At 38.3% G+C, this 72,089-nt stretch overlaps 5 protein-coding genes, 2 long non-coding RNA genes and 1 pseudogene across 7 annotated transcripts; 4 read left to right on the top strand and 4 right to left on the bottom strand.

Moving 5' to 3' along the window:
* Window positions 1-7,145: 7,145 nt before the first annotated feature.
* On the bottom strand, window positions 7,146-7,673 carry LOC106404298. Its single transcript, XM_013845027.2, has one exon. It carries the CDS (start codon window positions 7,671-7,673, stop codon window positions 7,146-7,148), a length of 528 nt encoding a protein of 175 aa, XP_013700481.2.
* Window positions 7,674-9,617: 1,944 nt separating this feature from the next.
* LOC125591487 (probable BOI-related E3 ubiquitin-protein ligase 2) lies at window positions 9,618-11,272 on the bottom strand. Its single transcript, XM_048765822.1, has 4 exons — window positions 11,121-11,272; window positions 10,928-11,019; window positions 10,533-10,828; window positions 9,618-10,208 (listed from the first exon to the last, which is right to left on the bottom strand). Exons 1-4 carry the CDS (start codon window positions 11,219-11,221, stop codon window positions 9,720-9,722), a joined length of 978 nt encoding a protein of 325 aa, XP_048621779.1. The 5' UTR covers window positions 11,222-11,272; the 3' UTR covers window positions 9,618-9,719.
* A 127-nt stretch (window positions 11,273-11,399) lies between these two features.
* LOC125591488 lies at window positions 11,400-12,391 on the top strand. The gene is made up of 2 exons (XR_007327569.1): window positions 11,400-11,486; window positions 11,866-12,391. It is a non-coding gene; the product is annotated as an uncharacterized LOC125591488 (long non-coding RNA).
* A 3,384-nt stretch (window positions 12,392-15,775) lies between these two features.
* LOC125591489 lies at window positions 15,776-24,908 on the top strand. The gene is made up of 2 exons (XR_007327570.1): window positions 15,776-24,200; window positions 24,613-24,908. It is a non-coding gene; the product is annotated as an uncharacterized LOC125591489 (long non-coding RNA).
* A 4,174-nt stretch (window positions 24,909-29,082) lies between these two features.
* Window positions 29,083-30,609, bottom strand: LOC125591816. The gene has a single exon (XM_048766681.1). It carries the CDS (start codon window positions 30,607-30,609, stop codon window positions 29,083-29,085), a length of 1,527 nt encoding a protein of 508 aa, XP_048622638.1.
* Window positions 30,610-40,760: 10,151 nt separating this feature from the next.
* On the top strand, window positions 40,761-41,620 carry LOC106389524 (ylmG homolog protein 1-2, chloroplastic-like). Its single transcript, XM_013829799.3, has one exon. The coding sequence runs from the start codon at window positions 40,806-40,808 to the stop codon at window positions 41,469-41,471; it is 666 nt and encodes a 221-aa protein (XP_013685253.1). The 5' UTR covers window positions 40,761-40,805; the 3' UTR covers window positions 41,472-41,620.
* Window positions 41,621-59,332: 17,712 nt separating this feature from the next.
* LOC111207411 lies at window positions 59,333-62,475 on the top strand (annotated as a pseudogene).
* Window positions 62,476-66,425: 3,950 nt separating this feature from the next.
* On the bottom strand, window positions 66,426-67,352 carry LOC111208069. The gene has a single exon (XM_048766682.1). It carries the CDS (start codon window positions 67,350-67,352, stop codon window positions 66,426-66,428), a length of 927 nt encoding a protein of 308 aa, XP_048622639.1.
* Window positions 67,353-72,089: the final 4,737 nt, after the last annotated feature.

The following is a 72,089-nucleotide window of genomic DNA, read 5'->3' on the forward strand; positions in this document are numbered from 1 at the left end:
GTCGGCCATTTTCGAATCATGTGGTTGAGATCGATAGTTCGTGGCCGGTTAATCCTTTGCGTTTTGGGAACCGTTTATATATATATATATATATATATATTACACTTCACTGGATATATCGTCTTCTTCGATACTACAATCCTTCTTTCTCTTTCATCGTCTTTGGTATTTTTTTTTCCCTGCTTCGAATTTATGGCGCTCGAGAAATTTGGTCCCCACCTCAAGACAATTCTCGAGGCGAAACACATCGAGGCTATCTACGAACTCTGGGGGGTCGATTATACCGTCGAAATTGAACTTCCAGAAGACAGCAAAACTCCGGAGACCGTGAGACCGGGATACTGTGGAGCCAATATGTCGCATTTCGAGGACGTCGGCTTATTGTTTCCTCTTCCTCGTTTTCTTCTTAAGGCGTTGGCGGAGCTTAAGATGGCATTTACCCAGATGGCTCCTAACTTTTTTCGTTATTTCTTGGCCTCCTGGGTCCGAGCTCAGGAGGAAGGTCTTGAGTTCGGACTCAGGGAGTTGAAGCAATTGTTCGCTGTAAAGCGGAACAATGGCTTTCTTGGCACGATGATTCTTGCTCCCCGCTCTGGTCGTGTAATTATTGAAGGCATTCCCAATAAAGATGATCGATGGAGAGAAAAGTTCTTTGTTTTTAAGGTTAACCTGGCGTCGGTCGGGGATTTTGACTTTGAGATGATCCCTAGGGAATGGTCCGACGACATTGGTAATTTTTTTTTTTTCCGAATAATGTCTGCTCTTGATCGTCTTTTGGCCTAAAAGTCTCCTCTCTTTTTTATCTGTAGACCCTTCGGCCTTGCGCCCATGACCCCCGAGCTTCGTGGGTTAATGGCTACTTTGCGACGTGGTAGTCCTCGATGGCTCGCTTTTACTCATGACCGAATTCGAACTGCTTATGCTCTTCCGCCGGGTGTGAACCGTGTTATTCATGTTGCCTTGGTGGCTCCCGTTCGGCCCAAGAAAGGTCGTGGCAACATGAGTAAGTTGTCCTTCTCTTGACAAGATTTTGAGATACTTCATTAGCGCGATCCTAAATCCTTCGAGGTTTGTTTCGTTTTTAGGGAAGAAGGAGAAGGAGGTGTTGCTCGATCGTCCTGATGAGTCTTCTGAGGTCGGGTCGTTAGAGCGAGCTCAGAAAGTTCAGCGCAGGCCGGTTCTTAGATCGAGGTCGCAGGCTCAGTCTCCTGGCCTTCTGGCTAGGTCGGTGTCGATTGCTATCCGTGCCGGTGGGACTCGTAAAGCATCAGATAACTCGGCGAGTTCTGCTGGCGATCGAGCTCTTAACGACGAGGTCGATTCATTGACTCACCGGCGTCAACGTCGGGTCTTGGAGGAGATTAATACTGTGACTTCGGGGTCATCGAGCTCGGGACTCCCTCCACCGTTACGTGTTTCTGGTGAAGGTACTTCGCGGATTAACTCCGGCGGCCGTCTTTCGAGCGTACCCGAAGCCTCTTCGTGGGCGTTTTCATATGATAATGAGATTCATATCCTTGAGAACCCCGATTCCCTCGCTGCGATCTGGCTTAAGCTCACAGCGGAAGGATACGAGCTCCCTTCTCTCGAGCGTATGCGAGACCGTGATGCCTATGTTCGGATGGCAGTTGCGAATGCCAAGGTACGTTATCTTTCTTTGGTGCTTTATTGAATGGGATGACAATGTCTGATGTTATCGTTTTTGCTTAGGCTATGGAGGTGAGCAATCAATACGCTGCTTTGATGGAGGGGCGATTGGCTAATTTTGCAAGTAAGGAGGAGATCGCGGGTCATCTTCTCACGATCCAACAGCTTCGAGGTGAGTTGGAGGTTGCTCGGGAGGTGGATATGCAGCGCAAAGCGGAGATCGAGGAGTCGAAGAAGAAGTTGGCTGCTGCTGAGGCGGAGAAGGTCGCTATTCAGAGCGATCTTGACTCGATGAAGGAGAAGCATAGGCGAGAGATCGAAGGTCGAGATAGGCGAGCTCGCAAAGATCACTACCTTGCTCGTCTCTCTCTTGCTCAAGAATATGATGGGGTTCTGGCTGTAGAGAAGAACAAGTTGGAGCAGAAGAAAAAGGAAACGGCTGCGGAGATTCGTTTGCAAGAGGCGCGAGCTCGTATTGAGGCTTTGATTGAGTATAATGAGGGTGGCTTCGAGCTTGAAGCGGAGTTGGAGCGTCTTAAAGACCTGGAGGTTTCGCTCGAAGTTGATTATGGTCTTGCTTCGGTGTCGGATCCTTCTCTTAGTCGCCTCGATCTTCCTGAGATTTCTAGAGATTCGGTCAATCAGGATCGATGCGAAGGTTAATTTGACTTAGTTTGAAGTTTGATATGTTCTACTTTTCTTTTTGTGTTTTTGTTGTCGAAAAAAAAACATATATATGTCTTCGACGGATTATGGGACAATACCTCTTTAATCGTATGTTTTGATTTAACTTAAGCTTCATTGAGCCTGTTTTTATCCTTTAGGAGGCGTGGAACAGAGACTGATCAGGAATCTGTTTTGTGGGCCTTTATATGGCCTGATAGCAAGTCAATAGAACAGGCTACATTTAGGGGTCGAGTATTCTAAGTAATAGAAGAAAAGTAACAAATGTTTGTTCAGTTGTTTGGGCTGCGCTTGGTGTCGAGCTGCCTACGTACCCTCTTCGAGGGATCAAGCCTTTTCGTAGTTCTGTTTTTCTTTGACTGAGCTGTAGGGTAAGGTCGGTAGCTTCCCAGCTTGAAGCTTGATAGTCATGGTCGAGGTTCGGGTTTTACGTCACTTGTAATATTTCTTTAAGTTGTAGGCGTTCCAAGGTCGTATTTCTGGGAGGTCAGTTTTGCATTTTTCTTGCTCGTAGACTCCAGTTCGGATTTCTTTGGGGACTTTGTATGATCCTTCCCATTTTGCTCCTAGTTTTCCTGCCCCTGGTTCTTTCGTTCCGTCGAACACTTTTCGGAGAATTAGGTCGCCTACGGAGAAAGCACAGTTTCTTACGTTGGAGTCGTAATAACGTGCCGCGGCTTGTTGGTAATTTTGCACTCGTACTGCTGCTTTTTCTCGTCGTTCCTCGATCATTTCTAACTGGTGGATTAATAACTCTTTGTTGAGTTTGGTATCTTCTGGACATATCCCTCGTCGCTGACTCGGGACCTCGACTTCGGCTGGGATTACAGCTTTGACTCCGTAAGATAGCGAGAGTGGTGTTTCTTGGGTTGCTGTGTGAGGGGTCGTTCTGTAAGCCCATAGGACACCGTGCAGCTCTTCGCCCCACCTCTCTTTCTTGAGGTCGAGTCTTTTCTTGAGGTTGTTCATGATAGTTTTATTTGCGGCATCGGCATGACCGTTGCAGTTTGGGTATCGGGGGATTGCGGCCTTAATTTTGATTTTCCATTTTACTCAAAACTCGTTGAATATTTTTGAGATGAATTGTGGTCCATTGTCAGTTACTATCTCGTATGGTAAACCATGCCGACAGATGATGTTTTTCCAAATGAAGTTTTTCCAAATGAAGCTGGTTATCGTCGTAGAGGTGACGTTGGAGAATGCTTCGGCTTCGATCCATTTGGTAAAATAGTCGGTTAGTACAAGGAGGAATCCTAATTGGGCTGGCCCAGAAGGTACTAGCGGGCCTATTATATCCATGGACCATTTCATAAAGGGGTATGGTGAAGATATTGTAGATAATTTTTGAGTCGGTTGGTGTATCATTGGTGCGTGCCTTTGGCATTTGTCGCATTTTAATGCGAATTGCTCGCTATCATCGGCGATCGTTGGGCCAGAAGTAGCCTAGTTTCTTTATACTGATTGCTAGGGATCGCCCGCCAAAGTGGCTTCCGCATGATCCTCCATGAGTTTGTTTTAGGATTGTGAATGCGTCTTTGGGCGACACCCCCAACAAATAAGGCTCGTCTAGGCTTCTTTTGTACAGTTTCTCTTCCATAATACAATAGCGCGAGCTCCGGGCTTTTATTTTTCGAGCTTCCCATCTTTCAGCGGGGTGTTCCCGTATTTTATATATTTAACCATTGGGGTTCTCCAATCTGGTCTAGCTTCGAGCTCTTTTTTGAAAGCGTCGTGCACCTCGTTATTAGTTTTGTGGATGGCTTCTTCAGGGTCAGTTGATGTGGTTGATGTTCTTCTAGTCCTGACGCGTGACGTGCTTGGGGTTGATGGGTCGTCGAGCTCACCGCTGGTTTCGTTGTCGAGTTCCTGGCTTTCTTTCCGTGTTCTGCTTCGTGTAGTGATTACATCGATGCGCGGGAGGCTGTCTTCTTGAAGATTGCTTCCTTTGCACGGGAGATCTATGCTAGGCTTTTCTATTCCTTCTACCGGTATTATTCTTTTTACCGCTGGGTTGGAAGTTGAAGCCAGCACAGCTAGAGCGTCGGACGACGTGTTATCTCCTCTTGGGATTTTTGTGAGCACGAATTTGTCGAATTGTTGAGCGATCTCTTTTAGGACTGTGAGATATGCTTCCATTCTTTCGTTTTTTGCTCCGTATTCTCCGTGGAATTGGCTCGTGACTAACTGCGAGTCGCTGAAGGCGCTGATTTCCCGAGCTCCGACGCTTCGTGCGAGTCGTAGGCCGGCGATCAGAGATTCGTATTCGGCTTCGTTGTTTGATGCGCTGAATCCCAGGCAAAATGATTGCTCGATCATTTCCCCTGTCGGGGATACGAGCTGTATTCCGATCCCGGATCCCTGCCTCGATGAGGCCCCATCGACGTGTAATTTCCATGTTAGGGAATTCGATTTCGCGCTGTCCTCTTTCGGGACGAGTTCGATTACGAAATCGGCTAACACCTGCGCTTTCGAGCTCGTTCGCGGTTTGTATTCGATATCGTATTCGCTGAGCTCGATTACCCACTTCGCCAATCTTCCTGATTGGCTTGGACTGTGGAGTACTGTTCGTAGGGGTTGCGATGTCATGACCGTGATTGAATGCGACTTAAAATAAGGTCTTAATTTCGTGCCGCGGTTACTACTGCTAGCGCTAGCTTCTCCATCAAGGGGTACCTGGTTTCGGCGTCTACCAACACTCTACTTACATAGTATATCGGTCTTTGTTCTCCGCTTTCTTCGCGAATTAGCACTCCGCTCACAGCGTGTTCGGAGGTTGCCACATACAAAAGGAGGGTCTCTCCTATGGTTGGTTTTGACAGAATGGGCGGTTCGCTGATATATGTCTTAAGTTCTTTTTGGGCGGAGTCACATTCGGTGTTCCATTCGAATTTCTTGTTTCCTTTCAATAACTTGTAGAAAGGGATGCATCTGTCGGTTGATCTAGAAACGAAGCGGTTCAGCGCAGCTATTTTTCCGGTGAGGCGCTGTACTTCTCGGATCGATGTAGGAGGTAAGGTATCGATGAGCGCGGCGATCTGTTTCGGGTTGGCCTCGATTCCTCTTTCGGTTACAAGGTATCCGAGGAACTCTCCGGAGGCCACTCCGAAAGTGCCTTTTGTAGGGTTCAGTTTCATCCCGAATTTATTAAGAATGTTGAAACATTCTTGGAGTTGTAGAACTCGTTGGCTTTGGATGAATTTACTAACATGTCGTCTATGTAAACCTCCATCGTTCTTCCAAGTTGCGTGGAGAAAATTTTATTTACTAGTCTTTGATAAGTAGCTCCGGCGTTCTTTAGTCCGAACGGCATTACTTTGTAGCAATAGGTAACCCGCTCGGTTAGGCCTGGGCATAAAATCCGGAACCCGAAATCCGAATTGAACCTGAACCGAAAAGCCCGACCCGTTATCCGACCCGAAATGTAAAAATACCCGAACGGGACTTGTAGGGTGGTACAAAAAATATCCGAATTCGAAGTGTTATTAACCGAACCCAAACGGGTAACCCGAAAAAATCCGAAATTAATAGTCAATATAAATATTTTGAAATATATATAAGTATTCCCATTATTAAATTCAATATTTGTGGTAATATGATATATAATAATAAATATTAAAATTATAATAAATGATTAAAGTACACAATTAGTTATAAATAATATTTTATAATTTTCTCATTGAAATAAAAAGTCTACTCTCTATAAGACAATACATATTGTTTATAAATGATGTTTATTTTCATGCTTGATTTAACATTTTATTGTTATTTTATCAATTTTATGTGTGATAGATTAATTTTTATTTAATTTAGATGTTTTTCTTTATGTTTTGCTTAAAAAAATTTATTTTTTACTTTAGTTATATCCGAACTGAACCGATATAACCCGAATCCGTATGATATATGATTACTTTATGGGTTTTGTGACGCAATACAATTTTGAACCGAACCCGAAGTGTTATTATCCGAACCCGACCCGTATTAATAAAATTTTAGTATGGGACTTAGGAGCGTAAACCCAAAAATCCGAAAACCCGAAAAACCCGACCCGAACGCCAACGGGTACCCGAATGCCCAGGCCTACGCTCGGTGATGAAGCTAGTTTTTTCCTGGTCGTCGGGGTTCATGAAAATCTGATTGTAACCAGAAAATGCATCCATGAACGAGAGTAGTTCGTGACTGGTCGTGGCTTCTACCAGCCGGTCGATATGCGGTAATGGGAAGCTATCTTTTGGGCATGCTTTGTTGAGATCGGTGAAATCGATACATACTCTCCATTTTCCATTTTTCTTTTTTACTACGACTGGGTTTGCGAGCCAGTCAGGATATTGGACTTCGCGAATGGAGCCGATTTTTAGGAGCTTATCCACTTCGTCGTTTACCGCCTTGGCCCGTTCGGGTCCTAGCTTCCTTCGTTTTTGTTTGATAGGTTTGAACGTAGGATCGACGTTCAGGTCGTGAGAGGTGATATTGATGTCGATTCCGGGCATGTCTGCCGCAGACCATGCGAATGTTCTAATATTTTGCTTGAGGAAAGATACAAGGTCGTTCCTGATTTCAGGAGGGAGATCGTTCCCGATGTTAACGCCTTTTTCGGGGGAGCTCTCGTCTAGGGCGACGATGCTCGATAAGTCTTTGGTGGGATCTTTTACTGAGAGGTCGCGTGCACATGGGATATTCTTCTCCTTCTGTGGCATCTTTCGGAATTCAGACATGTAACAGGCTCTGGCTTGTTTTTGGCTTCCGAGTATGGTTTTCTCGCCGGTTGGAGATAAAAACTTCACGCATTGGTGGTAAACCGAGGGGACCGCCCTCATCTAGTGCAACCAGGGGCGCCCTACGATGGCATCGAAGGGCATAGGATGATCGACTATGGTGAATTCTGCTTTCAGTTCCAGATCGTAAGCTTTGGTGGTTAATAATATGATCCCGAGCGAACGGATCGACTTTCCTTCGAAGCTGGCGAGGGGAGTCGTTTCTCGTCTGATCATTGGGATCGGTTGCTCGAACACCCGTACCGTTTTTTGTGAGATGACGTCGACAGCGCTTCCGATGTCGACGAGGATTTTTGAAAAGACGGCGCCTTCGATTTCCAATGCGATCACCAAGGCATCGTCATGGGGCATATCGAGCTTTATAGTTTTGTGCTCGTGGAAAGTCACGATCTCTCCTTTTGGTATTGTATCTTCGGGGGTGATGATGGTGGAATCGTTAATCGCTTGTCGCGATGCGCTGGATCGCTTGTCGAGAGTATAGATTTTTCTTGATGCGATCGGCCTCATCAATTTGAAGAGGTCGAGATCGATCGATTCGATGTAGTTGGACTTGATTGGAATGGGATCCATAGTCGCGCTTAGGAAACTTAAAACGGTTTCTTAGCAAAGATGTTTTTCGTTTATTTTCCCCACAGTCGGCGCCAAAATGTAGAACCTAAAATCTACACTAAGTATTTGATAGTGATCGGGGTTTAATCTAGGGAAGACAAATGATGTAGGCAACGATATGTTTATAACACAACGATGTTAAACAGTTTCCAGTAGGTAAAAATGGACTTTATTGATGAATAAGATCGAATACAATGAGTTGAACTAGATCGAGTGATACAAACGAGATCCGTAAAGAAAGAGTCTAAGATCGGGAGGAAAACAAGGTCGATGTAAGTGTGTAGCTCTCTCTAGGGTTTTCAACGTGTCCTTCTTCATGTCTCTTCTCCTTTCATTATAGTAAGTCGACTTCGTGATCTCCGTAGCTGCTCCACGATCTCCGGGATTGGTCCGCGATCTCCGGGGCCTCGACTCCTTTGCTTTTCGAGCTCGATTGCTTGTTATGGGCTTCGGTTCCTTGCGGCCCATAACTTTGATCGCGGCCCATTAATGTATTGACCGAAATTGGGTCCAACACTAGTCACACCAGTAATACACCAATAACAATGTGAAACCAACAAAATAATTTTGGGATAAATACCTAAGATGTCGCAGACAGATGATCAGTCTCATTTTCGTGTGCTGACAAATCATCACTATTCCCAGTTGAAAGCGATTCTACATGATGTTCTTCTAGAGGAGGAGTGACTTTTTTCCTGGACTTTCGTTTTGTTTGCTTGGTATTTCTTTTCCCTCCACGCTTACGCCCTGTCATTATCTCTATACTCTCGATATCCTATAACAACAAACATTCAATCAGAGCTGAATCACTCAGCAAACTCATTCAATATCAACAAAACAGATCATTCATTCTTCTAATTTCATGATCTGCCTAATCTCACACCATTCATTCAAGTATTAAATCTCCAAACATTCAATCACGAAAACAGTGACTCCAAATCATTGACAACTCTCGACAACATCACTGCACTAATCTAAGAACTAAACTTTCGATCTCCATAACTTCAAAACCAAACATTCACTCTCCAAAATCTCATAACCAAACCGATGGAACAGTATCATGATCAGCAGCTGTATTCAACATTTTCAATACTAGGTTTTCAATCTCTATAACCTCAAAACCAAACATGTCCAAGTTTCACTCTCTGTTATCTAATAACAACAAATTTTTTATATTCAATTCACACAATTTAACACAAATATAACACCATGATTTTTGATTTTTGATTTTTAATCTCAAATTCATATTCAAAATCTGTAAAGAATCTGAACCTAACCGATTTTCTACCACAATCGTTTCAAACCCACGACAAAATCAATCAAAAAGTGGAGAAAGAACATATCTTTTTACACGGAAGAGACGATAACGAAAAGAGGACTTCCACGAAAAGAGGAGATGGAAGACAAAGTCTAGGGTTCCGTCGATTTCGTCGCCGACGGAAGCAGAGGGAGAATGGAATACGCCCTAGGAGAGCAGTAGCAGTTGATTCGATCAATTTTGTCGGTTGATTTTGTCGGATCTAGGGTTACAGACCGATTTTGGAGAATTAGGAAATCAGAGAAACAAGGAAGGGGCCAAGAGGCTAAGGGAAGACTGGAGAAGAAGCGGTGAACGCGGTGGACTTCATCGTGTTCTAGGGTTTCCGAGGAGGAGATTTGATTTCGTTGATTTTCTTCTAATTTTCAGTTTTAGGAAAAATGAGAACGACACGACAAAGAAGAAAGTGATTTAGGAGAGGGAAGCGCGCGGATCATCCGGATTATAATGGGTTGGGTCGAATAGTTAAGTTGGATCATGTAAATTCTTGGTTCCATTAAGGGCAATTTCAATTTTCTCCACGTTTTTGATGAAAATATAATAAAAATTATAGTGTTTTTAATTGGTGGGATAAAATAGAATAAGCATGGGAAATACTAGGGCAATCGAGCATAAAGTCCAGAAAGCAAGATAAGTTACAAACGAGTTCGTTAGCTAATTAGAGTTTTCAGCTTGGGTCAAATATCATCTCACATGTAGACTTCCATCCCTAGAAACTTAGAAGATTGACACAAAGGACAAGAGCTAAGCTTCCTCTCACACTCCTTACACAAACACATATGCTTACACGGCAACAACAACATACACACCTCTCTCACTCCACAAAACCTGCACATCATCATCGTCGCCTTACCATTGAAGCAAGAGGCAGCGTCATCCAATTCGCTGTCTCCACATCCTTCCATATTGCTCTCTCTCGGCCGACCGTGAGCGCGTTCGAGATTGTAGTTGAGAGCAGCGATCATGTTCTCGTTGTAGTTCGCACGTTGTTGCCATGTCTCGGCTTCCAGTGTAAGCTGTTCAATTTGCACCTCGAGTTCCTTGTTCTTTCGGTTTATCATCTCGAGTTCCTCGTCTTTTCCACGAAGTTTCTGGATCACTCTTTCCTCCATGAGTGACACGGTTTTATGCTGACTCTTCTGGATCTTCTCAAGGATGGCATGCCGTAATTGGTCTCCCTGTTGAAGATACAGAGAATCAAGAAGTTAAACGAAAAAAACAACAAATCAATTCATCTCCCTCATATATCCAAGAAGCTATACAATATATGGATTAAAGCATATATATATGCAGAGAAACCATTTCATACAAAGACAGAAGCATGTGTCCTATTCAAACAGATCGTGTTTTATCAAACCAATAGCAAACTGGTCAAAGAGCAGATAGAGACAAGTCAGACAACCTAACTTGATCAAACAAGATCCACTTCATACATAGACGCAAGAACGTGTCCTATTCAGACATATCTAGTTTGATGAAACTAGTAACAATCTCTAACTCACCTGAATCTTGATAAATCGATCGATTTCTGAATCCTGCCTCAGTAACTCCTGATCAACATCGTCTCCGACGAGCGACAACAAAGCCGAGCCATTAGCATTGTCAAGGGAGAGACCCAAACCGGTTGAGACAGACCGGCCTTGCCAAAAATCAATTGAAGATAACTGAGAATTGTTCTCCATGAAATCCATTTCCTTTAGACTCTTTCGACCATAGATGCTGTTCCACTCGAAGCCAGCGCCAACATCAGAACCGTCGGTTTGCAAAACCGGTCCAGGTGCAAAACCGGGAACGTGGACTAATCAAATTACAGAGACAGAAGAGTTTAGAGCTTAAGATCTTGAGAAACCTAAATTAAAGAAAGGGGGGGGGGGGGGGATTCAGGTGAGGAGATTACAAGGAGGAATATACGGAGGATGCTCATGGAGATTCGCGGAGCTTTCGAACCCTAATGCTGGTGAAATCTGGCCGTCGATCCCGCAAAAGTCTCTGGCGAAATTAGGCTTTTGTTGTTAGAAACTTTGCAGAAATTAGGGCTTTTTTTATCATGAAACCTCAAAAGGAGAAAAACAAGAGAAGAGATTGCTTACCTGAAATGGTGAGGAAGCGCCATGGAAAGGTAAACTTGGCGAGAGAGAGAAAAGGAGACAAGGAAAACGGATTTTTTTGGCTTCTGAAACTGGAAACTCATAAGAGTTGTATTTACGATCAGCTCCTCGTATTTCTCTCAATCTTTGTTTCCTACCATTTGACTTCGGTTTGTTCCATTATTCATCTTATATTCTTACAAAATCAAACTTTAGCCCGGTTTTGGTTCAACCCGCACACAGCCTAACTTATTAACATCAGGTTGAAGCTGAACTACAGAGAAAGGGTAATCATTCTTTCGATCTCCTTCTATCTTGCTTGTTGGTCTTTTCATGGATATCTCTTGGGTTGGATAAGATCTTAATAAGGTAAAGTTTTAGTTGTGATTTGTGAATTGATGAGTTAGAATTTCTTCTTTTCTTAAGTTTTATGTTATTCATCTCAAGACTTGTCTTCAGAGATGAACACCGTATAGTGAATCAGTGGATAGTTAACGAAAACTATTGATAAAGTTTTCTTTAAGCCTTAAGAACCAGGTCACCGCCGGTCCTATCATACTTTCCACGACGAGTTGCCAATATCCGAAATTTTTCTCTGTTGCGTTGAAGTGTGCTTGTCTCATGGATATGTTGTCATGTGATCACTACAATCTGTCTCGTATGAAAAAGATGGGATCTTAATTTTGTCCTAAGTGTCGGATCAGTATCTCGGTTATCTTTGTCGTGAACTGCGTCTTCTGTGTTGCAGCGAGAACGTGCTCTATTTCTGGCACTGAACTTGTCGCCCGATGAACCTTGGATGAGATACTTTGTATTGAATTCCAAAGAAGATCGATTTATTGGTTGGTTTGTTGACCTATTCAATCTACTGCGACTTGATGTCCTGCCGAGTTTTGATTGGTTCAGAATAGATCTCTTCTTGCAGTTTCGGGATCAGTATTTTGAAGCGATGATTGTCTATAGACTGCAACTAGGGAATTGAGCCGTTCATTAGTAGCTTTTTGACGCATCTTGTCTCTCGAAGCGCCTCACCATATTTTGCATCATAGTCATCACCACGGCCAAGTCTGGCTGTGCAGCTGATGCGGCCTGGCCTCCGGTTCGAGTGTCATCTTCTTCGACCATCGTAGATCTTCTTTGGCGCTTATTTATAATTTCCACTGATGATGTCAGTTATTCAATTTGAATTTGGCATGTTCGAGATGAAATCACAAATTTTATGGTGAGTTAATTGAAAGATATTTATTGGAAGATTAACAATCGATTACAAGGAAGTGAAATTGCTTAAAAACAGTGATTTTCTAAGAACATAATAAATCTATGAAAATCCTATCTCTTGTGCCGACTTCTATGTGTCTGTGAATGTTGTCTCTCTTTGCTAGTTCTCTTTTATTTGTTGTCGACTCGCCGACGTCCTCCTTTTTTCGTAAGCCGACATGGTATTCCTCGACTGCATCTTTCTTTAACTGTTCCAAATTCATTTACATGATGATGGCTTTGTCGAAGGACTCCGTCCATCTTCAACAAGAACAAAGTTGTGCCAAATGGCATACAGTTGTTGTAGCTTCGGTAGAAGGACGGACAATGAAAAATTTCTAAATAATACGAACCTGGTCAAATTTATATAATCGTCTAATATTTTACATGCGTACAAAAAAACTCATTTATCATGCTAAAGTAGTATGATTTGGAGTGAAATTTATTGTTGGGCAACCTACTCAATGTATTGCAATGCCGATGATTGGTTGAGTTAACAAATGTTTTTAGCTATAACTTATATTTATAACCTAATTGTCAATCAAGCATTATTTAGTTTTAAAAGTTAAATCAGAAAAATTAAAGAAATTGACGTAGAAATCTTATTTTTAAAGCATTAGACATGATTGGTAAAAACTGTAGATGATTGCATAGTCTCATTTATTCTACAGCTTTAAAAGTAAAGCAATCAAGCTGTAATTTATTGTTCAAACCCTACAGCCAGATCTATTTTTTTCTAAAATTTATAGCTTTGAAAAGCAATTTTTCTAAAGCATTATTTCAAGTTATTTCAGAACATATTTTTTTTTTTTCATTTGACAGACATGTTTCTTTCACTTGACACACATAATAATATATTTAAAATATATATTTATATAGACGACTAGAATATTATAATTGTACAGTGTAAAGATTATGAATATCATATAAATATAAATTTAAGTTTCAAATTTATGGATTTATGTATCATATATGAATTATATATATATATATATATATATATGATACTCATTATATATTAATAAAATATATTTAATTTTTTTTAATTTTATCAATTTTGCTATGATTTTGAACCTAATATTTTTAATTATTTTTTTGTCAACGCCCATAATAGAAGATCAAGTGGAGTTCGAATTTGAGTCGTTCCGAAGAGATGATAGGTCCGACTGGGTCTTATCTATATGGAAAAAGAGAACATCGCTGCTTCTTGCCTTTTTTGCAAGAGAATAACCTAATATTTAATTGAATATATATAATTAGTATTTCTTAAAAAAATCATAGTCCAGTTTATATAACTACACTACAAAAACCTACAACTTAAATTTTATAGTAAAAAAAATCTAACAATATGACACATATATCTATATCTTAGATTCTATAACAAAAAAAAAACAAAGCTATAACGCAAAAACAGACAGCTTATATTCTATAAATAAAAACTATTGATGTATAAATCTCTTTCTTTTTCTCAATTAATTCTTACAACTACATCAAATACCACTAAGTCAAAAAATCATACAGAAGAAATTATACAGGAAAAATTCTAAAACTAAAGTTCAAATAATCATCCACAATATTTTTAGATAACATACACACACATATATATTGATTAATCTGGAGGTATTCCAAACCTATGAAAGTGCACAGATTAATTTATAAGGGAATGTGTAGCCCACAAATGAATTTCAAGTATTTTTTGTACTGTCGACACTTTTCGTACACAGTTTTTATACCCATGCATTTTAAAAATAATTATTAAAATATATATGAAAATGAATGTTAAAATATAAAGAAAAGAAATTATAATTTATTGTAGCAATTATATTCTTATATACCTTAAAATTTGAAAAAACAAATATTATTGTTAAAAAAACTAACTAAACCAAAATGTATTGTTTGACGGTAACATCTCTAAAACCCAAAACCAAGTTACACTAAATAGTAGTATATATTTACCCTAACTCTAATTAATGCACTAACTTAACTAACTAAAGCATCCCATTTTTTGGTTACTCTAACAATGAGCCACTTAGGACCATAAATGCCAAGGGCAAAACCAACACAAAAAGGCCTCGGAAATAGAGAATATACACCTCAAGAAAGAAGTGGCTTTTTGGGTAAGAAAGCTCAAGAAAGTGACTTATAGTGTAGAGACGATGTGAAGGAACGACCGTCACTGAAATTCATTGTTTTACTTTATTTTTTAATTCATAAATCATAACTGATAGAGAGAGAAGAAGAAAAAGTAAGGAGAGAGAGAGAGAGAGAGAAGTTTGATTGATGGTTATAATGGACATTCATCAAGGTAAATGTGTTTGGCTGTGAGAAGTGACCTTTTGTGTTATTATAAAGTCAAAATGTAACTATGAGAGTAAAAAAAAATTGTATCAAAGGGGTTTTCCACTTATCCTAAGTTTTCATACTTGATCAATGACCCTTAGAATATGAAGAGAGAAGTGGAGAACATTTCGATTAGTAGAAGTCATAAGTTCACAAACTCTACACCAATTGACATTTTGTAAGTAAACTCGGAGAGAAGTATTGCTTGTCAAGGTCTCTTTTTTGGTCTGTTGCTATGTTGTTTGTAAATTATAAGATACGTGTCCATGATTATTCATGTTCAAACTGTTGTCTGAAAATCTCGTCCACGCAATATTGTTTGTAATATCTCGTGGACAAAAAAAATTATAGGATTGAATCTCATCCTCGTAGTTCTCATTCTTAAACATGCTAAGATCCTCTTCAATTTTTTTGTCAATATCATCTTCATTATCAAATTCATTAGTGTCTTGGTACTCATCTTCACTCTTTTCTACTTCCTGATCACCATCATAGGTATCATCTTGTTGCTCAACATCAATCTCGTCATCATCAAGAGCCTATTGCTCAGCATCAATCTCGTCACCATCAAGAGCCTATTGCTCAGCATCAATCTCGTCATCATCAAGAGCTTCTTGCCCAGCCTCTTATCTCATCACCATAAACAACATGTTGCTCAGCCTATGTGTCAATCTCATCAGTAATCTCTCATTATTATCGACCTCTATCACAGTAATTGTGTCCTCTATGTCCTCTTGTTGTAATGCTTGAACATCATTTGGTCGTCCTCTTTTTTAAACTATAATGTTGTTAGCAAATTGTAATGTTTGAACACTCAAAATAGCTTAGAATACATTCGGAAACCCATAAATTACATTCCTAAATAGCTAATTTGTCATAGATATTAAAGATAAGCAATACATCAAAATAGTTATCAAAGACATTCCTAAAAACAAATATCTATGGATCAAAGTGTAACTGAAAAAAAAATATAAAACATCAATTTTCATACATCCTAGTACACATCTAAGTTTGTGTTGCAGGTGGTGTAGTTGAGGAGACGTCATTGGCTTCTTGTTATTGAGCATGTTGTTCCATGTTGAGACGCCTACGCTTGGCTCTGCTTTCTTTAGATTGCAACAAAAGTGAATGAATGAATGAATGAATGACAACAAAGACGAATACTTTACTATACCATGACAATATACCTCATGAGGACACTTCCTTGAGTTGTAGCCTTCATATTTACCATTGCATTTAGCACTAGTCTTTGTCTTATCCCATCTGTCAAATATTACATTTCTTCTTGTCTTGAGAATATATTTGATAACTTGCTTATTAAAATTTTCACCACTGTAAAATGTCTGCATGAGACTAAAAACGCCATCTAATCCCCCCCCCCCTTTTAGCCATCCTCTTAGTTTGTTCCTCTTCATCACCAGATGACTGCTCAATGTCAGGATATATCACATCCTTGTCTCGAATCTCATCCTCGTAGTTCTCATTCCTAAACATGCTAAGATCCTCTTCAAAAAATTTTGTCAGTGTCATCGTCATTATCAAATTCATTAGTGTCTTGGTACTCATCTTCACTCTTTTCTACTTCCTAATCACCATCATAGGTATCATATTGTTGCTCAACATCAATCTCGTCATCATCAAGAGCCTATTGCTCAGCATCAATCTCGTCACCATCAAGAGCCTATTGCTCAGCATCAATCTCGTCATCATCAAGAGCTTTTTGCTCAGCCTCTACGTCTATCTCATCACCATAAACATCATGTTGCTCAGCCTATGTGACAATCTCATCAGTACTCTCTCATTATTATCGATTATTATTGACTTCTATCACAGTAATTGTGTCCTCTGTGTCCTCTTGTTGTAATGCTTGAACATCATTTGGCTGTCCTATTTTTTAAACTATGATGTTGTTAGCAAACTATAATAATTGAACACTCAAAATAGCTTAGAATACATTCGGAAACCCATAAATTACATTCCTAAATAGATGATTTGTCATAGATATTAACGATAAGCAATACATTAAAAGAGTTATCAAAGACATTCCTAAAAAGAAATATCTATGGATCAAAATTTTAACTGAAAAAAAAATATAAAACATCAATTTTCATACATCCAAAAAGGCATCCTAGTACACATCTAGGTTTATGTTGCAGGTGGTGTAGTTGAGGAGACGTCCTCGGCTTCTTGTTATTGAGCATGTTGTTCCATGTTGAGACACCTACGCTTGGCTCTGCTTTGTTTAGACTGAAACAAAAGTGAATGAATGAATGAACGAATGAATGAATGGCAACAAAGACGAATAATTTACTATACGATGACAATATACCACATGAGGACACTTCCTTGAGTTGTAACCTTCATATTTACTATTGCATTTAGCACCAATCTTTGTCTTATCCCATCTGTCAAAGATTACATTTCTTCTTGTCTTGAGAATATATTTGATAACTTGCTTATTAAAATTTTTACCACTGTAAAATGTCTGCATGAGACTAAAAACGCCATCTAATTCCCCCCCCCCTTTTAGCCATCCTCTCTGTTTGTTCCTCTTCATCATCAGATGATTGCTCAATGTCAGGATATATCACATCCTTATTTCGAATCTCATCCTCGTAGATCTCATTCCTAAACATGCTAAGATCCTCTTCAAATTTTTTGTCAGTATCATCTTCATCATCAAATTCATTAGTGTCTTGGTACTCATCTTCACTCTTTTCTACTTCCTGATCACCATCATACGTATCATCTTGTTTCTCAACATCAATCTCGTCACCATCAAGAGCCTGTTGCTCAGCATCAATCTCGCCACCAACAAAAGCCTATTGCTTAGCATCAATCTCGTCATCATCAAGAGCTTTTTGCTCAGCCTCTACGTCTATCTCATCACCATAAACAGCATGTTTCTCAGCCTATGTGTCAATCTCATCAGTACTCTCTCATTATTATCGACCTCTATCACAGTAATTGCGTCCTTTGTGTCCTTTTGTTGTAATGCTTGAACATCATTTGGTTGTCCTCTTTTTCAAACTATGATGTTGTTAGAAAATTGTAAGGCTTGAACACTCAAAATAGCTTAGAATACATTCGGAAACCCATAAATTACATTCCTAAATAGCTGATTTGTCATAGATATTAAAGATAAGCAATACATTAAAAGAGTTATCAAAGACATTCCCAAAAAGAAATATCTACGGATCAAAGTTTAACTGAAAAAAAATATAAAACATCAATTTGCATACATCCAAAAAGGCATCCTAGTACACATCTAAGTTTGTGTTGCAGGTGGTGTAGTTGAGGAGACGTCCTCGGCTTCTTGTTATTGAGCATGTTGTTCCATGTTGAGACGCCTACGCTTGGCTCTGCTTTCTATAGACTGCAACAAAAGTGAATGAATGAATAAATTAATGAATGAATGGCAACAAATACGAATACTTTACTATACGATGACAATATACCTCATGAGGACACTTTCTTGAGTTGTAGCCTTCATATTTACTATTGCATTGAGCACCAATCTTTGTCTTATCCCATCTATCAAAGATTACATTTCTTCTTGTCTTGAGAATATATTTGATAACTTGCTTATTAAAATTTTCACCACTGTAAAATGTCTGCATGAGACTAAAAATGCCATCTAATTCCTCCCCTTTTAGCCATCCTCTCTGTTTGTTCCTCTTCATCACCAGATGCCTGCTCAATGTCAGGATATATCACATCCTTGTTTCGAATCTCATCCTCGTAGTTCTCATTCCTAAACATGCTAAGATCCTCTTCAAATTTTTTGTCAGTATCATCTTCATTATCAAATTCATTAGTGTCTTGGTACTCATCTTCACTCTTTTCTACTTCCTGATCACCATCATAGGTATCATCTTGTTGCTCAACATCAATCTCGTCACTATCAAGAGCCTGTTGCTCAGCATCAATCTCGTCACCAACAAAAGCCTATTGCTTAGCATCAATCTCGTCATCATCAAGAGCTTTTTGCTCAGCCTCTACGTCTATCTCATCACCATAAACAGCATGTTGCTCAGCCTATGTGTCAATCTCATCAGTGCTCTCTCATTATTATCGACCTCTATCACAGTAAGTGTGTCCTCTTGTTGTAATGCTTGAACATCATTTGGTTGTCCTCTTTTTCAAACTATGATGTTGTTAGCAAATTGTAAAGCTTGAACACTCAAAGTAGCTTAAAATACATTCGCAAACCCATAAATTACATTCCTAAATAGCTGATTTGTCATAGATATTAAAGATAAGCAATACATTAAAAGAGTTATCAAAGACATTCCCAAAAAGAAATATCTATATATCAAAGTTTAACTGAAAAAAATATAAAACATCAATTTGCATACATCCAAAAAGGCATCGTAGTACACATCTAAGTTTGTGTTGCAGGTGGTGTAGTTGAGGAGACGTCCTCGGCTTCTTGTTATTGAGCATGTTGTTCCATGTTGAGACATCTACGCTTGGCACTGCTTTCTTCAGACCGCAACAAAAGTGAATGAATGAATGAATGAATGACAACAAAGACGAATACTTTACTATACGATGACAGTATACCTAATGAGGACACTTCCTTGAGTTGTAGCCTTCATATTTACCATTGCATTAGCACCAATTTTTGTCTTATCCCATCTGTCAAAGATTACATTTCTTCTTGTCTTGAGAATATATTTGATAACTTGCTTATTAAACTCTTCACCACTGTAAAATGTCTGCATGAGACTAAAAACCTCATCTAATTCTCACTACAAGAAATGTGGGTATTAATAGCATCAGATTATAGCGTTTATGACAGTTCTGCTATTATGTACCAACACTTGTTTTTTTATAGCGTTTGTCAATTTAAAACGCTATAATTGTTATCGCGGGAAAATTAAAAAAAAATTAACCGCCTAAATTTGCTAAATATATGCGTTTTACAATTGCATATCCAAAATTAAATGCTATTGTAAGTGTAAAATATGTCAAATTTTAGTCAAAATACTTTAAGTTGATCTTTGACGAGACTTTATTTACATCCTAATTTAACTTTTTCTTCACTGTTTTTCTTCGACGAAACTCTCTTTTTCTCCTTGTTTCTCAGAAAATCCAAATAGTTATCTCAAATCAAAACTTCAATAAGGCTATTCATTGTCTCTTGTTTGCAATGAACCTCGCCGGTCAAGCTCTCTCTCTCTGATTTTGTTTTGATTTTCGTTTGGCCTTTTCATATTCTGCTGAGATTTGATCGATCTGTTGTTTGTGGTGTTGAAATCTGATAAAATATAGTTCTTTGATCACAATTCTGAGTTTAGACTTTTCATATTCTTGCAGAGAAATCAGATCTGTGTTTGCTTGTGTAGAATCTATGTTATTTGTTTCTGGTTGGGTTTGAGAAGAGTGATTAATTTGTTTCTATTTATGATTGATCTTATTTCAATTGATTCTGTTAAGGAGAAAGTTGTTACCTTTTTTACAGTATGTTGTACAAAGATTGAATCTTAATATGTGTGAATGTGTTACTCTCCGCCTACTTGAATGAAGTATTAGACTCTAATTCCTCTTGTTCTTATAGTTTTTTTTATGACTTAAGTGGATGTTTTTATCTACAGGTACTTCCTGCAATTTTTTTTGTGAAGGCTAATAAGGCAGAGTTTCTGAGACTGTGAGGTTTCAGAGGTTTGCTAGCGCTGATCTGTCTGAACGTTTTAAGAAGAAGAAATTGAAGTCGCTTATCCCTTAGATCGTTCAAGTTATTTATCTCGGATCTTTGTCCGTGTTCTCAGTTGGAGCTATGACACTTGCAGGCTTGATGTTAGGAGTTTTCAAGGCTCCTAATCAAATGTTATAGTATAAAGGATGTCAAACCAGTTCTAAGTGATTCTAAAGCAAAGGGAATGCAAGACCATGCTTAATCTAAGTGCTATCAATTGGTGAGATGATTTTGAACTTGAATACTAATAAAATGCAATAAAGAACAAAGCTTTCCTTTCTTATGAGGTGGGAGAACTCATGGGCTAAGGGAATTGACCTTGGGTGATCAAGTTTCAATCTAAAGATGGTATCTTTCAATCATCTATTAACCTTAGACCTAGGCACAATCCTAAACAAACTCTATCTCTAGATGAATGCTCATTCACTAAGATAACTCAAGCATCAAATCTCTTTGGTTGAATATTATCTAAGCAATCATTAATTTCAAGTCCATTAGCCATCTTAACACCTTTAACATCAAATCTCTTTGGTAAAAAGTGTTAAAAGCATAGTAGAGTTGGTTCAGGCATTTCATCGAACACCTATCGGGTGTGAAATGCCTAAGGCTCAACTTTAGAGAGGCCAACTCTAAAACTGCATTAAAAACACTTTACTAGCAAGGAACAAGATGGATCTGTGCTACAACACCTTAGATCTAGCCTAATCACCCTTAGTCTCCCTAGCCCATGAATCCAAATATAATTACTCACTAATCTTCATGATAAACCCCGGAATCAATGATGATTTGGTGTTAATCATGATTAGTGATCAAATTAACAAAGCAATCACAAAGGATAATGATCAAGATTAGATCTTTTTACCTAAAGGTTCCTTTTTTTTATTAGATAGAAAACAAGATGATCCTAACTTTAGGATTACAAGAGTATTTATATGTTTTTGGTAAACTTAATGGTTTCCATTAAAAAGTCTTAAAAGCCCTTAAAAACATTAAAATTCGACTAAGGTAAAGTTTCGACTCGGGTCGAAACAACTGGGAACACCCCGCGTCGCACCACCCGCGTCGGATAGTCATCGAGCTTCTTTCTTAATGCGAGCGGGTAGGCGTCTCCGTGTGGCCTCACCCCGCGTCGGACCGTCGTCTTCTCTTCTTCCTACGCGGGTATGCGACCCCGCGTCACTCAACCCACGTGAGATCGTCTATGCTTCGTTTCTCTCTGTGCGTGCGGGTAACGGTGTCCGCGTGATCCAAGCCGCGTTGGAGCTCTCCGTTGGCTCCTCTCGATGCCTCGACGCGGGTAAGAGTACCCGCGTTGGTTCAACCCGAGTTGTGCTCGCTTAAACTCGAACTAACTTCATTTTCCATCTCTTCTTGAGCCATAATGCTTATAGACACTTCCAATTACTTCATAGGACACTCCACTACCTGATTAGGACATATGAATGCAATATGGATTCTAAAGATGCTAAGTTCCTAATCTATATGATCATTATATGCAAAATGGAGACTTAAAACAATGCAAATATGCAAGATATCAAGGCTCTTATTTAGGCTCCGGTGCGATTGTGTCCTTTATGACATCATTAGCTTTCTTGATCGAGCCTGTCCATGCATATACAAATCTACTTTTGCTTAGTTCAGTATACTTGAGAATCTAAAGAAGGTTTATACATAACTATCTCTCTCTTTTACTTTCACTTGTATGCTACTAACTCTATGATATATAGCCCCAATAGTTCTTCCACGGTTTGCCTTTACCTCTTGTATATAGATGTACGCAATGAAGGCACCTTTGTGCTCTACACTAAAAATAGTAAGGTAAAGAAAGATCTTCACTTTAGTTTTGTTTAAGAAAGTGTTTTGTGGACTATAACAGACGTTAGCATTTACTTGACAGAAAACAATGGAAGCGGCAGTGGTAGTGAGCAGAGGAGGCGACTGCGGTAACTAGCAAAAATTGCTTCTCAACACTTGATCGCTGAGGTAGCAATCTTAGGAATTGTTTTGCAACCTCAAAAACATGCTTGTGATTGTGTTCTTGTGTGTAACATAACAATGGTGTAAATGCATATAGATGTAAGGGCCGGACCTTGAAGACTGTCGTGAAAAAGAGCCTCTTGGTCATGGGTTCTATGCAGACTTCACTATGGCAACAAGGATAACAATGCAAGACTTAATCACCGAGTGTGTTGTATTTTGCTTTGAGTTCATGTGTTTCATCAATTGATTTTGTATGTTTTGAATCTTTAATGGAAAAGCATATTGTAATTTATGATTTATTTATGTTTTATTAGAGAAAATTATATTTTTAATCATATTGCAATATATATTATAAAGATCTTATCATTTCTATTTATAAATTTATATATAATTTTAACAAAGCGACTAGCTAGACTTATTTTTAACCCCTAACCCCTAGATATATTTTTAACCCCTAGACCATAAATATAATCATAAAGTCTAAATTTTGAACTTTAAAAAAAAAAAAACTTTTAATATTTATATGAAAAGACAGTTCGATATAAATATACTAATGCAACCTGAATCCATCTAATACCATAAATCTAATTCCCTAAACCCTAAACTTCAAGCTTGAATGATATTCTAAATACTAGATAACGTCTTTTTCAGATTTTAAACCCAACATTTAAACTTAAACTTTAAATCTAATTTTTAAAACTCTCAAATCTTAAATGTAAACCTTAAATTCTCCATCAAATTCTATGCCCAAAATCCTAACTTCAAACATAAACCGTTCATCCACTAAATATATACTTCCAATCTAAATTTTTAAAATTTAACAAACTTCAAATCTAAATCTTAATCACAAACCTTTACATACAACTCTAAACCTTATACTTTCATAACTCTAAACCTCTAAATCATAATGAACTATATTTAGTAAAAACAACAGTGCTATATCATAAACATTGAAGATACTCGTACTTAAAAAATAAATTGTAAAACTAAAGTTATTTTTCTTAATCCTAAACTATTAATTTAATCTAAAATGTTAATCTTGTAAATCTTAAACTTCACTTTAGAATAAATAATAATCTACTAAAATATATATATAGTAGTTTAGGGGTTTATATAGTACACTTCAAACCCTTAACATTACACTTCAAACCTCTACATCCAAATCTTAATACAAACTATCAAATTATTATTTTCAAAAAACAATCTCAAATCTTATCATAACTCCAAGCCCCATATATATATTCAGATTAGTTAACTAAACTTCAAATTTAATATTCTCTTCTTAAATCTTAAATCTTAAAACTAGCTCCACACTATATTCCCAATTTCAAAATTGTAAAATTAAATCTTAAATTATAAACTTCAAAATATAATTTTTGAATAAAACATTACTTTAAACAAATATAAGCACAAAAAAAATCATCAAATAATGAAATACAAGACACAAGAAAATAAAAAAGAAAGACAAAGTTGTCTTGGCCAATTAGATCTATATACACGGATCACCTTCTCAACCGTTGGATTATATTAAATCAAAGGTCAAGATTCATTTTTTTCTTTTTTCATTTTCCCTCACTGGCTCCCTCTCTCTGCCGACAGATCCATTCTTTTTTTTTTAGTCTTTTCATCTTCTTTGCTCTCATCTCTCCCATCGATTTTGAATCCTCAATTTCGTGTCTACGGCCTTGTTCTCTTCCTCAAGTTTGGATGCCGTCCCATTTTGGTCCTCTCTTCCCCAGAATCCATCGTTTACGGCCTCACTGGAGAGAGAGGAGACCGAGAGAATAAAGAAGAGATAGAGTTCGGTCGGGGGTGCTCTTCATCTTGTCTCTGATTTTGTTTGGTCGTTTCATATTCTGCTGAAATTTGATCGATCTGTTGTTTGTGGTGTTGAGATCTGTTAAAATAGAATTCTTTGATCACAATTCTGAGTTTAGAGTTTTCATAGTCTTGCAAAGAAATCAGATCTTTGTTTGCTTGTGTAGAATCTGTGCTATCTGTTTCTGTTTTGGTTTGAGAAGATTGATTAATTTGTTTATGTTTATGATTGATCTTATTTCAATTGATACTGTTAAGTTTAAGACAATTTCGAAATTAATCTAAGCTGTTTAGGATCTGAGTTTCAATTTGATCAGTTTCGGATAGTGTAAAAGTTTGAAGTTTAAGTTTTAGATTTCGAAATTAATTTGATTTTTGATTTGTTTGTTCTTGTTACAGGAAGAAGACGGATATGAAGAAGCTTTGCTGGTGGAGATGGATCCGAGCAAGAAGAAGAAAGAGAGAAAGAGGGAGAAGACAAAGACGTAAGGAAGATGGAAGAGGAAGGTGACGAAAGAGGAAGGCAGCGGCGTAGATTAGGTTTAGTTTTGGTTGGTTTATTAGGTTTGGTTTAGATAGGGTTAATTTAATAAACCGGTTTGTGTGTAAACCAATGTTAAGAAATAAACCGATATTAATTGAAAACCAGTTATTTGTATACTGATTTTAATTAATAAATAAAATTTAATTTTTAATTATGAATTAATTTTTGATTTAATTTTGAATTATTTAATTATGAATAATGTTTTGGTTAAATATGTTTAGGTGTAGTTTTTAATATAGTTTGGTAATTATTTTTAATAAATTTTCGGACAATTAAAAATAAATTAATAACACGAAACATTTGTTCTCGTTGTTTATTTAAACTATAGCATTCGAAAGATCCGCTATCAAAAGGGTCAGAGCTACGATAACGGGCGCTGTCAGAGCGTTTTAGGGAACGCTATTAAAACGAAGTAATAGCGTTTAACGCCCGTTATTAATACCCACATTTCCTGTAGTGTCCCCCCCCCTTTTAGCCATCCTCTCAGTTTGTTCCTCTTCATCACCAGATGACTGCTCAATGTCTATATATCACATCCTTGTCTGGAATCTCATCCTCGTAGTTCTCATTTCTAAACATGCTAAGATCCTCTTCAATTTTTTTGTCAATATCATCTTCATTATCAAATTCATTAGTGTCTTGGTACTCATCTTCACTCTTTTCTACTTCCTGATCACCATCATAGGTATCATCTTGTTGCTCAACATCAATCTCGTCATCATCAAGAGCCTGTTGCTCAACTATCTCATCACCATAAACAGCATGTTGCTCAGCCTATGTGTCAATCTCATCAGTACTCTCTCATTATTATCGACCTCTATCACAGTAACAACTTTAGACTCTGTGAAGACATCAAGCTCCCTATACGAACGACCATTGGCATTCATCTTCCTTTTGTTTTCCTCTCTATTTTCAACCAAATCCTTCTTCTCTAAGATATCCTCATATGTTAACATGTACCAAATTTTTTCCACACTAAATTTCTAAACCATCTTCTTCATAAGTTCTTCAATACTGCATCACCATCGACTTCAAGCTGCTCAAGAAAACCATTGACATAATTTAACTTCCCATCTTCTTCATTTTTGAACATACCCGGATGAAAACAGTTGATTTTCACTAAGATAAGATCACTGTTACCAATAAAATCACAAAAATCGGTAAAAAAGACATCGTCAAATCTCCGACAACGTTTCGCTTAAGACATCGTGAAAGACATTGTTACCTCATCGTGAATCCATGTATGACTGACCATCTTCCTTTGATTGAATCCTAGAATCGACTCCATCTCTCTGTGTTACGAAAAAATAGCAAATAAACTAGGTTAAGACCTGCGCCTTGCGCGGGATGAAAATTATATATAAAAATAATTATATATATATTATATGTTTTTACATGAAATAATAAATATATATTAGATAATTAAAAGTCATTAACTAACATATATAATTAAATTGGTGCGAACATATAATTAAATAAATTTTATTAATCCAAACAATATTTTTTTTCTATTTGATAGGATATGTAATTAAATTTTAAATGATATTAACATGCATATTATATTTTTAATATTAATGTCTATTAAATGATGATTTCTACTCATATGATTTTTTTTATCATTTGTATCTTTTATATTAAAAACTTTAAATTACTGATAACAAAATTTTCATTGTGGGATTAATACTTTTAGTAATTTATAATTTTTTTTAAAATTAAGTTGTCAATGTTCATTCAAAGCTCTTATAAATTTCTTTTTTCAAATTAAATTTCGAAACTAAAATATTTATGTATTTGATATGGTTCAAAACAATATATATATATATATATATATATATATATTAATATATCAATCTTAATAATTAATTAAATTTGACTTTTTACGTATATGATTTTATAATCATTTGTATTTTGTTATAACAAAAAGTTTAAATCATGGATCACAAAATTTGAATGTAAGACTTTTAACAGTTTTAGTAATTTATAATCATTTTTAAAATTCGAAATATAACATATACAGAAAAATCTAAATTTTTATTATATGGTTATTGTGGTTGTTTAATTTAGTTTAATAGTTTAAAATTAAACAAATATGATAGAAGATCCACTAATTTTTATCAAATCTTTATTATTCAAAATCATTAATTGCCATATATACTTTAGCCGCATTAGGCAATTCCGTAATTTTTATTCAAGAAAATTTTAAAGAACATTAATAATGAATTTATAGTTAGTTTAATAAAAAGCTTATTATATAATTAGATGGACCAACATATTTCTCTAATGATTCTAAGAATCATCCTAGTGATGACACGTGGCTACAAAAAGAAGTTGTAATGTTTCTCAAATAATATATAGGGGATTGACTCTCTCTCTCTCTCTCTCTCTCTCTCTCTCTCTCTCTCTCTCTCTCTCTCTCTCTCTCTCTCTCTCTCTCTCTCTCTCTCTCTCTCTCTCTACTTTTCCCCAAATCAATTTTATCTATGAACCCTAAAAAAATTGATTTGGGAAAAATGATAAGTTAAGTTGTGTCTGATCGGGTTTAATAAGTTGTGTCGGGTTTGTTTAAAACATAGTTCATTTTAATATATTACGGATTAACCTCATTAACTAAGGTTAAAATCAATTAACATAAACCTGGTGATGTTATTGAAATATTCTCATACTTGGGATGTTTTCTACCATATTCTTTGATACTTGGTGTAGGTGGCAAATTTGTTACCAATTAATGATTAACAAGTTAGCAGTTTTAATAATGACATAGCAATTTCGACAATCATGCACCTTAAAGTGATTGTAGAATTAAGTATTTGGCTATTTGTTTTGACCTTTTTTGTTGGTTATTCGGCTTCTTCAGTCTAGTTCACTGACTCATGTCTCATGGAAAATGGAAACATTTTGCACATATTAACAGTTTTCTTGAAACCTTTTTTCTTGATGATTTGCTATCTAAACCTTGGAGGAAATAATTGTGCGGCTGTTAGAGATATAACAAATTGGGAATCAATGTAAAAAAAATTTCTCCTTTGTGGATTAGCATGTTTCAAAAGTGGTGGGTTGGTTTTATCCATTTGCATAGACTTGCAAGAAAATAAAATAATTGGTTACATCCTTGATGAGATTGGATATTGTACTCTCTTTTCTTATATTTTTTTTATTTTTATTTTTAAGCAAAAGGCTATACTAAATTTTAAAATGTTATACGCTCGTGTTTATTTAAAATTCATATAAACCATGTTGCGGATAAATTAACTTAGGAGAGTTAGAGTAGGACGTCGATGTTTGGTTTCTAGATTTCCGACTTTCGACTTCCAAATCAAAAATATCTTCTATCTCCAGATTAAAAGAAACTTATATATAAAGGAGAGTTACCATATCTCAAGATATGGTCGAGCTTTCCCCAAAATTCGCCAACAATTATAAGTCCTCAACTCGGACAGTAGTCCAAGCGGCCTTCACCACCCATGACGATAGGCGATCCAGACCAATCAGTCATATTTTAAAGTGTTTGTTTTGCTTAGTTGTATTTTCAGGTAATGTTCAAATTAAAATGATGTATGTTGTACAACATTTGCGATGTGACAATCATTGTTTAATTTAATTTTTTTTTTGAAGACATAAATAATAATTTATTATGTTGATCTTTGAATTAATATTTATGTATTAATAAATATCCGCAAGATAATTATGTCTGCATGTGCAGAGAAAATACGTAATTATAAGCATGGTTTGCCTAATCACTTCAAACCTGATTAATATTTAATAGATCAGTTTTCAGTTTAAAAAACTCACTTTTTAAATTAAAAATAAATAAATTAAGAGAAAAATATTATCGTGATAGTAGTAGGGAAATTAGGCTAGATAGCTAAGAAATAAAACATATTTAAGTATCTAACTAAAAAAAAGAGTCACCATTATTACTATATTATATACTATATTGCCCTTAGTATCCGGTCAATAAAATCTCAAACACTTTCTTCTTTAAATACCAATCGCCACCACCGTCATTTCTTTCTTAATCACCACTATCTCTTTTATTGTCGCCACTTCCACTACAATCACCACAAATCTGTAATCTTTGTTCAGTATTTTATATTTTCTAGGCCACAATCCTATCAACCATCATCTCTTCCTCCATAATCACCACCGCCTCCATCAACTCTGTTATTCTCGTATGTACTGTAAATTCCAAATTGTACTATGCTATCTCATTGTTATTATTCTATTTTAATAATGCTTCATATTATGTACAATGTGCATGTTTTGATATTTGGATTAGGGTCTTTTTTTTGAACAAACCATCATTATATTAATAAAACTTAAAGGTCTTACATCGGCTCAGAGGCCTGACAAGAGAGAGTGAAAAGAGCTGTCTTAGCTAAGGAATCAGCCTCAACGTTGTCTAAACGAGGTACAAAACGAAAGGAGATAGAGTCAAGGGAGGTACATAACATTCGGATATCATGCAACAAGCCTTGAAGCTCGACACATTTGCCACCTGAAGTGAGCAGAGTAACGAGGGTCTTTGAGTTCGAGAACAGAGTAAGCCATCGAACATCAGACAAAACGGCTGCCATTAGAGCAACTTTAACCGCGAGTGTCTCTGCTGTTAGGGCAGAGGATACATGACGTCGGTTTGTAGAATCTTGGGAGGCAAAACCGGAACCCTTATCTGTGAATTTCCATCCCATGCCCCCATTACCAGACCTTACATCCCAAGCTGCATCCACAAAGCAAGATAATCCAGGAGTTACCAATGAGGTGGAGCAAGACTTACGAGTAGTTGTAGGCCGGTTAGTAGGGGAGCGAGTTTTCTTTTGTGCTTCTTGCCATGTCCTAGCTTCTTTTAATGACCTTTGAATCACCTCCTGTTCTGACAGTACAAGATCTTCAAACATGAGTCTGTTGTGGCTGGTCCATAAGTACCAGAAGAGCCATGAATGAATCGGGTTGGAGACGCCCGTTGGAGGGAGACAGGTTATTTTTTTGCTATTTTGTAGAAGCAGAGGAATCGTGGCAGTGGCATCTGGAGATGGCTTTAAAATCGCTGGGAGTAGGTTCCAGACGCGTACCGCATACGGGCATTGCAGGAGGACATGAAGGACTGTCTCTGGTGCACCGCATCTCTTGCATGTTCCCTCCACCATTATACCACGAGCTAGAAGATTCACTCCCACTGAGAATGCATTGTTTCCAATTCTCCAGAGTAGATGTTTAGTCTTAGGAGAGGTGGCAACATTCCACACACACTGGTTCCAATTGAAAGTTTGAGTTCGAAGTGGAGAGACGTTAAGCTTCGAGATCGCATACCCTGTTTTTGTGGAGTACTCGCCATTCTTTTCTGGAAGCCAGACTATGGTATCTAACATACCGAGGGAGCTTGGGTTCAGTGTCAGAATCTCCCACTCATGGTGAGGCAAGTGTAAACGGATAGCTGCAAGATCCCATGAGGTGGAGTTCGGTAGGAAGAGGTCTTGGACACATAGATCTTTGGAACTGAGAGGTGGGGGACCTATAGGCCTCGAAGGTTTATCCAGCGCAAGCCAAGGCATACTCCAGATGTTTATATCTTTCCCGTTCCCCACCACCCAACCCATACCTTTTTTTTTAACTTCTCGAGCTGCCAAAAGTCCTCTCCATCCGTGTGAAGCTGAGCTTGGCGCAGAACACTCCATAAAGGAGTATGTGTGACAATACTTGCCCAATAAAGTACGAGACAAAAGTGAAGTAGGGTCCTTGAGTATCCGCCAGGCTAATTTAGCGAGGAGAGCATCATTGAAAATCTCAATTTCCCTAAAACCAAGGCCACCTACTGACTTGGGAAGAGTAAGGCGATCCCATGAAATCCAACTCATCTTTCTAGTGCTCGGTTTGGCATCCCACCAGAAACATGTAAAAAAGGATTGAATTTGCTTACACAAAGAGATGGGGAGCTTGAAACAGGACATGGCATATGAGGGCATTGCAGCCAAGACCGCCTTAAGGAGCACTTGCTTCCCTGCTCCCGAGAGGAAGCTTGCCGTTCAACTGTGTGATCTCTGTCTTATCCTATCCACTATACTGGCAAAAATGTCTAGTTTCCGGCGCCTGAAATGTTCCGGTAGTCCTAAGTATTTGCCAATACCACCTTCTTTGTCGATGTGAAGCTGGAGCTTAACTCGGTTTCGGGTGTCGAAGGGAGTTTTAGAGGAGAAGGTAATGGTCGACTTAAGGAGATTTATCATCAGACCCGAGGCGTTCCCATACCGAGTAAGGATGTTTTGGAGAGTGGCGCAACTCGCTTGGCTTGTTCTACAGAAAAACATAGTATCATCCGCAAACAAAAGGTGATTTATTGCCGGGGAGTTGCGCGCTACCTTCAGACCAGGGAGGGATACTTTCTCTTGAGCTTGCTGGCATAGTCCGGAGAGGACTTCTGTGCATAGTATGAAGAGGTATGGAGATAGGGGATCGCCTTGTCGTAAGCCTCGGGAAGGAGTAACACGACCTCGTGGAGAACCATTTATAAGGAAGGAGTAGGAAACAGAGCTGACACATTCCATTATCCAATCGATCCAGATGGAGTCAAAACTGAAACATCGGAGCACTTCCCGGAGGAAAGCCCACTCGATCCGATCATAAGCTTTGCTCATGTCGGTTTTGACGGCCATTGAACATCGCTTTTTCGCCCCTGACGTCCGTAGGTAGTGTAGAATCTCATGTGTAATCAGAACGTTGTCGGAGATGGCTCTGCCCGCCACGAACGCTGACTGTTGCGGTGAGATCAGGTGGGAGAGGATCGATTTGAGCCGCTTAGTTAGCACCTTGGCGATGATCTTATAATGAGTGGATCATAATGCTATCAGCTTGTAGTCTGATACCTTCCGGGGGGCTTTGATCTTTGGTATGAGGCGGACATGGGTTTTGTTTTGGCGACGGTTGAGGATACTGGTTTCGAAGAAACTTCTGACATCCCGAGTAACATCCTCACCAATGATATCCCAAAACGAGTGATAAAATCCTGCTGAGAAACCGTCCGGACCAGGCGCTTTGTCCGCGTTGATTAAGAAGACAGCCTCTTTGATTTCCTGGTGGGTCGGTATAGCCGTAAGCGTTGCATTCATCCCCGGGGAGACTAGAGGTTGGATGACCTCTCTTACCACTTCCAGTCCATCCCGAGATTGGGAGGTGAAGATATCTTGGTAGAAACTTGTAATGGTGCTAGTGATAAGAGGTTCCGTGAACACAGCAGCTCCTTCTTCATTCTCGATGATCGAGAATTTATTTTGAGCTTTTCGTCCCCGAGTTACCGCATGGAAAAAGCTCGTGTTTCTGTCGCCATTCTACAGCCATTGGATTCTGCTTCTTTGTCTCCAGTAGCTCTCTTCTTCTTCGTATGCGTTGTTCAGTTCAGTTGTGATGGCCATGATGAGGGCATCATCCGGGGTTGAACTAGAGAGAGCAGTATCGAGATCATTTTGGTCTGAGATGATACGCTTTTTGCTGTTTAAACTCTGAGTTTTTGACCACTCAACAATGCTGGTCCGGACTCTAGAGATCTTGGAGATGATAGATTCCTCTCGGTTCTTGTCCAAAGATTGATCTACAATCTGCCGGATCTCTGGAATTTCCTGAAGCCGTCGATCAGAACGAAAGACCCTTTCTTCTTAGCAACATCTTGATCGAAAAAGGTCACTAATGGCCTATGGTCTGAGCCTTCGAAGCAGAGGTATTCACAGTAGCCAGATGGGAATAACTCAGACCATGCGCAGTTGGCCATTGCTCTATCTAGCCGGGATTGTATAAAGTGACTATAACGGACTCCTCGCTAGGAAAGGCCATTTCATGTATGTTGTACATCCTAAAGGCCCGACTGAGATACAAAGTTCCGGAAGGAGAGAAAGGAGCCCTCCCAGCGCAAATGGCCGCCTTCCTTCTCGGAGTTGTCGAGTAAGTCATTAAAGTCACCAGTGAGAAGCCAAGCCTCGTCACGTTGAGCACTCAGGATCATTAGGCGTTCCCAAAAAGCAGTCCTCTCTTCATGTCTTGGAGCTCCATAGACGAAAGTAACAAAGAAAGAGTTCTGCTTTGAGGTGATCTAAGTTTCAATCAAGTTGGGAGAAGAATCCAAGATTTCTATATCAACATCATCTTTCCAAGACAAGGAGAGTCCTCCACTGAGCCCGACAGGGGGGACAGTGAAGTGATTAGTATAATCAGTGCGTTTGAAAAGATTGAAAATAGCTTCATCTTGTTGTTTTGTCTCCATGAGAAACACAATGTCTGGGGAGAGACGTTTTCGAATTCCCTTGAGACGTCGAACTGTAGGGGTGCTTCCAATTCCCTGACAGTTCCAGCTCACACACGCTAAGGAAGAATGTTTGGTGGAGTCCGAAAATCCACCACACGCTTGCTTGTTGCCGGTAGAAGCCTAGCTGGGGGAAGGAGCTCCTGAGTGTTGTCTGTAGTTTCATTTGGAGACAAGGCAGCCGTTGTGCCTGAGCCACCAGAGTGCCTGTTGCGAGGAGAGCTTTGGACTTTTGACACTCTACGTTTCTTGAGGCTCACTCCTTGTAAGTTGGTGCGGTTTACCCTCTTAGTAGATGTCGGCTTCTTCGTTGCTTCCTTAGATGGAGCCTTTGGTATCGCCTGAGCCTTAGAAGAGCTTGGTGGTCTACCTCGTTTCTTTTTCTGAGCAGCCATAGGGGGAACGTCCTCCACTGGGTCCGAAACCGGGAGGCCTCCCAGGCGAAGGGAGACATGTAGCCGATCCTCACTTAGGGTCCTGATAGGGACGGAGGAGAGAGGCATGGGGAGAGACAAACGTTCTGAGGCTGGGACTCTAGAGCTTGAGGGCTTGGAGGAGCTATCAACAGCCTGATTACGGAAGGTGTCTTCTAGGTAATGAATTTCCACTTCCTGTAGTCGAATGCTCTCAGAGTTGGTGATGGAAACTCCATGCTGGAGTAGGTTATTCCCAGTGGCGGGTAGAGAGAGGCGTTCCAGGGCATATTTTCTAGTCTTTGCGGCAGTTGAGTCATCTCCATCCGGAGGAGGTGAGTTCATAAGCTCTCGCACTGGTCTTGGAGATGGAGTGTAGGATGGAGTATGAGAGACTTGGACACTGTGTGGTCCAGTATTAACTGATTGGAAAGCTTTCTCCACCCAGACTCTGGTGCTCTCTTTCTCAGGGCGAGTTTGTCTTCTAGAGCCCTCACTTCCAGTAGGAGGAATGGGTCTCAAGGAGGCAGAATGAGTTTGAGAGTTTGAAGGTTGGTGGGTAACAGACTGGTTGCTATAGCAAGCGGGTTCCTTCACGTAGCTCCTGAAGTCCACACCTCTGGGGGGACGTCGAGTGTCTTCATACCTTGTGCTAGAGTAAGGTATGCTGTCAGAGACTCTTCCCCTGTCTCGAGTGTCGGAGGGGTAAGTTGTAGAGAGTTTTTTCTCGTCTTGTCGACGTCTGTCTACTTCAATGCGGTTCAGCGTCTGAGCTTGATTAGTTCCCACAGGTTTAGAGAGACGTTCTTTGAGGGTGAGGGAGGAGGGGCAGTCTTTGGTTTCATGGCATAGAGACTTGCAGGAGAAGCAATGCTTGTCTAGGTTTTCATATTGCAGCTCCACATTCTTGAGTTCTCCTGATGTAAGCTCTATGTCGAGGTGAAATTCCAAAGGCCTCATACCATTAACCATCACTCTAACTCGTCCTTTCGATGCTTCCTTAGCCACCACATGACCCAGTTCCGAACCAATAGCGTGGAGGGATTCATTTGTCCAATAGTGAAGGGGTAAGCCATGGACTGCAATCCAGAAAGGTATGAGGGTAGGGAAACTGTCAGAGACATTGGGTTCCCACCTTTGTAGGATGAACATCCAACGTTTGAAATGGTACGGTCCTCTGCGGAGGATGGATTGGAGATCAGCCTCCGATTCGAACCTGAACTGAAACAGGTTGGGGCCCAGGTCGCGGCCTGTGAAAGTTCCAACAACAGACCAGTGTTGAAGGAATAAATCCACAAGAGCTCTTGTTTTTTGGACCGCGGGGTTCGTAACTCTTCCAATCAAAGTGAGCCTGTTCTCTTCTATGAGAACAGAGGTGTTGGAAGCTGGGATCTTCACCGGAGCTCTGCGGCCTCTAGAATTAGGGTTTACAGGCCACTTCTCCTTATCCGATCTCGAGTATCTGTGAGTCATCACGAAATGTCGAGGGTGTTGTTGGAAGAAGGAGGGTTCGGAGAAAACTATCCGACGAAACCTTAAAACTAGGGTAGAGGGAGAGAAGTAAAAGAAACAACTAGAAAAGACTGCACAAGACAGTAAGAGATACACACCGTAACTAAAGAGCTGAAGCGGCCCCGGGAGCCAGGGAAGTTTCAGGCCTCCAAAGATATGGCTAAGTAGGGTTTCAAAACAGACATCATACGGAGACGTAGAAACCTTAAACAGAGGTAGGAAGGTGGTGCCAAGATCTACTTTTCAATCCAAGCTGAAATTTGCTGTGGAAAAATAGATGCGGTGGAGGGATTTGAAACAGCGGTGGAGCCGTACAAATCGTGAAACCGTTGGGACATCCTCGAAAAGTGTGTCTAAGAGAAAAGAAACTTCGCGCGTGTCTCCTACGCTCAACTTGGGAGTGTGTATTCTTTGGATTAGAGTCTATATTCCTTCTTATGGTTTAGTGATTAGTGTTTTGGGTTTAGTTTATGGAAGGTTTGGGTTAACATTTTGAGAATTAGTAATTTATGAGATGGTTTATGTGATAAGATCAAAGAGATTAAGGAGTTTGAGTAAAAATAAAAAAGAGAGAGAGGGTATTGCAAATGAGAGAATATGAAGAAGGAATCTCTTATTCCATATTTTCTTTTGGTTCTTACATGAATTACATAAATAGATAAAAGAGTTGACAATGAGACAATAGGAAACTATAAACAATTTGGACCAGATCTGAGAATGTCACTCTCAACTATGTAGAAAGGGACAGCTCCCATCTCTCTTCATTCCTTAAGAGCACATGTGACCTTTGTTTGTCACACAGCCTCCAACGGCTCCTTCTCCTCCACAGCCTGGTCTCCACTTGTTTGAAACCCTCCAGATCACAAGGAGACTGATGGCAAGACATTTAAATCCAACACAATCCTTGCTTGACTTCCAAGACACTCTTTGTATGGATTAGGTCATCTTGCAAGTATGAACTCAATCTCTCTCATCTTGTTTCCTAAGTTCTGGCTCCTCTCTATGTCTTTACTCTAGATCTTTATTGCTTCATCTTCACAAACATTGGGTAAACATTATCTTCTTCCCTTTAATCATAGACATTTCAAAATTTGAACAATATGTATTATGCTTTTTCATTTGTTACTATTCTATTTTGATTATGCTTCATGCATATTTTGATATTTGGGTTAGAGTTTATATTTTCTTTTAGAATTTAGTGATTAGTGTTTGGGTTTGGGTGTAGAAATCATCCATAGATGTAGAGGAGAGAACACAATTCATTTTCGAATATATCATTCTATTTAATAATTTTACTAATACTTGCTATACCACCTAGTTTGTTTTATACTATTTTTAATCTATGTTATAAAAGATCATTAGTTCCTACGTATCGACGTCCGTCACTTTCTTTGTAAACCACCACCACCATTGTCATTACCACCACGACCACCACCTATTCATTGTCTGTTTTACATATTTCAAATTTATCGTCGTTTCACCATCACCACCGTACTCACTTCCATTGCTATGAGACTATGATAACCATCACCGTCACGATCCGTAGCTGCCTCTACCGTAATCACCACCGCCGATGCAATAATCACCATTGCCGCGATAACTGTCAACATTGGAACATCAAAACCATTATCACCGATTGTTTCATAATTGTCATCGTTTTTCTTCGATCACTATCATCAACCATGTCTCATAATCTCTTTCCATTTTATTTTTTTCAGTTTTAACGTCATCAATTATTATTTTTACCATATATATGCAAGACAAAAGGTTAAAACCAGAAAGAAAAGGGAAGAAATTGTTATCCATTTAATTATGTCAAATCGGTAGATATATTATTAATATTGATCCCAAAATTGGTTAGTTGGCAAATTAACCTGTAGTAGTATATCAGCATTGGACTAGAGTTTTAACAAAAAAGAGTATTCTCCAGCGAGGATTCATCTCTATTGCCCTTGTAAGAAATATTTAAATCACTTATATCCTTCACCAATCTTCATATCCCTCATATTCATTAAAGCACCTACAATTACCAAATTAGCCTCAGAATAAAGAAAATAAAATAAATACAATTTAATGGAAATTGAAAAAAAAACGGAACCCGACCGTACGGCTCGATTGTGGTGAGGTTTCGACGATTGCGGTTCGAGGGGATTGCATTTGGGAAAAGGGAACCCGACCGTACGGCTCGATTGCTACTCCGGCCTCACTCCGGCTCGGTCCTCCGTCGTCTTCCGCCGCTGTGTAAAAGCCAATCATATCCCCTGTCCATCGCTGGTGTATCCTCCCTCCACAATAGAACATGTAGGTTTTAGGGTTCCAAAGCTCTTGAATGAGCTGAGAAACCAGATTGGAATGGATTTAGATGTTGCATCCTGGTATCCGAGTCCATTATGAGTTGAATTGAGTAAGAGAATGGTTGCATTATTCGATTCTAGTGCGATGAATGTAGATTCAAAATCAAAACGTGTACGACAGTAGAACTAGCAAAACTAGTATTACTGATGATTGTTGTAGAACTAGTAAAACTGGTATAACTTCGAATGTATAATGGATGGTATTGTATGGTTTTGGCAGGCTACAATGAGCCACAACGTCATCATACACTTTAGATGCGAAGGTGGCATGTATTGTTTGGTATTGAAGCATGCTGTGGAGGAGATAAATCTTTCAATGGTAGAAGCACGCATATGCAAAAAGGTCGGGCTTGATGAATGTAATGTGAAGTTGAAATTGAGTTACATTCCACTGCTGGTTGGGAGTGACGAGAAATTCGTCATTTGTGATGATGAGGATCTTTGTGGTTATCTTTTGTCCCTTGATAAAGACAACCGTAGGTGCATTTTGTTGGTGGTGGTCATCAAAAGGTCAGAACTCTCAGAGCAACTTTCAAGAGCTGGCAAACGAAGTTCAAGAGCGGGGAAATGAAATTCTGTAGGTACGAACTATGAGGTGTGCCATTCGAATGATGATGAAATCGGAGATAAAGCCATAACTCGATATGGTGGCAACAATCAAGTTGATAAACAACACGAGTAGAAGATTGTGGCGATTGAGGAGATGTTGGAAAAAAGTTATGAAGAAGTAAATGTGGATGAAAATGTTGATGCCAACTCAAAGGCACACCACAACTACTCAAAGGCACACCAAAACTAGTTGCATCTTTATTGCATGATGATTATCCAGGGCAGATGGAACCTCTTGTTTTATTGAAAAATTTTACTCTGTTTTATTGAAAAACTTTGTACAACTATGGTGAGCTGTTTTTTTGTTTGTGTAATATACTAGTATGACTTTTTGAAGTTGACTTTGAAAATCGAAATGTTTGAATTTGACTTTGCTTTATCTGTACTTTAGTACCATATAAATCTTTTTGGCAGGCTTTTGAATTTGAAATACCATATAAATCTTTTTGATCAAAAAATATTCATTCAATTAATTTCAAATAAGTCGTCTTTTGCTTGGACCAAACAATAGAACTGAGGTTATAGTTACAAACTAGTTCGAAGAATAAAAAAAAATTAAAGATAGATACAAATAGTAGTTCCAAGAATCAAAAAAATTTAAAGATATATACAGATACTAGTTCTAAAAATCAAAAACATTTAAAGATAGATACAAATAGTAGTTCCAAGAATCAAAAAAAATTTAAGACAGATACATATACTAGTTCTAAGGATCAAAAAAATCACTTGAAAAGTTGTGAGTTATCAATAATTATCGGTGGTATGAACAAAAATAGAGAAAAAGAAAAAAAACTAAATTCATTTGTGTATTACTAGTATGATTTTGACTTTGAATTTGACTGTTTTATTTGTACAACTATGGAGAACTGTTTTTCTGGTTGTGTATTACTAGTATGACTTTCTGAAATTGAATTTGGAAATCAAAATGTTCGAAATTGGAAATCAGAATAAGAAATATAATCTTTAGTAGTCGAAAAAATGTTATATTCAATAGAAAAAAAAATGTTATACTCTACAATCAAAAGAACAACTCATCACACTACATACACTTTCATAGTCATTTTGTTAAATATGTAATTACTGAAGATTAGATTTCGCTCTAAAACTTGTATAAACACTTTAATTACGTAAATCACCAATAATCATATTTTGGAATCTTATATTTTATTGTACAACTAAAGAAGTAGAATATAATTACATGTAATACTAAAATAATTGAAAATCACCGAAAGTACAACTATTTTGATATTTTGTACAACTACTATCCTGGGGAGAACTAATTGTATATATTAGGCGGGTATTTGAAAATAATTCGAAATTTTGGCGGACTTTCAAAAATTTCATGAGTCAAGTCGAGGGGAAAAAGTAGATTCCCACTTCCCACTTCCCACTTCTCTCTTGTCTCCCTCTCTCTCATCTTTACTCTCTATCACCTTTCTCTCTCATCTATCTCTCGCAAATTCCTCAATTTCTCTCAATTCCGAACAGGAAATGGATCCATGGATTGAGAAACAGGAAAGGAAAGAGATGAAGAAGATGAAGAAACATTGCGACATGCTTCAGTTTATTTGCGACGCTGAGAACGGGATTCCATCTTCGTGCCCATGTGGGGGACGAATCGTCAACGAGGTTTCTACTAATCCAACAGATAAGAATTTTCTACCAGGCCGAAGGTACTTCACTTGCAACGCGTACAAGGTAATTTATATTTTCTCTACTTGCTTAACTTACTGCAATATGTCAAACTGAATGCAACTATGTGAAACTTGCAGAATGATGGGCTCCACTTCCGTCAACCATGAGTTCTCAGAGTTCAGGAAGAGGTTTGCTCCTTAAGGCAGGAGGTGGACGAAATGGCGCAGAGATTGCTCAGCTTAAGGAGCTTCTTACCCATAAATGAGAAGCTTTATGTTGTTTGGATGTGTGTCTTTTGTTTCTGCATTAAGCCTTATGTTGTTTGGATGTTTGTCTTTTGTTTCTGCAATAAGCCTTATGTTGTTTTGTTTGGATGTGATGTTGTATTAAGAGTTGTGGAATTGTGTTAAGACTTCTAATGTGATGTTGTGTTAAGACTAATTAATGTGATATTGTGTTAAGACTACTGGTTTTCCGTAGTAATACCATAGTTTTCCTTAGTAATACCATATGGAAATGTTTCAAAACGATCCAAAACACTTAAACATATCATACATAGCTACCAAAACACTTAAAACATATCATATCATACATAGGTTCTGGAACAAAACACGTAAAACATAACATATCATACATAGGTTTTGGAACAAAACACTTAAACTTAAAGTAGATTCCAAGTTTTACGCAGTTTTCCGAAGCATACAACACAATAAAGTAGCTAAACGCATTACTCCAAATTCATCACTCCAAATTCATCCAAGTTTTAAGTAGTTTTAACTCTTTTCCTTCCCTTCCTCGTGATGCGATCCGGAGGTATGATCTTCACCTCCTTGATCTGATCCGGTACATTCCAAGAAGACATGTCGGGCACAACATAAAGTGTCATGTCATACGCCAAAGCCCACAGTTCCGTCCAGTAGTATTTTGAGCACAGCTCATGGATATTAAGGCGGCTGCCATCAACGGCTCGTGGAGGATGAGCGATTAGAGGAGGGAGGGAGGAACGATTAGAAATCGCATTTGATTTTAGGGTTTGGTTGGTTTATTTCGGTTTATCCACTTAGATCCGATGGGTTATTAGATGGGTGGGCTTGACCCTGGTTTTCTTTGTAATTATTGACACTTACCCTGGTTTTATCGTAATTCAACTGAAATAGAGGTTATAACAAGGAGATCGTGGCTTTAAAAAAATGAACGAGCTATAGACGATTCCTCTTCTCCAGCAGCTCCCAAGAACAAGAATGGTGTTGTCTTCCACCACCAGCATCCTCTCTCTTCGCTCTTCAATCCACATCAACCCTAGTTTCTTTCCAATCCACCAACGCCATAATCCCTCTCTCCGCCTCTATCTTCCCCATAAACCCACCTTCAATCTCTCCCACAAAAACCCTAATTCCATGGTCTCCGCCGTCACAACCTCATATCCAACACTCTCCACTGCACCATCTCCTCCGTTCCCCTTCTCCGACTCAACCAAATCAATCAAAACCCTCGCGATTCTAGCCGGAATCGTAACCAAATCCCTGATTCACAAACTCTCCGCCGCGGTTGTAACCTTATCCCCACAGTTCCAAGCATCCCTCCGAATCTCCGGTCCGTTGTTCTTCGCGTCGATTCGCGACCGTCCCGCTGGTTATCTCAACACGCCGTTGACAGTTGTTGCCGCGGGTTTATCCAAGTGGCTTGATATTTACAGTGGTGTGTTGATGGTTAGAGTTTTGCTCAGTTGGTTCCCCAACATTCCTTGGGATCGTCAGCCTCTTTCCGCCATTAGAGATCTTTGCGATCCTTATCTCAATCTCTTCAGGAACATAATCCCTCCTGTGTTTGATACGCTTGATGTTAGCCCTTTGCTTGCTTTTGCTGTTTTGGGTACTTTGGGTTCCATTCTCAACAATAGCAGATGATACGAATGTGTTTTTTTTTTTATATTCTATAGCAATTAGAGATTGTTTTCAATGCGAAAGCTTGGAGATTGTTTTCAGTATGTAGTGGCCGTTCTATATATTGTTGTTGGATTCAATAATATAATCGGAGAGTTTGTTTGTGCTGGGAATTAGATCGATATACAAAAGCTTTGTTTTTTATTGACAGCTGAAGAGTTAACAACATAAAAGATGATCATGTGAATTATTCTTGTTCAGGTTTGAGACAAGTTTTAGAAAAACCATAATTTTGTGATTTTTGGCTTTTGGCTTTACATGTGGAATATATCTGATGAGATATAATTTGGTAAGGTTTCATAACTTTGAAGCTGTTTGAACTGATCTGGGAGAGAATATGGATTAACGTTTAGGCTATTATTTATCACAACTAATCTATTTTTGAATCGACTACTGTGTCACTCTTCCTCTCGTGGAATCTAATTTTTTAGTGGATAGTGTAAGAGTAAGTTCATATTCTCTGCTAAACTTGCTTACGGAATTGAAAACTTAATTTGTAGAGCAGAACATTTTGCTGTAAGTGTGTAATGCGATATCAAATCTTTTGTTAACCTCCTCAAAGCTTTTTGTGCGTCATAACCGAGTGAGCAGTTCCATAGTTTTGGATTATCGTCGAACAGAAAGTTGTTTTGTGTGGAACATCTCCCAGTGTGGTTTCATGCTTACTGGCATGTGAATGACTACTCTGATATTGCTCATGGTTCGTACAGATGCAACCTCAAGATTTGAAACCCATTTCCCGAGAGTGAGGCAAGACACATAGTGCGGATCCAGCCTAAATTTTAACTGGTTTCAAAAAATTACCAAAAGAGTCAATATAGGGTATCTATATTGGGTTTTGTGGGTTCAATAGCCAAAATTTATCAATATATTAGTATTTTTCTTCTTTTTAGGATGTAATTTGTTGAGAGTGGTTAAGGTGGTTTGGTTTGGTTGAGGCTAACCGAACCGTGTAGGCATAAGTATGGAGCTGGTTGGTGATAAGTCCTAAAGATTGTGATAAGGACTAAGTAAATTGTAGTTATCGTGAGATCATATTGTTGAGCGTATCTTGTGTAACAAGTATATATGTACGTGACCTGATCATTAAGTAATACACAGAGCAGTTTCATATATTCTCTCTAAGTTTACAGTTTCCATCCTCTCTTCCCAAATGGGTACCCAACAAACACACACCTCCTACTTCGCGCTTTGAACTTGTCTTTGTCGCGCTGCATGTTGTGTGCAAAGCACAGACACCTGAACGTCTTCATATCTGCGTACGACGGAGCCTTGCCGTACAAGCTTTCATAAGGCATTTTTCCTTTCAGTAAGCTTGATGGAGTTCTGTTGATGACGTGCGCAGCCGCTAGTACACTCTCGCCCCAAAACTTGACTGGAAGATTGGCTTGGAACATGATAGATCTGGCGACATTAAGTATGTGACTGTGCTTCCTCTCCACTCTGCCGTTCTGCTGGGGGGTTGCGACACAAGATTTCTGATGCAAGATACCATTCTCAGCGAAGTACCTTGAGAGACAAGTGAACTCCGTGCCGTTGTCGCTTCTGACCGTTTTGACATGCTTACCGAACTGTCTATGTGCTAATCGACAGAAGTTTGGCAACACAGTCTTTACCTCAGATTTCTCGAGAAGGAGATGTATCCAGACAGCCCTCGAGTAGTCGTCGACTATGGTGAGGAAGTAGACAGCACCACATGATGATTTTGTTCAATATGGCCCCCACAAGTCGACATGAATTAATTCAAAAGGAACTGAAGCTTTCTTGATACTTTCGGAGAACACTCCTCGAGTTTTTTTAGGTTTAAAACAAATTTCACAACCACCAAATTTATCAAATTTTTCTAGAACACCAGACACAAACGGTAAAAAAGCCAAAACACCAAATGAAGGATGTCCCAATCTGCGATGCCACAAAGTCTTGTCTTCTGGTACCATGTAAACTTAGAGAGCAATTAGTGCCTTGGAAGAACAGAGAACGTGGGATGTAACTGACCTACCACCAGGGAAGAAGGCGTTGGGATGTAGATGGCTGTACAAATACAAATTCAACGCAGACGGCACGATCGAACGAGGCAAATCAAGACTCATCGTATGTGGTAACAAACAAGTGGAGGGAGAAGACTACGAGGAAACGTTTGCGCCAGTGGCGAAGCTAACAACCGTGAGGACTCTTCTGGAAGTAGCAGTGGCTATGAACTGGGAAGTACATCAAATGGACGTGCATAATGCTTTCCTGCATGGAGACTTGAAGGAAGAAGTGTACATGAAGATGCCTCCCGGCTTTAGTGCAAGTGATCCGAACAAGGTGTGCAGGTTGAGAAAGTCCCTCTATGGACTGAAGCAGGCGCCAAGGTGCTGGTTCGCAAAACTAACAACAGCACTCAAGCGAGCCGGTTTCAAGCAGTCTTACAACGACTACTCGCTGTTCACTTACATAAAAAATGGAAAAAGCATGCGTGTTCTCATCTACGTGGACGATCTCGTCATTGTAGGCAGTGACCTCGATATGGTGAAGAAGTTTAAGGTTCATTTGAGCAAATGCTTCAAGATGAAGGACCTTGGGAAACTCAAATACTTTCTGGGGATCGAGATAGCTAGAGGACCAGAAGGTATGTTCCTCTCACAGAGAAAGTACACAATAGACATCGTCTCCGAAGCGGGACTCTTGGGATGCAAGCCGGTGTTGACACCTATGGAACAGAATCACAAACTACTCTCTGATAACGGACCATTCCACAAGAACCCTGCAAGGTTCAGACACTATGTTGGTCGTCTGGTTTACCTCACCATCACGCGTCCCGAGTTAAGCTATGCAGTTCATGTGCTGTCTCAGGTGATGCACAAGCCGCGGGAAGCACACTGGGATGCGGTAGTACGCGTGCTGAAGTATCTCAAGGGGTCTCCAGGTCAGGGGATCATGCTGAAGGCAGTTAGTGATTTGCACATACGAGCGTTTTGTGATGCGGACTGGGCATCATGTCCACTTAGCTGTCGGTCTTTGTCCTCGTACATCGTCTTGTTGGGAGATTCACCTGTCTCGTGGAAAACGAAAAAAGAAGATACAGTGTCACATTCATCGGCGGAGGCAGAGTACAGGGCAATGGCTGCAGCATTGAGAGAGTTGAAGTGGTTGAAGCGCCTACTGGGAGACTTGGGAGTTACACACAAGACGCCCATGGACCTGTTTTGCGATAGCAAGTCAGCTCTGCACATTGCTGCGAACCCGGTGTTTCACGAAAGGACGAAACACATCGAAGCTGACTGCCATAGCGTTCGAGATGCAGTGGAGGATCGGCTCATCGTTACAAGACATGTCAGAACGACTGAGCAGCTAGCTGACCTGATGACCAAGGCGTTGGGAAGTGCACAGTTTCACTTTCTTCTCAGCAAGTTGGGCGTTCGTAACTTGCACGCTCCAACTTGAGGGGGAGTGTTGAGAGTGGTTAAGGTGGTTTGGTTTGGTTGAGGCTAACCGAACCGTGTAGGCAAGCAATAAGTATGGAGCTGGTTGGTGATAAGTCATAAAGATTGTGATAAGGACTACGTAGATTGTAGTTATCGTGAGATCATATTGTTGAGCGTTTCTTGTGTAACAAGTATATATGAAAGTGACCTGATCATTAAGTAATACACAGAACAGTTTCATATATTCTCTCTAAGTTTACATAATTTAGATTATTTTGAATTTTTGTGGGGTCATATAACACCGTATACTAGTAAATGGGTCTGCCGGTAGGCATAGTCCTAAGATGTACATCACACTACAACCACCGAATAATCTGGTGGCACCGCTTGGCTGTTTTCAAGGAACTAGTGTTGGACCAATATTTTATTAGTTATATGTGAAAACGAAATGGGCCATTGGGCCAATTATCTAATAAGCCTTTGAGGCATGATGATTAATGAATGGAAGGAGAGAAAGTCTCACATCGGGGAGAACTGGAATAAATGAGGAGTATATATATGTACTCACTCTAACTCTTGTTCAAATGGCGCACATGAGAAGATAGGCTCGCCCCCCACGCGCGCGCCGCCGCCGCCGTCCATCCGGCTCGGCTCGGCTCGGCGTGGGCTTGGGCTTGGGCTTGGGCTTGGGTCTTGGGTCTTGGTGGAGGGCCTCCGGCCCGATAAGAATATTCTTTTTGGACCAAGTTAAGCTTAACGTTTTGTCATTTAATTCGAGAAAAAACGACATGCATTTTTATTTAAAACGACAAGTAGTTTGTTTAGAAAATAAAAACGTCATGCATTTTATCCTCTCGGATTTTAAACGAGATAAGAGAGTCTTGGGGAATAAGTTTTCGAAACTTAACTTCCCATGATCTCCGCGAGATATCCGCACACGTGCAGCAACTGTTGCGGGAAGTGGCTCTCGTCCGTCTCTTTAAATATCGACTCTCCTCCTTCTTGATTTGGTGAATTTTTTCGTATCAAAAACCAACAGAAAAAATCCCTTAGCGTAAGTCTATAGTTCGAGGGTGTTTCGTAGATTTATAGTTCGATAGGGCGATTCACGAGTGAAGCGTGATCGTCTGCCATGGTTGTATCCTGGGACTCGATATTCGTACAGTATCGTCTCACTAACGGAGCGAATATTTAGAGTTAAGGAAAGAGATTATATCTTGACTCCATGTTCATTTGCGAATACGATTTCTTATCGTTCTTGTATTCGCTCTTTACGATCGTTTATTTCCTTAACATAACGTTTTAATTATTTCATTTATTCAGTCTGGTTATCCGGCTTCTACAATCTTAACTCTAATTTCGCTTTTTATTTAAAGCGTTTAATCGGATTGAAAAACGGTTCAACAAAGATTTGTGAACGGTTTTTAGAACGCTGTTTGCGATTTGCTCTGTACCATTTCCGCGAAACGTTCCGTTTATTGATATAAACCTTTTCTGGTTTCGTTCAAAACGATGTTTGCGATTTGCTCTTTGCTTATCCGCGAAATGTTTGTTTGTTCTTTTGTAAACGTGTTTGCGAATTTCTTTATAGCTCTTCCGCGAAACGTTTCCTATGTATTTCATAACGACTTGCGGATTGCTTTCTAGCATTATCGCGAAAAGTTTTTTGATATACGATTCTTAGAACAAAGTATATGAATCGTTTCCATAACCGCTTCCTTAAGCGAGATTATGAAACATTCTAAGTCTATACAAAACGGTTTCTGCAAACGCTTCTCCAAGCGAGTTTGCGAAACGGTTTTTCCAGACTAATATCGTTATGATTTGGTTCAAACACCAAAAATGACCATCGATTTTAAACTATTATTTTTCTTTAAAATAATATGTTATTTGTTGAATGGAGTACTGATTCGCCTTCATGGTTTTCTCTACAGGAAAAAACAATGACGAACGATAACAACACCCCCATTGACACCACAAATGTCAATCAGACTCCACTCAACGTTGCAGCAACTGATGCAACCATGACAAACGTTGGAAACATCACAGCGTCAACAACAAGCACTATCCTCCCTGCGGGAAATGTTGCTGATGAAACCACTCGCCGTAGCCTATTCGGTGCTGGTCTTTATCAGACGGGTTCAGTTTCAGCAACTGCAAGTGGTCCGGTGGCAGTTCAAACTCCTCCGGTTGTCCCTAGTGTGTTCACTCAAGGACTGATGCCAGACAAGTTTGATGGCAAAGGCTTCAAAATGTGGCAGAAGAAGATGATGTTCTTTCTGACAACGATGAAGCTAGACAAGTTCATCCAGAAGGACAAGCCCCTTATGCCTTACGGGATTGATGATGTTCACAGTCTTGCAACTGTTGACATATGGGTGCATTCCGACTTCATCTGCAAAGGTTACATTTTGGGTCGTCTCATTGACTCATTGTACCGTGTCTACTATGAGATCCCCACGGCGAAAGAGCTATGGAGATCACTGGACAAGAAGTACAGAGGTGAGGACGCTGGCTGCCAGAAGTATGTGGTCTCTAAGTTCCACGACTTCAAAATGGTGGATTCAAAACCCATCATGGATCAGGTGGAAGCGCTTCAGCTCGTTTGCCATGAAATCGCTGGTGAATGAATGTCCATCTGCGAGACATTCACAACTCTCAGCTTCATTGAAAAGCTTCATCCAAGCTATGCGGATTTCAAGAACTACTTGAAGCACAAAAAGAAGAAGATGGGGCTCGAGGAGCTCATCATGAGGCTTCAGATGGAATCCAGAAACCGAATTGCTGACAATGTCACTGCTAAGGAGCACAGTGTCAACATGGCTGAGCACAAAGGTAAAGGAAAGGCACACGCCCATTCTCCTGCCAAGCCTTCCAAAACTGCTGCAGCCCTGAAGGCTTCTGGAAAAAACTTCAAGAACAAAGGCATTGAAATCAATGCGAATGCGAATGTGGAGAAGTTCAGGGGGAAATGTCACTACTGCCACAAAGTGAGGCACAAGACTGTTGAGTGTCGCAAAAAGATCAAGGATGAGAAGGCTCAGGCAAATCTCACTGAGGAGGATCTCGTTGCTGTGGTGACTGAAGCCAACATGGTTGAAAGCAACAACCACAAGGAATGGTGGTATGACACTGGTGCAACCACCCACATTTGCACCGATAGGGCGATGTTCAACACCTATGAGAAAAGCAAGACTCAGGAGAAGCTCAAGATGGGAAACACTGCAGTCTCCAAGATTGAAGGACAGGGCAATGTGATTTTGAAGATGACATCTGGACGTGAGGTCACTCTGACAAATGTGAAGCATGTGCCTGACATGAGGAAGAACCTGGTCTCGGGAACCTTGCTAAGCAAGAATGGATTCGCCACAAGTTTTGAGGCGGACAAGCTCGTGATTAAGAAGAATGGGATGTATTTGGGAAGAGGGTATGTTAAGGGTGGACTTGTCAAGTTGAATGTAATGACAGTCCTTCCGAAAGTTGTAGCTCCAAAAGTTTCAATGAATAAGAAAGAGCCAGTTGCTTATTTGGTTGAGTCTTTTAATATATGGCATGAAAGATTAGGCCATGTAAACTACAAATCTATACAAAGATTAATGAATTTAAATCTAATTCCTAAATGCAAAACAAGTAAACAAAAATGTGAAGTATGCGTACATGCTAAACTCACAAAAATGCCATCACCTCGTGTTGAAAGAACTAATAAACCTCTAGATTTAATTCACACCGATTTATGTGATTTAAAATACTTACAAACTAGAGGTGGTAAAAAGTACTTTGTGACCTTCATAGATGACTGCACAAAATATTGTTATGTATCTTTATTACATAGCAAAGACGAAACCTTAGAAAAATTTAAAGAATTTAAACTCGAGGTCGAAAATCAGCTTATAACAACTATTAAAATAGTTAGAAGCGACAGAGAAGGCGAGTATGATGGTCCATTCAATGCGTTCTATAAAGAACATGGAATAATCCATCAAACTACTGCTCCTTACTCACCAGAATCTAATGGAGTTGCTGAACGCAAAAATCAAACTCTAAAAGAGATGATGAATGCAATGTTGCAGGAATCTGGGTTATCCCAGAACATGTGGGGGGGAAGCGTTGCTTACCACTAATTATATCTTCAACAAAGTTCCACACAAGGTAACTGGCAAAACTCCATATGAATTATGGAAAGGTAATTTACCTTCGTATAAATACCTCAAAGTGTGGGGGTGCCTGGCAAAAGTTGCAGTACCGCCACCAAAGAAGGTCACTATTGGACCTAAAACAGTGGATTGCATCTTCATCGGATATGCACATAACAGCAATGCTTATCGATTCTTGGTACATAAATCTGAAATATCAAACATTCATGAAAATACAATCATGGAATCAAGAAATGCATCTTTCTTCGAAAATATTTTTCCATATAAGGAAAAACAAGGTTCAAAACGAACTCGAGAATAAAGAGACAATGACAAAAACTCAGAAACTGAGACAAACGTTTAGATTTCTATAAATGATATATCAGAAAATGAAGGAAAAGATGAACCTCGACGGAGCAAAAGAGCTCGGAAAGAAAAATCCTTTGGAGAAGATTTCTTAATGGCATTTTTAGTAGAAAATGTTCCAAAAACTTTGGCAGAAGCCATGGCTTCACCAGAAGCTCCATTTTGGAATGAAGCTGTCAGGAGTGAATTTGATTCGATCATGCAAAATTATACGTATTACATAACGGACTTACCACCTGGCTGCAAAGCATTAGGGAATAAATGGATAATGACACGAAAACCTGGTGGAAAATACAAGTCTAGGCTTGTAGTTCAAGGATTCCGAAAAAAGGAAGGCCTTGACTATTTTGATACATATTCTCCAGTGACGAGAATAACATCAATAAGACTGATGATAGCTATCGCAGCCTTAAGAGACTTAGAAATCCATCAAATGGATGTAAAAACTGTTTTTCTAAATGGTGATTTAGAAGAGGAAATTTACATGAAACAACCTGAAGGTTTTGTCATTCCCGGACAGGAAGACAAAGTATGTCGACTTGTAAAGTCACTTTATGGGCTTAAACAAGCTCCTAAATAGTGGCACGAAAAATTTGACAATACAATGATGTCAAATGGTTTCAAAATAAATGAATGTGACAAATGCATATACTACAAAACAACCAAAAATGCGTATGTTTTGCTATGTCTATATGTAGATGATATGCTCATTATTGGAAGCAATAAAGACATTATCAATCAAACAAAAAACATGCTCAAAGGGACATTTGAGATGAAAGACTTGGGATTAGCAGATGTAATTCTCGGGGTTAAAGCCACAAGAAATTCAAACGGAATTATCTTAACCCAATCTCATTATGCTCAAACAATATTACAGAGGTTTAAAAATTACTCTAATAGTACGGTAAAAACTCCGTTAGATCCCCAAATGCACTTGACAAAGAATTCAGGTGAAGCGGTTTCACAAAACGAGTATGCACGTGTGATCGAAAGTCTCATGTACTTGACCAATTGTACTAGACCGGATCTGGCGCATGCAGTAAACGTACTTAGTCGATATACAAGTAATCCAGGTCATACACACTGGAAAGCTATAACGAGGGTACTCAATTACTTGCGCTATACCAAAGATTTTGGGCTTCACTATGGTAAAGAACCAGCAGTTTTAGAAGGATACAGTGATGCTAACTGGATATCAGATTCTAAAAACTCAAAATCCACAAGTGGATATGTCTTTACACTAGGAGGAGCAGCAATATCATGGAAATCTACCAAACAAACAGTGTTAGCCAGATCTACCATGGAATCTGAGTTCATAGCCTTAGACAAAGCAGCAGAAGAAGCCGAATGGCTTAGAAATTTTTTGGAAGATATTCCGATGTGGGAGAAACATGTGCCAGCTATACGCATACATTGTGATAGTCAATCAGCAATAGCTCGGGCTCAGAATAATCTCTACAATGGTAAATCTCGTCACATCAGAAGACGACATAAAACCATTAGGCAACTTATCTCAACTGGTGTAATCACAATATACTATATCAAATCGGCTGACAACCTAGCGGATCCATTTACTAAAGGTTTGCCACGAGATGTTGTTGCTAAATCATCAAAAGGAATGGGTTTAAAGCCTATAACGAATGAGGATGCTTGATTGCAACCCTACTTATCATGACTGGAGATCCCAAGACGTAGGTTCAAAGGGAAAACAAAATCAAACAGAATCTAACCAAAGCACTTGAGACAAAATAGTCTCTTCCCAGCTCCTAAGATGATAAAAGTGCTAACAAATGTGTGAAGGATAAGCATAAGCTTTTAATGATTCCATAGCTTCTAAGCGGAGTATTATTCAATACTTTTCATGGTCAATCACCTAATGAGTGTGAAATGGGGCCGTTTCTAGGAGAATGAATGCAAGACTATATTCTCTAAGTTCACTCATGAAAACCAGGAAAGTTCAGGACCACAATGAACACAATAGAGAACTAAGCTCTACGAGAAAATGAAACTGCGTTATGCCTGTTGTCTCGGTCTACATAAAACACCGGTTGGTTCAAGACATCATGTTCACCTTCTGGTAAAGTAAACCCGACAGATATTAACTATGAGTGGTTCAAAACTTAAAAATGCCACCAACTCAAACACAGTGAATTTTTCGCAAACACTCTCGATAAGTCTGTCTAGTCTAGTCAGGATTAGAATAAGTATTTTTTTTAGAGTCTATCGAGTCTGCATTTAGTCTACATATGTTTAGAGTCATTTCTATTCATGTGGGGGACTGTTGGACCAATATTTTATTGGTTATATGTGAAAACGAAATGGGCCATTGGGCCAATCATCTAATAAGCCTTTGAGGCATGATGATTAATGAATGGAAGGAGAGAAAGTCCCACATCGGGGAGAACTGGAACAAATGAGGAGTATATATATGTACTCACTCTAACTCTTGTTCAAATGACGCACATGAGAGGATAGGCTCGCCCCACACACGCGCGCCGCCGCCGCCGTCCGTCCGGCTCGGCTCGGCGTGGGCTTGGGCTTGGGCTTGGGTCTTGGGTCTTGGTGGAGGGTCTCCGGCCCGATAAGAATATTCTTTTTGGACCAAGTTGAGCTCAGCGTTTTGTCATTTAATTCGAGAAAAAACGACATGCATTTTTATTTAAAACGACAAGTAGTTTGTTTAGAAAATAAAAACGTCATGCATTTTATCCTCTCGGATTTTAAACGAGATAAGAGAGTCTTGGGGAATAAGTTTTCGAAACTTAACTTCCCATGATCTCCGCGAGATATCCGCACACGTGCAGCAACTGTTGCGGGAAGTGGCTCTCGTCCGTCTCTTTAAATATCGACTCTCCTCCTTCTTGATTTGGTGAATTTTTTCGTATCAAAAACCAACAGCAAAAATCCCTTAGCGTAAGTCTATAGTTCGAGGGTGTTTCGTAGATTTATAGTTCGATAGGGCGATTCACGAGTGAAGCGTGATCGTCTGCCATGGTTGTATCTTGGGACTCGATATTCGTACAGTACCGTCTCACTAACGGAGCAAATATTTAGAGTTAAGGAAAGAGATTATATCTTGACTCCATGTTCATTTGCGAATACGATTTCTTATCGTTCTTGTATTCGCTCTTTACGATCGTTTATTTCCTTAACATAACATTTTAATTATTTCGTTTATTCAGTCTGGTTATCCGGCTTCTACAACTAGATTGCTCAGTGACCTGTTAGGGTCTAGCTCTACATTTCTATGCAAATCGATATAGTTCAAGTAACTTTTTCCACTTGTCTGATAAATAAGTTAAGGATTCTGATTATGTTTGTCATCACTTCCATTTAATATACATCATATTTAACAAAGGTGTACGCATTACCTAAAGAGTAAAGGCATGGAACCAGTATCTAAATGCAAATGCCACGGTTTCAAATGTCATAACCGGGAGAATCAAACTAGGCCCATCTACTGAATTTGATTAATCAAAAGTAGGTTTCCTATGCATAACGAAATGCATACAATTAGCATCACAGGTCGAAGACAGTGGCCACAGGCTTTGAGTAGGTATTTAACACCAACTTAAGAATCACATGGACAAATCACAATCCACAAGTTATCGAATACATAAAGAAAACGAAAACGATTATAGCGTATTGCATGTAGTATAGAGTTGGACATGACGATTTCGTCAACAAGAACGACTCATCCAATCATGCAACATTAGTAGAGCGAACGAGAAGAATATAGGATTTAAATTTATAAAAAGACACAATCCGAATAATTGTAAGATATTTCATAAAGAACATTGAATATATATATATATATATATATAGAAATATTCTGAATCGAAAAAATGAACGAAGAGTTCATCTAGAGTTAAGATTTGAAAATCTTTTTTTTTAACATAAAAATCGTTTTGTATGGGATGATTGTGTGACAATTAGAGTCTTATGATAAAATTGCATTTTTATTCTATTCGCATCCCTCCTAAAAAAATCCCAGCGAACATACATTATATGTTATTTTCATTGACAAATAAAATAAAAATAAAAAGTGAAAGAAACTGTTGATGTATATGTTATTTTCATTGACAAATAAAATAAAAATAAAAAGTGAAAGAAACTGTTGATGTTCAAGTTCTCCAATGGAATGAGAAAAAAACACTATATAGCCAAAAAGTTTTAATATTAGTGAAGATAAATATTGCATTAAATTATGGCATTAATTTATGGATCTCAAAATCAACTTCAGAAATTAGGTTTAGGGTTTCGATTACGTGTATAAGAAGAAATGTAAAAATACTGTATATTAATGATTTCATATAAACAATGTATTTTACTGATAAGACAAATAGAAAACTGATATGAATACATAAAGTATCCAAAAACAAAAATGTATGAAAGTAATGAAAGCGTGGTACTGCTCTAGAAGAATTCGGATCACTCTCTTCCTTCCTTTGGTCTTGCTTTTATAGGCCTTCAAGAGTGATCGAAACGACGACGTGATCTCCGGTGAAGATCAAGTGCTTTTACGGCCTGACTTCAATGCTTTAACCTTCGTTACGTTGTGGTTTAAAAATGTCAAATCAGCGTCGTCTTTTGAGCTTGGCGTGGACCTCAGACCTTCGTGGGTTCTCGGACCGGGTATAGAGCGGGTTGAAATCTGCCGCCTGTTGACCTAAGCTTGAGATAACTTAGAGTATAAGATATCCTAATGAGATTAGGATTAATATAGATTGAGAGTTATCTATAAGATATGTTTCCTAATGAGATTAGGAAATTAGATGTGTTATATAAGGAGATACTAATGTTGTAGCATAAAGCTTGAGTTTGAGTTTTGAGAAAACTAATAATAAAGTGAGTACTTTATACTGAATTGTGTCCTTGGATAATATTTCATACGATTCAATAAGTGGTATCAGAGCCAAAAGATCTAAGAAAGAAGTTCGTAAGAGAAACAAAAAAAAAACATGGGAGATAAGGATAAAGATATTGTTGTGGCGACAAGCAAACCAAGAGAGAGTAGTCATACGACTATTCAATGTCCTATGCCCAACACCACAAACTATACAGTTTGGAGCATGAGAATGAAGGTTGCCCTTAAGGTACATAAAGTTTGGGAGGTGATCGAGCCAGGTAAAGAAGATGGAGAAAAAAACGACTTGGCTCGAGCTCTTCTTTTCCAGTCCATACCAGAGACGTTGATCCTACAAATAGGGAATCTTGAGACAGCAAAAGAAATATGGGAAGCAATAAAATCAAGGAATGTAGGAGCCGAAAGAGTTCGAGAGGCTAGACTACAAACTTTGATGGATGACTTTAACCGGCTTAAGATGAAGGAGACAGAAACAATTGATGAGTTTTCCGGAAAACTTGCGGAGATGACAGCAAGATCGGCTTCCTTAGGAGAGAACATAGAAGAACCTAGAATGGTAAAGAAATTCTTGAGTAGTCTCCCGAGGAAGAAATACATACATGTCATAGCAGCTCTAGAGCAAGTTCTCAACCTCAATACCACAAGCTTCAAGGATATCGTTGGACGTCTGAAAGCGTATGAAGAGAGAATTAAAGAAGACGATCAACCAGAGGATCAAGGTAACAAACTGATGTACGCTAATCTTGATTCTTCTGAGGCTCAAGAAACCTATGGGAGAGGAAGAGGACGTAGTGGACGCTTCAACAGAGGTAGAGGACGTGGTCGATGGAATAACCAACGAGACTGGAAAGATGGAAGAGATACGACGAGAGTGGTCTGTTTCCGTTGTGACAAAACAGGTCACTATGCTTACAATTGTCCTGATAGACTTCTTAAGCTGCAAGAAGTTCATGAGAATGATAATGAGAGTACGCGTGAAGCAGAGGAGTTAATGGTACATGAGATTGTGTACTTAAATGAGGGGAATGTGATACCAAGAAGGTTCGAGACACACACTGATGGAGATAACATGTGGTATCTAGATAACGGGGCAAGTAACCACATGTCTGGAAACAGAGAATTCTTCTCTTTGCTTGATGAACACGTCACTGGAAAAGTGAGATTTGGTGATGATTCTCGCATAGACATCAAAGGAAAGGGCTCAATAATCTTCATTGGTAAGGAGGGTAAGAAGAAAATATTAGCAAACGTCTATTATATTTCGGACCTTAGAAGTAATATTATCAGCTTGGGGCAAGCTACTGAAGCCGGATGTGATGTAAGAATGAGAGACAACTACCTTACGTTGTTTGACCGTGACGGAAATCTATTGGTAAGAGCAGTTAGATCAAGAAACCGGCTATATAAGGTAACTATGGAGGTCGAGAAAATCAAACTGAAGTGTCTCCAGCTCTCTAAAGACGGTGTATCTGCGACTTGGCATGCAAGACTAGGTCATGTTAGCCTAGAAACCATGAAGAAGATGATCAGTAAAGAAATAGTCACAGGCATCCCCAACATAACAGTTGATAAGGAGACATGTGCATCATGCTTAATGGGAAAGCAAACACGTCAATCGTTCCCAAAGGCAACGTTTTATCGAGCTAAACAAGCTCTTGAGCTTGTACACGGAGATCTCTGTGGACCGATATCTCCACCAACAGCAGCCAAGAAAAGATATGTGTTTGTACTGATTGATGATCATACACGATACATGTGGACGATCTTGTTAACCGAAAAGAGTGAGGCATTTGAGAGCTTTAAGAGATTTAAGAAGCTTGTGGAGCAAGAGACAGGTAATAAAATCAAGACGTTTCGAACGGATAGAGGTGGAGAGTTTTGTTCTGGAGAATTTCGGGTTTTTTGTGAAAACCATGGAATACAACGACACCTCACGGCTCCGTACTCACCACAACAGAACGGAGTCGTCGAGAGACGCAATCGAACTCTTATGGAGATGACACGGAGCATTATGAAGCACATGGGAGTGCCTAACTACCTGTGGGGAGAAGCAGTAAGACATTCGACCTATTTGATTAACAGGGTCGCAACACGAACACTACCTGGACTGACTCCATATGAATGCCTCAAGAACAAGAAGCCAAGTGTTCAACACCTCTGTGTGTTCGGATGCGTTTGTTATGCGAGGAACGAAGCACCGCATCTTAGAAAGTTGGAAGATAGAACAAGAGAATTGGTTCATCTAGGGATCGAGCCAGGATCAAAGGCTTATCGCCTATACAATCCAGTAGACAGGAAGGTTACAGTAAGCCGAGACGTAATCTTTGATGAGTTCAAACGTTGGAAGTGGAGAACAAATAAAGAAGAGTCACACGAGACGGATGTGATCACGTTTGATGTTCAAAGTAAGACAGATATTGGAGATCACAACAACAAAGCGTTACATGAGGATGATAGTGAGGAAGAAGAGAGAGAAAATGAAGTCCAGAGTAATGAGGATGATCATGAGGAAACAGAACCGATCTTGAGAAGATCGGAGAGACAAAGTACAACGCCAAGGTACTTAGATGATTATATACTTCTGATGGAAGAACTTGAGACCGAGAAGATCCTACTTATGATCAACGAGGAGCCATGGGACTGGAATGAGGCGAAGAATGAGAGAGTTTGGAGAGATGCTTGTGAAGATGAGATAGCATCAATAAAGAAGAACAAAACATGGACTCTAGTGGATCTACCGAGCGGATACAAAGCAATTGGGTTGAAATGGGTCTTCAAGTTGAAACGCAATGCTGATGGAAGCGTCAACAAACATAAAGCTAGACTTGTAGCAAAGGGCTATGTGCAACGTGAGGGTATTGATTTTGAGGAAGTATTTGCCCCTGTAGCAAGGCTAGAAACCGTAAGAGCCATCATCGCCTTGGCTGCATCCAACAGTTGGGAAATACATCATTTAGATGTAAAAACGGCGTTTCTTCATGGAGAACTAGAAGAAGAAGTATTTGTGGCTCAACCAGAAGGCTTCAAAATCAAAGGCAAGGAGGAAAAGGTGTACAAACTACACAAAGCTCTTTATGGTTTGAAACAAGCTCCAAGAGCTTGGAACATTAAGCTTAACTCCATTCTCAAGGAGCTTGGTTTTCGAAAGTGTTCTAAGGAGCCGTCATTATTTAGAAAGGTAACGAAGGGATCCCTTGTGCTCGTAGCGGTATACGTTGATGACTTGCTAGTCACGGGTTCTAGAGTTAAGGATATACTTGAGTTCAAACATGAGATGGCAACCAAGTTTGAGATGAGTGATCTCGGTCTTCTACATTACTATCTTGGTATCGAGGTAATTCAAAAGAAAGATGGAGTGGTCTTAAGGCAAGAGAGATACGCAAATAAGATTCTGGAAGAAGCTGGAATGGGAGATTGCAATGCCGTTCATATACCAATGGACGCAGGAGTAAAGCTAACAAAAACACCGAAAGAAGAACCGGTCAATGAGAAAGAGTTCAGAAGGTGTATTGGCTGCCTGAGGTACTTGATTCATACAAGACCTGATCTTTCGCATTGTATTGGTGTCTTGAGTAGATACATGCATAGTCCAAAAGCGTCTCATAGAGCTGCATTGAAACAAGTTTTGCGTTATTTGAGAGGGACACAGTCACTTGGTCTTTACTACAAAAGCAATGAAAGGAGAGGTCTCGAGCTTATAGGATATAGTGACAGTAGTTATAACTCCGATCCAGATGATGGTAAGAGTACGACAGGGCACATATTCTATCTAAATGAATGTCCAATCACCTGGTGTTCACAGAAGCAAGAGATTGTCGCGTTGTCTTCATGTGAGGCAGAGTTCATGGCAGCTACAGAGACAGCAAAGCAAACCATCTGGCTGCAAGATTTACTTGGAGAGATCACGGAAGGGGAGGCAACAAAGGCGATCATTCGCATTGATAATAAATCGGCTATAGCATTGACTAAGAACCCGGTGTTTCACGGCCGCAACAAGCACATACACTCAAGGTTCCATTTCATAAGGGAGTGTGTTGAAGATGGGCTAGTAACCGTTGAACATGTTGCAGGAGTAAGGCAAAAGGCGGATATACTAACAAAGCCTCTTGGAAGATTGAAGTTCAAGGAGATGAGAGACCTTGTTGGAAGTCAAGATGTGTCAAATGATGTTCTCAAGTTTAAGGGGGGGAATGTTGACCTAAGCTTGAGATAACTTAGAGTATAAGATATCCTAATGAGATTAGGATTAATATAGATTGAGAGTTATCTATAAGATATGTTTCCTAATGAGATTAGGAAATTAGATGTGTTATATAAGGAGATACTAATGTTGTAGCATAAAGCGTGAGTTTGAGTTTTGAGAAAACTAATAATAAAGTGAGTACTTTATATTGAATTGTGTCCTTGGATAATATTTCATACGATTCAATACCGCCAACAATAGCCTTTTCCCCGAAGCCAGACGTGTCTCAGGTCGTCAGACGAGCGGGATCTTGATTCTAAGTTGGGTGGTGTATTTAAATCTGGTGATCTATGTATTTCAAGATCCGGTTCAAGATTTCGAATTGGCAAATTAATTATAAAATTTGACGTGGGTTGAGGAGTACACTTGCTTTTGAATGTGAATCGATCTGTGGACGAATAAATACCATGGATTTTACCACATCTAGACCATGATATATGTTCTTTTTAGAGTTTATTATATGTGTTGGACTCTATTTTAGAGTTTTTTCAGGTCTATGCATAGTTTGGAGAAATGTGGAGATTATATAACATTTTAAAGCTTATAGATGAGGAAACTCGTTGCTGCTCAAGAAATCAACATCATAGCCGAGAATTAGAAGGAATTTCGATAGACACTGCACCATTGGTGTCGTTCGACACTAATACGAGTAGACAGGCCCGACTTGTTTAGACTGATTCAAGCCCAGAAGTTTCACATATTACAAGATTGCCCTTAACCGACTTTATACCTAATCTATAATATAATGAGAGAGTAGGGGACACATGCGTAAAATGTGGACCCTACACCTTTATTTTTTATTTTATTTTTAAAACAGATGGGCTTTGGTCTGTGATTTTTAAAGGGCTTTATTTATTTTTTTTTCTTTGTGGGCTTCGTGTATGGCCCGGTTATTGTTAGGGTTTCATTTTCTTCTTCCAGATCTTTCGTCGCTGAAAGCGATTCCTCTTCAGGCTACCATTTCCTCACTCGATCTCTTTGAACCCACCTTCGCAGCCGACGAGAAGACTACTTTAACTGCTGCAATCTTTTGTTGCAGTACACCTCATGTAAATGTGGGAACAATTGGACATGTAGATCATGGGAAGACTACTTTAACTGCTGCAACCAAGAAGGTGATTCCTTTTCTAATGAGAGACCAGAACCTCTTTTATTTTAAGTTGAGATATGGATCCTACTTATTGTGTAGGTTCTTTCTGAAGAGGGCAAAGCTAAAGCTGTATTGCCTTTGACGAAATTGAGAAAGCTCCTGAAAAGAAGAAGAGAGGAATTACTATTGCCACGGTCTGTGTTTATATATCTTCTTCTTCTCTCCAAGCCAATGTTTTTTCTTTAGTATTTTTTACTTGATGTTACTTGGTTATGTAGGCTCATGTGGAGTATGAGACTGCTAAGCGTCACTATGCTCATGTGTATTGCCCCAGTCACGCAGATTATGTTAAGGTAAGAAGCAAAATATTCTTTGTATTTCATATAGGTGTTGCCAATAATGATATTCTAGAAAATAGTATACTTGTCTCATTCTAATGCTGCAACGGCACATGTTATACATTTTTGAAACTCTCTGAAGTTTTTTTTAATCTTGGAATGTATCATAATATATCACTGTTTAGTGGAGTTACATGCATCTGTATATGGGTTTTTCTTTGAAATACTTTGATGGACAGTAACTCAACTTAAGTTGCTAACTTTCAGAATATGATTACTGGAGCTGCACAAATGGATGGTGGGATTCTTGTGGTTTCAGGTCCTGATGGACCCATGCCTCAGACGAAGGAACCTATTTTACTTGCACGTCAGGTTCGCATTGTTACAATATGTACACTTAAAGCTACTTAAATGTGCTAGATATTGATTTTGTGATGTTTCACAGGGTTGGTGTTCAATCATTTGTGTGCTTACTGAACAAAGTCGATGTGGTGGATGTTCCAGAGTTGTTGGAGCTTGTAGAGATGGAACTGCGTGGTTTGTCGATCTTTTATGTTTACTTCTTTCTGCATATGAAGTTAAGTTCAAGATTCTGACTGACATTAACTCTTGTCTTGATCCAGAACTTCTCAGCTTCTACAAGTTTCCAGGGGATGATATTCCCATCATCCGAGGATCTTCTCCGTCTGCACTTCAGGGAACAAACGATGAAATAGGAAGGCAAGCTATATTGAAGCTTATGGACGCCGTTGATGAATACATACCAGACCATGTTCGTGTGCTGGACAAGCCTTTCTTGATGCCAATTGAAGATGTTTTCTCGATTCAGGTATACTAATCTGCACCCCTCCATACACTCATTTCTTATCATTTGTTTCAAAAAATTAGTTCTGATAGTTTTTGTTTTCTTCTTAAAGGGACGCGGAACTGTTGCAAAGGGTCGTATTGAACAAGGAGTTATCAAAGTGGGTGAAGAAGTTGAGATATTGGGTTTAAAAGACGTGAGTGTACACGAATTCTATTTAGCAAAGTGGTGATTACTGAAGCTTATAACAATTAAAGCATTTTCTTGATTTGATTTTCAGGGACTTCCAATGAAATCGACTGTAACTAGGGTCGAGATGTTTAAGAAGATTTTGGATAATGGACAGGTAAAATGATGAGAGATTACAAAGACAGGTTCTAGGCATATATGATACTGATTGATTAAACCATGGCTTCCATTATGGTAGGCTGGTTATAATGTAGGACTTCTTCTGCGTGGGCTAAAGAGAGAAGACATCCAGCCTGGAATGGTAAACCTTATGCATCCTTATTATGACTATTTGATGATGAATATGAGCACACTAATGGGGTTTTCTATCTGTCCTGTCCATGGTTTGCTTATTTAGTGATTGCTAAGCCTGGTTCATGCAAGACATACAAGAAGTTTGAAGCAGAGATATACGTGCTCACAAAGGACGAAGGTGGGCGTCACACTGCTTTTTTTATCAGACTACAGGCCTCAGTTTTACTTGAGGACTGCAGATATCACTGGAAGAGTAGAATTACCAGAAGACGTGAAGATGGTAATGCCTGGTGACAATGTCACTGCAGTTTTCGAGCTTATCATGCCTGTCCCACTCGAAATAGGTCAAGAATCTTTCAGACACTCTCCCTTTCTGTGCTTCCAACAGTTTCAGTTTCTGACTTGCTGTTACTATTTGTCAAAACAGGTCAAAGATTTGCCCTGAGGGAAGGAGGCAGAACAGTTGGAGCTGGTGTTGTATCAAAAGTGATGACTTAGAGTGTTCTCAAAAGGCACATAATTTAACGCCTTCTCGAGCAATCTATATATAGAGGTCGTTTACGGTGAGTTCTCTTCTTCTTCTTTTGAAACACTTACGGTGAGTTCTCATTACTCTTAACTGGGGGTTATTAAATTTCCGAATACTGCTGTCTTGCTGCAGGGTTCAAATGGTGGAGAGGAGTATCTCCCAAATTGTCTTGAAGAACTAACAGGGAAGGAGTTTTTGTTTCAGATCCGTGTCACACCTTTCAACTTCACACCCAACCACCGTTCCTTCACCGTCTCCACCATGACAGAGGATAACACACTAGAGAACCATGGAAATGGAAAGGTTGTCTAAATTTACTTGTCAATATGTTTAATGTTTGCACATTTATTTAAACATCACGTCCATGTATCTCAGGAGCAAGGTGAAAACATCCTTCCAAGTGGTGAAGATGAAGTAGGAATGGCAGCATCGTCTTTAGGCCCGTCTGTTTTGAGAGACAAGATCAGTGAGGAATGTGCTTCAGCAGATCCTCCAGAGATTTCCAACACTCTGAACAAACTCAAGCGCTGCCGTGAGTGATTGGAGATATCTATTCCTATCGGTCCGTCAACCGTTTTATCTATGTTTTAAAAAAACTGCAATTTGTTGTGTAATTATTATTATTATTATGTTTTTGTATAGTAAGGAAATAGAAATAGTGGAAACAAACGAGAGAGAAAAACTGAAAGTGATTTTTCTTATTCCAACTTCCTTACTGCAAAGTCTTATTTATAGGAGTGGAAGTTGTCGGTCTAAATCATATATTTTACAAACAAACATTAAACTAATACTAAAAGGATAATCATCAATTTTAATATTAGCTTATAACAAGTATTATCTTTTAATACTCCTCTTTGATTATCCTTTTTCTATTATGTAGTGCCTCGTCAAAAACCTAGTCATGGAAAAACTCATTGGGACAAAAACCATGACAAGGGAAAAAGAGTACACTGTCGTAATCTCCCCCTGGAAATAATGGACATAGCTTTTTCTTCACAAGTCACGCAAATGCCGCATTCCGATACCGTAGACATGTTTTTGAAATGTTGTAGTCGGAAGAGCTTTGGTGAACAAATCAGCCGGATTTTCGCATGACTGTACATACTCGATGTCAACTTCTTTATTTTTCTCGAGTTCCCTTATGTACGAGAAAAATCTTGGAGGGATGTGCTTTGTTTTGTCGCTCTTAATGTAGCCTTCCTTGAGTTGAGCAACACAAGCCGAATTGTCTTCAAATATTTTTGTCGGCTCTTTCTCGTTTACTATTCCGCTTGATTCTTGTATGTGGTGACTTATTGACCGGAGCCACACACATTCTCGACATGTTTCGTGAAGCGCAATAGTTTCTGCATAATTTGAAGATGTCACAACCAGAGTTTGTTTCTGGGACCGCCAAGAGATCGCGGTTCCACCAATTGTAAAAACGTAGCCGGTTTGCGATCGAGCCTTATGAGGATCTGATAAGTATCCTGCATCTGCAAAACCAACCATACCAAACTCGGGTTTTCTAAAATACATTAATCCTAAATCGACTGTACCTTGGAGGTAACGGAATACATGCTTTATTCCGTCCCAGTGCCTGCGAGTAGGAGCAGAACTATATCTTGCCAAGAGGTTAGTAGCAAAGGCAATATCGGGTCTGGTACAGTTTGCAAGATATAACAGCCCACCGATAGCACTCATATAAGGTACTTCTGGACCTAATATCTTCTCGCTATCTTCGCAGGGTCTAAAAGGATCACTCTCAACATTGAGAGATCTACCTATCATTGGAGTACTCAAAGGAGTCGATTTGTCCATACGAAAGCGTTTCAATAACCTTTTCGTATAGTTTGATTGATGCACAAATATTCCTTCTCGGAGATGCTCTATCTGGAGCCCAAGACAAAACTTTGTCTTGCCAAGATCTTTCATTTCGAACTCCTCTTTCATATGAGTTCGAGCATCATCAACCTCCTTTTGAGTTCCAATTATGTTCAGATCATCTACATATACAGCAATGATTACAAAGCCAGATGACGATTTTTTTATAAAAACGCATGGACATATCGCATTATTCACATATCCTTTACTCAAAAGATATTCACTTAAGCGATTGTACCACATGCGTCCGGATTGCTTTAATCCGTAAAGTGATCGCTGTAACTTGACTGAACAAATCTCCCTGGATTTTTCTTTCAATGCTTCAGGCATTTTCAATCCCTCAGGGAGTCTCATACATATATCGTTATTCAACGATCCATATAAATATGCAGTCACAACGTCCATGAGATGCATCTCAAGATTTTTAGATGCCGTTAGGCTCATCAAAAATCTAAACGTAATTGCATCCATTACCGGGGAATACATTTCCTCAAAATCAATTCCCGGTCTCTGAGAAAAACCTTGGGCAACTAATCGGGATTTATATCGTGTTACTTCATTTTTCTCATTTACTTTTCTCACGAATACCCACTTATACCCAACAGGATTTACGGTCTCAGGCATTATGACTATAGGTCCAAAGACATTTCTTTTATTTAGGGAGAGTAATTCAATTTGAATGGCCTTCTTCCACTCCTCTCAATCATGTCTTTTTTGACATTCCAAAATGGACCTTGGATCGGGATCATCATTTTCATGATCGATCTCTTTGGACACAGAAAAGGAGAACATTCCATCAACATCTTTTATCTTATTTCTGATCCATAACTTTTCATCTCGGGCGTAGTTGATGGAAATCTCATACTTTTTTGTTCCCTTCTCGTCATCTGGATCATCTTTATCTATGTCTTCTTTCAGACATTTTTCAGTATCAGGTTCTTCTAGAACCTTTCTATTTATGTCTTCTTTCAGACATCTTTCAATATCAGGTTCTTCTAGAACCTTACTTTGTTCATCCAATTTCTTTTTCTTTCGGGGATTTTTATCTTTAGAACCCGCTGGCCTCCTCCTCTTTAACTGAACCCTAGGTTCATTCATTTTATTTCCATCAGTTTGTTCTTTAGGAACATCAACTCTTGATGGAACATTTTCAGCGGGTATACATGACTTCGTCACCCTTCTCGTATCTGTGAACGCATCTGGTAACTGGTTTGCCAAATTATGCAAATGCACAATTTTCTGAACTTCCAGTTCTCTTTGATTCGTAGGGGGATCAAGGTGTAACAACGACGGTGTACACCATATAATCTCTTGAGGAATTTTACCAATTCCTCCCCCTAACGCTGGAAATTCATCCTCATTAAAATGGCAATCGGCAAACCTTGTCGTAAACATATCACCAGTTACTGGTTCCAGATATCTTATTATACTTGGTGACGTATAACCCACATATATTCCCAATCTCCTTTATGGGCCCATTTTTGTTCTTTGTGGAGGAGCTATCGGAACATAGACCGCACACCCAAAGACACGGAGATGGGATACATCTGGCTCTTGCCCAGATGCCAATTGTAATGGGGAGTACTTATGATATGCACTCGGTCTTAACCGAACCAGTGCAGTCGCATGCAATATAACATGTCCCCATACAGAAATTGGGAGCTTCGTTCTCAAGACTAACGGTCTTGCAATCAACTGCAACCGTTTTATCAACGACTCGGCCATGCCATTTTGTGTATGCACATGGGGAACTGGATGCTCCACATCAATCCCCATTGACATACAATAATCATCAAAGGCTTGTGATGTAAATTCACCAGCATTATCAAGCCTTACTTTCTTAATGACATACTCTGAGAACTGCGTTCTCAGCTTTATTATCTGGGCAATGAATTTTGCGAAAGCCGTATTTCGTGTCGTCAAAAGAGACACACTTGACCTTCTACTAGATGCGTCAATCAATACCATGAAATACTTAAATGGCCCGCACGGTGGGTGGATCGGCCCACATATATCACCATGTATCTTTTCTAAAAACATTGGTGATTCATTGCCTACTTTTGCTGGTGATGGCCGAGTTATAAGTTTCCCTTGAGAACATGCATTGCATGTAAATTCGCCCGTTTGCAAAAATTTTCCGTTTTTCAACGGATGGCCATTCGAATTTTGCACTATCTTTCTCATCATGACTGAACCAGGATGTCCTAGCCTCTCATGCCAAATCTTAAATGTATCAGTAAACTTCATGTTTACCACGGCATAGGACTCATTCATGGTTATTTTCGTACAATATAGTCCAGAGGATAACATTCTTAACTCTTCCAATATATGTTTCCTCTCGGACTTAATGCAAAGAAATTCAATGCCATCTTTACTCATAGTCTCAATATGATATCCATTTCTTCGGATATCCTTAAAACTTAACAAGTTTCTATGAGACTCGGGGGAATACAATGCATCACTTATTTCAAATATTGTTCCCCCTGGCATTGAAAATTTCGCTCTTCCAGAGCCCATAATAATCTTTGCATTACCAGATATTGTACTTACGCTTCCAGCGTAATCTTTTATTTTGAGACTGGAGAAATATTTCTTATCTTTAATTATCGTGTGCGTTGACGCACTATCTGCCAAACACAAATCTCCATCCATAGTCTCAAAGTTTGGCATTTTTTGAATATAAAATATTCATAAAACATATTATTAAACATTAAACATGACAAACATAACATATATCTTACAACAAAAGATATAGATACTATAATACAGTCTATTTATATCACATCGATCTACATCACTCATCGATACTCTCTGGCTCAACCAGAAAGTCTGATACGTCGAGATGAGTATCATCGTTCAAACCATGAAAGGATGGCTCAGGTTCATCAGAGATGAAGTTTGTTTCACCTCTTCCTTTCTCTTTTCCCTTTTGGGATTCTCTATACAGATCGGCTAAATGTTTTGGCGTACGACATTTACGTACCCAATGACCTTTCATGCCGCATCTGTAGCAAACCTTTCCTGTTTGCCTTTTATCATCCTGGCCCTTTTCATTCCTTTTATTTTCGTGGAAGTCTTTATTATTATTTCTTTCATCATAGGGATGGAATCTTCTTCCTCGTCCTCTTCGACGACCACGATAACGGTTTCCACCACGTCCACGACCTCGTCCTCTTCTATTATCATAACTGGATGATGCAACATTCGCTTCAGGGAATGGAGCAGATCCAGTGGGACGAGCTTGATGGTTTAAAGTCACGAGTTGATTATTCTGCTCCGCTACAAGAAGGACTTGCATCAACTCCGAGTAACGGGTATATCCATTCACCCGGTACTGTTGCTGCAGGATTACATTTTCAGGGTGGAACGTGGAGAGAGTTTTCTCGATCATATCATAATCATTTATTTTCTCTCCACATAACATCATCTTCGAAGTAATTCCGAACATCGCGGAATTAAACTCATTAACACTTTTGTAATCCTGGAACCGGAGATGGATCCACTCGTGTTTAGCTTTCGGTAAGATCACATATTTCTGGTGATCGAACCTCTCTTTTAAAGATTTCCAGAGGTCACAAGGATCCTCTTTCGTAATATATTCATCCTTTAAACCATCATGGATGTGGTGTCGTAAAAATATCATGGCTTTAGCCTTTTTCTCATCCGACACTGTTTTCAAACTATCGATGGTTTCCAAAAGCCCGTTTCCTCTCAGGTGCATCTTTGCACCCACTGCCCAGGTCATATAATTATTTCCCGTAATATCCAGGGCATTAATTTCGAGCTTTGTCAAATTCGACATGATAACTGTATTCATAGAATAATATTATAAATATAGTAAAGACGGGAATTTAAATGCATAATTTAAATGCAAAAATTAAAGGCATAAAATAAAAACATAAACTTAAATTGCATAAATTTAAATTGCATAAATTTAAATAGCAGGAATTAAGATAGCATAATAAAATCGGGAGGCTCAGCCTATCACATGATCCGAGGAGTCATAGACTACCATATTGATCATTTTTTTCAAAGTCCGAGGAGAAATGGTCTACCATTTTGACTTTTACTTATTTTAAGGTCCGAGGAGACTTAGTCTGCCATTTTTTACCTTTTATTTTTATTCACGGAGGCAAAGCCTACCACGTGTTTCTCTGATCGTGAAGGCATAGCCTACCATAACGATCAGTCGGGGAAGGCAGCGTCTATCATCCCGAAAAATAAACGGAGAAGGTCCAGCCTCTCACTCCGAAATAATAATAAAATTTAAATAAATTAAGTATATTGAAATACATAAATTTAAACATTATCTCGGCTGGTTTAAAAACTTTCGGATTGATAAGTTTCAGTTGGTCAGGGTTTCGTGTTGATAACGTGCTGTGTAATTATTATTATTATTATGTTTTTGTATAGTAAGGAAATAGAAATGGTGGAAACAAACTAGAGAGAAAAACTGAAAGTTATTTTTCTTATTCCAACTTCCTTACTGCAAAGTCCTATTTATAGGAGTGGAAATTATCGGTCTAAATCAGATATTTTACAAACAAACATTAAACTAATACTAAAAGGATAATCATCAATTTTAATATTATCTTATAACAAGTATTATCTTTTAACACAACTAGCTTTGTTTCTCATTTTTAACTTTTGGATGTTTTTCCTTTTCCGTTTTTCTTCTGGTCGGATATCTTATATATATTTTGGAATATTAATGAATCTTTGACAGGTTTCATTTGAATCTAAACTTATCAGTGGTCGTTTGTTTTTTTTTTAATGTAAAAATTGAATTCAAGATAAAGAAAATTGACGATACAGTCGTCAGAACAAGAATGATTTATACGAACGGGTTACTGCTTTAGAACTAATAAAAAATGGTAAACTAAAAGAATAGTTTTTATAAACGTGTGGATTTTTACTCGGTTCTGACTATTTTCAATGTGGTTGTTCCTAAAAAACAGCACAAAACATGACATACTCATTATAAAATACGAACACAGAAACTAGAATCACGAACACTGAATTTATTACTACACCGTTATTAACTCACTTTAAAACTAAGAAATAGCACTCCAAAATACATAGAAGATGAGATCGTTATATTTGAGGGTGATTGAGGCGTACTATAAAGCTTTTAAATTTGAGTTCCAAATTTTCTAATCACTTTGGCATTTAAGAAATCTGCTTACTGTTTAACACTATGATCTGGTTTGTAATTCTCTGCTAACTAAAGCATAGGATAACCAGAAGTCCACCGTTTCATGTTATTATTCAACCGTTCAGTATTTTCTTTTTATACATTTACTCAATAACAATTACTCCCCACATGATTAATTTTAAAACCGTGAAATTACAATACATTTCATTAAATACCAAAAGTCTATCCTTCGCATAGCTCACTTTATAATCTTATATAGACTAGATCTTTTCTCCGCGCGTAGATACAATAATTTTCACCATTTTAATTTATATTATATTTGAAAGTAGTTTTACATAATATTTGATCAGAAATACTATAGTATCTCTAACATAATAATAAACTAGCTTGGGGTATTTTTTTATTGCGATTTCTTTAACATGGTGAGCTCTGTGTTTCGTACATTAGTTTAGTTTTGCATACTTTTCCTGGTTCTTCTAATAATGTTAAGGGGAAATTCTAATTTTACCAAATAGAATTGATACTATTTGAAAATATCTTTAAAGAATAATTTTCCATAAATACCTTAAATTTGTAATAGAAACCTAAACTAACCCTCATAATCATTTTTAAATATGTAAGAATTATTTATGGATGTTTACCCAATTCCATCCTTTAAATAATAAACCCCAAATATTTGTCATTAAATCTTAAACTCAAATGTTAGGATAGTTTTGATTAAATGTATTTTTGGAAAGTTATATTTAATTTGTGGTATTATAAGCAATTTCTCTATAATGTAATTGGAACTGTTGAAGTATAATCGTGTTGTTGGTATTAAAACAAACAATATATCTATTTTTCAATAATTTAAAATATCATACATGATAATTTAATATTTTTGTATTTTAAGTTGTATGCTTTATAATTATCTAAAACTTTCACTTCTTCGTCGCATATAAATAGCTATATGATAGTGGAAATGCAAAAAAAAAACTGTTTTGGATGAAATTGTTGTTTTTTTTTTTTTAAAGTAAAATTGTTGTTTGTTTTTAACATCAAATTAAAATTGGGTTGAGAATCCAGCAAGATCATGTTATTATAGTGTTTCGTTCATGCTAATTCTAAATAAAATTTAATTACTTGACAGTGTAAGATAGTTATACTCTTAATGATTTAAAATGAAATAGGTGTATAATAAAATGAAAAAATATATTTAGAAAATATATTTAAAATTATAATGCATGTAAATATTTCCTAACAATTCATTCTTTATAACTATCCCTTTGTATTTTTCAGTTTTAAGTTTTTCCATAAACGTATAAACAGAAACCTCAATTTAGTTTTGTTATAAATAATGTTCACAAAAATTAGTAGTGCTATTAGCTATCTTAGATTAATGTTGAAATATTAAAGATGAAGGTAGATTTAATCTTTGTTTTTTTGAAACACAGGTAGATTTAATCATTATTAGGCATTTAGAAGATTTTTTTGTACAACTAACCAAATTAGTTGTTTATGTATAAATAATTTTCTGTAAATTTTGAACTTATTATTATGAGATTTTGAGTCTGACTGTATGGTATAATTAGAGTAAAGTGAAAAAGGTGAAAAATCTTTTCAGCTTCAGCTGGTTTACTCTCATTCTTTCTGTTTACTCTAAAAATAAGAATGAAGTAGAGTAAAATTTATCTCACCTTGGATGAAGTGGAAAAGTTAACGCCAGCGGTATTGTTTTGTTTCATCCTATTTTCATTTTTCTTTTCCACCTTTTTACTCTATTGATTAACCAATCACATCATTTATATATGTTTTATTACGAACAAATAATATTTACAACTTAACTATTTTATAAATTAAAAAGGTGTGATTGTTTTGGGTTGACTTTTGTAAGTACTTACGACTGCTTCATTTTCCTTTTTTCTTGAATACCGTAAGGTTTGGAATATATCTCATCAGCCACTCATAATGGAAACTTCTAACACAATGGCTATAAATCATTTTCAGTTGAGTTAAAAATTATTTTGACACAACTTTATTGTTCCCTCCGTTTCAGGTGATTTACTAATCATGATGTTTTATATATGTTTTTGTTATTTAACATCAGACGATGTTTTCATGTATCTAAATAACTTTACATTACTAAAAATGGCATAACTAATTATAATTTTAATATTTACATTTTTAATTGGTGAAACTATATCTAAATTATATTTTAATATTACTTTCTAAAATAGTAGATTTTTAATATATGTTCACCGATGTAAAACATCATCTAATATTAAACAAAGAGACTATATGTTAAAGGTAAAAAATATAATATACGAACACAAATCATTTTATTTGAGCAAATTTTGAAAATAGTTATTTTAAATAGAATTTGGAAGGTTTTGCAATTTTGGTAACTGACAAATCATAAAAATTCAATAAAAAATGTGTTGATATATATTTATTACAAATCTATATTTATATCATTAATTTTGTTTGTCTATTATTTTATTTGTATGTCAAAGAATTTATGTTAAGAACATTGCATGCAGTGTTATAAATGTTTAATTCTATAAATTTATGTAAGCTTATATTCTAAAGTTTTTTCTAAGAAACAATATGAAATTGAATTTTTAAATATGATGTTTGAAAAGTTATGCTTTCTGATTTCAGGATCCATTACTTTTTTTCTAAATAATGAAAAAAAAAGAACAGTACGCAACACTGGTCTGTCCACATGACTTTTGAACCTTTGACAAATCGATATTAAAATACATGTTTAATATAAAATATTAACAGAATTTGCCAGTAGATTTGGATGGACATGAGAAATATGACTCATTTGTAAACCAGAACCAAAACCTTATTAACACCAAACGTGTTAAAAAGAGACGTGCGTCTCGAGAAAAGAAACAGACCATCAATATCTGGTGCTCCTTAACCTCCCCCACCACTTACACTACACCCTGTCCAAAAGTTTCTTCACTTTGCTCAATAATCAATATCGTTTTCGTTTCCCTTTGTCTCCTTCCATGATTCTTCTTTCATGTCTCAAACATCTGTTTCAGCCTCCTTATCTCCGTGCAGAGATTCAAGTTAGCTTCTACTTTACCATTGTTCTTTTTTTCTATCGTTAGAAAATTCCTTGAAATTTTAATTTATGATTTTAAAATTGACAAATAGTTTTGGTTCAAAATGTACTCATGGTTAAAAACATATTTATGAAATATATATGATGTAATTGTTTAAAATATTTGGTTTAATTGTTAATAAAAGTAAGTTTATTTTTATAATTTGTGTCAAAATTTTGTGTTAAAATAACAATAATTTTTATCC

The sequence above is a fragment of the Brassica napus genome, chromosome C8 (genome assembly GCF_020379485.1).
Source record: "Brassica napus cultivar Da-Ae chromosome C8, Da-Ae, whole genome shotgun sequence".
In the NCBI taxonomy this organism is placed as follows: Eukaryota; Viridiplantae; Streptophyta; class Magnoliopsida; order Brassicales; family Brassicaceae; genus Brassica; species Brassica napus.

Coding starts and splice junctions, on each gene's coding strand:
- LOC125591816 (XM_048766681.1), bottom strand. CDS start 30,609: ATGAGTTGGATTTCATGGGATCGCCTTACTCTTCCCAAGTCAGTAGGT.
- LOC111208069 (XM_048766682.1), bottom strand. CDS start 67,352: ATGCACCTGAGAGGAAACGGGCTTTTGGAAACCATCGATAGTTTGAAA.
- LOC106389524 (XM_013829799.3), top strand. CDS start 40,806: ATGGTGTTGTCTTCCACCACCAGCATCCTCTCTCTTCGCTCTTCAATC.
- LOC125591487 (XM_048765822.1), bottom strand. CDS start 11,221: ATGAGTTTCCAGTTTCAGAAGCCAAAAAAATCCGTTTTCCTTGTCTCC. Junction 11,020..11,120: donor GCGCTTCCTCACCATTTCAG/GTAAGCAATCTC, acceptor TAATTTCGCCAG/AGACTTTTGCGGGATCGACG. Junction 10,829..10,927: donor TCCTCCGTATATTCCTCCTT/GTAATCTCCTCA, acceptor TAATTTGATTAG/TCCACGTTCCCGGTTTTGCA.
- LOC106404298 (XM_013845027.2), bottom strand. CDS start 7,673: ATGGATCCCATTCCAATCAAGTCCAACTACATCGAATCGATCGATCTC.